This window comes from Juglans regia, chromosome 3, assembly GCF_001411555.2.
Source record: "Juglans regia cultivar Chandler chromosome 3, Walnut 2.0, whole genome shotgun sequence".
In the NCBI taxonomy this organism is placed as follows: domain Eukaryota; kingdom Viridiplantae; phylum Streptophyta; class Magnoliopsida; order Fagales; family Juglandaceae; genus Juglans; species Juglans regia.
The window spans coordinates 15876920-15944646 of NC_049903.1; the positions used below are offsets into that span (position 1 = coordinate 15876920).

Here is a 67727-nt window from a genome sequence, read left to right on the forward strand (position 1 = left end):
TCCCTGCATGCAATGTCAAAACTGCTGAAAACGGAAGCATTAATATTAATAGCGCTAGCAGCTTATGACCGGAAATATTTTTCAAAGACTTCCTTTTTAAAATCGCATAATTAATTAATTGGCAATTGAGTCTCGCTCATGTATTCATAACCAAATTATGTTAAACCAACGGATCCAAAATATAATTGATATAAATAATGAGAAAGATTTGAACATGATAATCATGATCATGTCAGAAAATAAATATTGTTTTTGTATGATCTCCATGAACATGATGCATGTCTCATAAATATATATATGTATATATATCTCTGAAAATTAACCAGAAAAATTTACGGTGAGTTTGGTCTTGCTTGTTGTGATTTTGTGATCTGTTGTGATGATTTTGTGTGGTGATTTTGTGATGATCTGCTGTGGTGATTTTGTGGTATTTTGAGAAGAATATTGTTGTGACGATGTAGAGAGGGACAAAGAAGAAAAGTGTAAAATAAGAATACTGTTAATTACTGTTCATATTGTTCATTGGGCGATAGATGCTTTTAATTATAAGGAGATATATATGCATACATATATACATGATATGGATAGTCACACAAACCCGCATATATATGCGTGCAGATATAATATCAATAATATTCACTACAAGAAAATTACTTATTTATGGTTAGCTATTTCCTATGAAAGTAACTATTTCCTACTAAAATGAGTTTGTATTCGTAGCAAATAGTTATTCTAGTTGCAAATAGTCTGTTACAAATGCTCGTTTAGATTCTACTTAAGGACTTTATTAATTCTAAACTAGTTCTTGTACAACATTTTCTTTAAGGTCTCATTTGTTTTCGCAGATGAGATGAATTGAGATTAAAGTTAAAATTTGAATAAAATATTATTAGAATATATTTGTTTAATATTATTTATTTTTTTAGATTTGAAAAAATTGAATTGTATATTTTATAGTGTAGAAATTTGATAAAGTTGTAATGATTAAATGAGATCAGTTGATAGGAATTGTAAAAACAAACGAGGCCGAAGTAGAAGTTACTTAATTAATATATTTTAATTGACAGTACTTTTAGAATTCTAGATGGTAAAATACCCTCAAGTATAGATATACAGAGCTCGGATTTTTATCTAAAATTATTTTTGTATATATCAAATAAGCCACCAAATCATTTATTTTAATCGCAATTAATTTATCCATAGAAATATATTCAATAGACATGAATATATGCCTCAATTTGTGGAAACCATTTTATTTTACAATGCACATAAAATATCGATATATATGGCCTTTATGATATGTGCTTATTACATGGAATAATAGGTAAAACGAGAGAGAGAGGATTTATTGTTGAGTAGAATATCTTCTGTAATTAAAATCACCTCTCACCAGGATGAAAGAGCCGGGATATTGCTTTGTTCATTCCTGAAGAAATTAGTGGGATCGACAATGGTTTTCACATGAACCAACCTGTTAAAGTTGCTCTTGAAATATTTAGTACCCCATATACTTGCCCGTCTATAGCTTGTGTTGCCTTCCTTACTATTTGTTCCTATGTCAAGGTCCCTATAATTGATGTATGCCGCTCTTGGAGATTTTGAAACATAGGCAGCCATGTAATTGTAAAGCCTTCTAATCCAACTTATATGCCTCTCGGATGCCGCAATTCTGGACTTCTTCTACCCATTACACCAAGTGTTGGATTTTGTAGATGTTACCAACTCTATGTGGGAAAGGAATTGCAGATTCCGAGATTTCACTCATTCTTCCCCCATACGGACTCAGGATTAATAAGGCATATACATTACCTTCAGAAAAGCATGAACATTCTAGAGCATTGGAGAATAGCTTTGCCAAATCACATTGTAGCAGTGAGAATAAATAGACTTGCTAGGTGTCACAATATTTGTGGTCATTCAATTCAATTATGTTATATACATATTCTATAAATAGTCACTTCTGTACAGAGCACTGTGGGTGAAAATATCTAGGAATACAAAAGCTGTTCTAAGGAACTTTTCCACAAGCACTTGGCGTGCATTTCCTTCTCTGTTTTATCATGGTATCACGAGCTTAACAGACCCGCGTCCTTTATACATTTTTATTTGTTTCTTTTCTCTTTTCTCTTCGTCTTACAGATTTACAGTCATGGCTCCATCAAAATCAACCAATGCTTCTAACTCTCCCTCCCTTCTTAACTCTGCAAGTCATTTTGTAACAATACAACTCACCATTGAAAATTTTCTTCTTTGGAAGGCGCAAATGGTGCCGTATTTGAAGGGGCATCAAGTCTTCGGACATGTTGATGGTTCTCTTCTCATGCCGCCTGCTACCATTGATGATCTTCCTAATCCTGCCTATCTTCAATGGCTTCATCAAGATCACTTGGTGATTTCGGCCATTAACTCTTCCTTATCTGATTTGGTCTTAGCCCAAGTTATAGATTGTTCTACTGCATCTGAGATCTGGAAAACTCTCATTGATCTTTTTGCAGCAAAATCTTCCACTCACCTTACTCAAAACAAAATTCCAACTCGTTACTATAAAAAAGGGATTTGACTCAATCACCGATTATTACAACAAAGTAAAACCTCTTGCGGCTACTCTAAATGCTGCGGGCCATCCCTTAGCTGATTCTGAAATCTCCATCATTATTTTAGCTGGTCTAGGCACAGATTATGACTCTTTGGTCACCTCTCTCACAACATGACCTGACTCTCACTCTTCAATCCAGATCTATAGCTATCTCTTTAACTATGAGTCTTGTCTTTCTCATCAAACCAACACTCTCTTATCTGTCACCTCCATCACAGCTAATTCCACTGTCAAAACACCACCATCAAGTCACTTTAATTTCTCACGTGACTGTAACAACTTTTCTCGTGGTCATGGTCGTGGACGTCATAATGGACGTGGAATTCTTCCTGGACCCCGACCTCCCTTTTCTCCTTTCTACAACAGATTTGTCTATCAAGTGTGTCAAAAAGGGGGTCATACTGTAGTTACATGTTACTATCGTTTTGATCAGTGCTATCAATCTCCTCCACCTCAATCACTCACGGCTAATTATACGACCATTACTCCAGATCCCTCTCACATGAATACTTGGTTTCTAGATTCAACTGCTTCACATCATTTTACATCTGAATTACAGAACCTCAATTTGGACTCGTCTACTTATCAGGGCCCTTAAACAGTGAGCATTGGTGATGGTTCCAGTCTTCCTATTCACAACACAGGCTCGACTCAATTTTCTTCAAACACTGGCCAATTTCTCTTACATAATCTTTTACATGTTCCTTCCAATATCTCGTAATCTACTTTCTGTTCGTCAATTCTATCAAGATAATAATGTCTATTTTGAATTTCACTCTTCTTTTTTCTATGTGAAGGATTCATGCACCCAGGCAGTGCTTCTTCAGTGCCATGTTGAGAACGGTTTGTATGTGCTTTGGACGGATGCAGAGCCTACACCACCTAGTCTTCCATTTCTCCTCAAGCTTATGTTGGTCTTCGTACAACCGCTCAGCTCTGGCACTCTAGGTTGGGCTATCCCTGTCCTCGCACAACATCTCTCATCCTATGTCAATATTCTCTACCTCTCAGCACGTCAACTTCTCTTCAACATTGTTCTGCATGCACTTCGGCCAAAGCACACTCACTACCTCCTCATTCGTCACCAAGCTGATCCAGCTATCCTTTTCAGCTATTGTTTTTTGATGTATGGGGTCTTGCGTCTACCTTGTCCACAAAAGGATCTCGTTATTTTCTTTCTATTGTAGATGATTACTCAAAGTTTATTTGGTATTTTCCAATGCAATTAAAGTCCAATGTCTCCTCTCTTGTTACTGCTTTTATTCAATTTGTGTGAAATCAATTTCCCTACAATATTATTTTGGTCCAAATAGATGGAGGGGGTGAATTTCGCCCCCTTCAATCCATTTTTCATAATTTTGGAACTTCTCATCGCATTATCTGTCCATACTCTCATCAACAAAATGGGAGTGTGGAACGTCGTCACCGTCACATTATGGAGATGGGTCTTGCCTTACTCTCTCATGCATCAATTCCTCACACTTATTGGGCTAAGGCTTTTCTCACTGCCACTTACTTAATAAACCGCATGCCCACTCCACTACTTCAAAATCAATCTCCATTCTAGATTTTAATGGGTCAAGTCCCAGAATACTCATTTTTAAAAGTTTTTGGATGTGCTTGTTGGCCTAATTTACGGCCCTTTAACACTCATAAAATGGACTACATGTCTAAAGAATGTGTGTTCATGGGTTAAAGTCCAACTCACAAAGGTTATCTCTATCTCCACATAGATTTGGGCCGCACTTTTATTTCCAGGGACGTCATTTTTAATGAGACTATCTTTCGCTTCTCTCAACAGCCTAAACTTGATTCTATGCCCACACCAAAATCTTCATCAACGTCTCTCTCTCCATCTGACTCTATTGGACCTGCATCTCATATCTCTCTTAGCCCACTCACGATCCGAACCACGACTTCTACCCATAATCAATATTTGAGCCCACAACTCCTCACTTAGCCCATACTCCTTCAACAACAACTATTTCAGACTCAATGATCTCTCAACCATCACCTAGGGCTTCAACATCTCCATCAGTCATCTCCTCTACATCAAACATTCCATCCGCCGCCAACAAATCTCCCATTCCAGAAACAGAGCCTTCGTCCTCACCTCTCAATCAGGCATGGTGACTCAAACAAAGACCCACTCTCTTCATCCTCGTCAGTGCACGGATGGGACCATTCCATGGCCTCCACCCAAGCCGACAATTTCTCTCACTGAGTCATCCTCTATTCCTTTAGTTCCAGAGGAACCCACGTCATTCACTGAAGCCTCTAAATACCATGAGTGGCGATCTGCCATGGCCACTGAAATAGATGCTTTGCTTCAAAACCGAACGTGGCATCTTGTTCCTCCATCCATTTCTTATAATCTGCTTGGCTCAAAATGGATTTTGAAAACAAAACGTCATGCCGATGGGACCATTGAGCGGTGTAAGGCCAGGCTTGTGGCTCAAGGATTTCATCAACAACAGGGTATTGATTACTCTGAGACGTTCAGTCTAGTGGTTAAACCCACTACCATCAGGCTACTTCTCTCAGTTGTTGTTTCCTCTCAGTGGGCTCTTCACCAACTAGACATACAAAACGCATTCTTGTATAGAGATCTTGAGGAAGCAGTGTACATGAAACAGCCCCTCTGTTTGTGAATCCAGATTTTCCTCTTCATGTCTATAAGTTAAACAAGTCTATCTATGGTTTGAAACAGGCTCCTAGAGCCTCGTTATTTATCTTCCGCACTGGCTCTGATTGCATTTATCTCTTGATATATGTAGATGATATACTTGTCACTTGTTTGAGTCCTCTACTGATTTTGCAATTTATTGCTAGCTTGAGTAAATATTTTCCAGTCAAGGATCTTGGTTTATTACATTATTTTATGGGTATTGAAGTTCATAGGACGTTCTTGGGTTTATTTTTGTCTCAGACCAAATACATTACTGATTTACTCAAAAGAAATAATGTGCACAACTGTAAGGCAGTCTCTACGCCCATGTATAGTTCGGAAAAACTCACTACTTTGGATGGTTGTACATATGAGAACCCACAATTGTATCGTAGTGTTGTAGGGATTCTTCAATATATTGCCTTCACTCTTCCTGATATTTCTTTTGCTGTATACCTTCTCTATCAATTCATGCATAATCCTCGTCTTCCACATTGGTCAGCTGTTAAACATATTACTCGGTATCTTAATAATACACGTCAACTTGGCTTAAGTTTCTCTTCATCCTCTTCTACTAAACTAACTGCATTTTCTGATGCTGATTGGCCTAGGTGTCCTGATGACAGACGGTCCACTGCAAGTTTTTGTATTTATCTTGAAAATCATTTAATTTCATTGGCTGGGTGTCTGTGGCGCCCCCGACCCCCATGTATGGAAACTTGAGAATCGAGACACCCGGTTGATGACAACACGGTCACGCATTCCAACGATAGTGCCAAGTGTGTGTACATGCAACAGTGTACAATGAACAACGCAGTGGATAATTTAAGTAAGTCAACTAAGTACTAGAATTTTTAATACAAATTTACATGAGTAAAACGTTTGAAAAGAAGTTATACACTTATCCCAAAATAAAATATAATATAAGGCTAAATACAAATACGAGTGATCCCATATCACTCCTCTGGCAGAGCCAAATCCTCAAGCTCACCTTTAGCATCATCTGCATCGAAATCTACATTACCATAAACTGTACCGCAGGTAAGTATAATCCAAAAAACCCTCGAGAATAAAAATGCATTAATGCATCCAACAATTATGCATGCATATGATGAAATATGCACTATGCCCAAAACATCATTTTTTCCAAAAATGAATATTTTTCAACGAACGCCAAAATCCGATTTGACTCAAAACATATCCATAAAAACATTTCCCGCCATTTTTCTTGAAAATGGCCCAAAACAATAATCCATCATTTTTCCAGAAAATGGTTCACATAAAATCATTTTATCCAACACACACTATTTTCTCATAAAATAGCCCAATATTCCATTTCAACTGTATGCACCATGATCTCCCCTAGGGATCATCCGCACACCCTGACTCCCTTCGTCACACCACGGGTAACGATCGTGCGAGTGACTTCGTAGCAAGCGATGCCCAGTTCCACACCCAGCGCGTTCGTGGCCAAGCATCCTCTAGCCCCGCCAGCAGAGGGGCCACAGAGTCGGCACGAGAGCGTTACCGTCACGTCCAATCCCGTTGTCGCCGAGCGACAACCCAGGGATGTCACCCAGTATATTCCGCCCCCGAGTGACCAGAGGAGCTCCACAGAGATGATGCCCCATCTCGGCTTGGGGTCGTGATACACACGCACCCGAAATCCATTTCTCACATGAAAACCCAGCTTTCATAAAATACACATGAACATGTATGCAATCATGCGAAAACACAGTTTTCGTTTACAAACATGAACATGTATGCAAGTATGTAATGTACATGAAACGACACAATATCCAACAACCAACAAATAACAACACACAACAACGCCATTCTCCAATCCATCCGACCTCCTTACTCCTCGGACTCAGTCCAGCACAACCAACCACATCACAATAAAAATGAGTTAGTGCAAAAATACATTTAAATCATGAACGTTCTTTGGAAAAATACTTACAGTGTTATACTATAATTTTTGAAGGATCATAGAGGTGCTAGAAGTGGAGGCACAACAACGTAACAGTGCAAAATGCACTATGGCCGTGGGTCTCAAAATGCAAGATTTTGAACAGAGATAAACGAAGACTTGAGATTACAAGAGAAGAGCTTAGGGATATTGGTGAAGCTAATGGTGGTGGTGGTTGGCCGTGGGTGGCAGCGTAGAGGGCGGCTGAAGTCCAAAAAGTCCAAAATGGAAATGGAGTTTGATGGGCTTCACCGGTGGTGGATTGGAGCTGAGGATGGGTGGGTTAGGTAACTGGGAGGTAGCCAGTGATGTGAAAAAATGGTGGCCAATGGTGGCGCGACGGCGGCGCGCGAACACAAGAGGTGCCACGGCTTGATGTAGTGCGTGGAGGAGATTAGCGATGATGACCACGACGGCGTACGACGGCACTGGGTAGAGGACGACGCAACGGACGAGGGAAAGAAAGGAAATCGCGTGGGAGAAGAGAGACAGAGTAAAAAAGAAAATGAGAAAAAGAAAAGAAGAAGAACAGAAAAAGAGGAAAAGAAAAAAAAAAGTGAGAGAAAGAACTGAGGTCCAATCCTCACATCTTAGGTCAGAAAAATGATCCAAAAAAAAAGATTTCAAAACAGCAAGTCAAATAAAATAATTTAAACGTAGTGATTAAATGAAAATAAAATAATTAAATCAAACAATAAATTAATTTAAAATGAAGAGCAATTTAATTATATAACAATAATTAATATTAAGAAAACATATCAAAATAATTTTCACAAATGAAAAATCATAAAATTAAACCAACGAAAAATCCAATAATCTTAAAACAAGAAAACTAATATTTAAATTAATAAAAATAATCTTTCAATTAAAAATACACTAAAACACGGAGTGTCACACGGTCTTCTACCGAAGCTGAGTACAAATCAGTTGCTAATACTACTTGTTAGATTCTTTGGTTGCAGTCACTTTTACAAGAACTTACATTGATCTCTCGGAACCTCCCACTCTATGGTGTGACAACATTGGGGCCACATATCTGTCAATGAATACGGTACTGCATTCTAGGACAAAGTATGTTGAATTGGACTATCATTTTGTCTGTGAAAGAGTTGCTGCTAAATCACTGCATGTTGCATTTGTTTCCAGCAAAGACCAAATAGCTGATATCCTCACGAAACCGCTGTCCACGACTCACTTCACACTTCTTCGATCAAGCTTGTATTGTTCTCCTCCCTTCTTGACTAGAATTGGCAGCACTTAAGATGACGCGAATGAATAGGTCTTCATCAAGCTTGTCTGCAACATATTGCCACTGATGAACAAGGTTGGTTGCATTTTGTTCCAACTTCCTATTAACTGTGAAAACAGTCACAGTTGATGGAACATGAACCAACTCAATTTTCCATGCAACAATGACTCCAAAGCTAGCCCCTCCACCTCCACGAATGGCCCAAAATAGATCTTCTCCCATGGATTCTCTGTCAAGAATTTTGCCCTTAACATCAATCATTTGGGCATCAACAATATTATCTGCAGCAAGACCATATTTGTGCAACAAGGTGCCGTACCCTCCACCACTGAAGTGTCCACCAACACCCACAGTCGAGCAAACTCTCGCAGGAAAGCCAAAGTTCCTACTTTTCTCTGCAATCGACCTATAGTATACTTCACCGATAATGGCACCGATTTCAACCCATGCAGTGCCATTCTCTACATCAACATTGATTGAATGAAATTTTATCAGATCGATTATGACAAATGGAACATGAGAAACATAAGAAAGGCCCTCATAATCATGACCTCTGCTTCTAACTCTTATTTGCATGCCATGTTTTTGGGAACACTTAGGGCAAGTTTGGAAGGTGAGATAATAATTTTGTGTTTTGTTTTAGTGATTAAAATATTATGTTTTAATATTATTATTATTTTGGGATTTGAAAAATGTGTATTGAGATTTTAAAAAGTTGAATTGTTTATTATATTTTATATGGAGATTTGAAAAAAGTGTAATGATGAGATGAGATGAGATGAGAATTTTGTATTTTGTCTTATGTCCCAAACCTGCCCTTAATGGTTGCTTGAATTTGGGAGACATGCAATGGCGTAATAATGACTAGAGGTTTCGGGGATGCTAGTGTTGAGATTCTTGGATTTTGTATGGAGAATTCCCATACAGATGAATATGAGGAATTGGCAGGGGTGTAAATGACTTGAGAAATTGAGGAGGTGGAGTTCCAGCATGAAGGGTCAGGCATTGAAGGAAGTCTTCATGGGTGTGGGCTGAAGTTGCCCATAAAAATGAGAAAAGAAGAGTAATAACAATTGGAAGAAGCACTGAAGAGCTAACGGGCTTCATTTCTGCTTCTCTATTTACATTCTCCTTGTTTCTCAAATTTCTGAGACAACGCCCCTCTCTGGATAGGATTCGATCGGTTATTCGAAGCAGTTCGGGATTGGCTTCTCAACCCGTGGTGTCTGCTATGCCTAAGCCGAGATCTATCTTTCTTAGATTTTCTAACGAGTTGGATTTCAAGAAGGCATTTTCTAGGGAAATATGTGATGTTAATGGTATCCCTTTTCGTATGTTTCACTGGTCTCCAGAGTATACAGAAGAAAAGGAATCGTCATTGGTCCCGATATGGATTTTCTTACCTAATCTCCCTCGGAATTACTATCATGAATCATTCCTTAATAATATCAGCATGCCAATTGGAAAATACATACAACGCAATAATTGCACGCGTCGTGTAACACGTACTGATGGAGCCCGTGTCTGTGCTGAAATGGATGCTGCTATTGCCCCAATTGAATCTTTCCGGATGGAGTGCCGCATCAGCCTGGTAGTAGATTACAACATGTGATTTATGAGAATCTCCCAGCTTTTTGTTGTCATGTCAAGTCCAAGGCCATAATATTGTGAAATGTAAAGGAAAGCAGAAAAAAGGTGGGGCCTCTGTGCTGGAAGGCGCTAAGGATGAGAAACGATGGGTGCAGAAGGAAATTAAGGAGTCTAATGATGCGTCGGTGAAGGCTTTACATGAAATCAGTGAAAAGGGAAAAGAAAAGGTGAATAACCTGCTGCAGGAGCACTCTATAATAATTGAGGAAGTCGAGGAGGGGTTAGAGATGGATATTAATTTTCAAAATGGTGAAGCCAGTGCTCTTGTTTTAAGGAATGAGGTTTTGGAAAATCAATCTTCTATTGGTAATGCTAACATGTCTTCTATTGAATCATCCGGGGTCTTGGCTGGGTCGCGACAAGCTGGAGATAATCTTGCTAGTGATAATAACATGGGGGACAGAACTTTGCTTACGAATGATCGGGTGCAAGAGCTTACTGAAGCTATTGTGCAATATGTTGGCCTAGAGGTACCAGTGTTTTCTATCATACAAGAGGTTCGTGAGGACCACAATGGGACTGGCTCTGATTCTCTCTTCAATCCAGAAAACAGTCCTTCTGAGAGAAATGTGAAGCGGGGTGCTATGGCAGCAAGAACAGAGGTTGATGGTGACATGAATTTGTGAGATGAAGAAGTTGTGCCAGAGGTTGTTATTTCCGGAAATGCTTTAGAGTTGGATGATGTACAAGATCCATGCATGGGATCCAATAATGAAATAGATGATATAACTGGAACATATGTGTAAAGACAAAATTATGCCTCGGATAATGAGATAAAATCAAAAGATGGCTACGTTGTGATAATAAGGAGCTCCAATAGGTCCTGAAGCAGGCCTCTCAAACTCAATCTATGATAAGTTCTCTTCTTTATTGGAACTTGCGAGGTCTAGGGACCTCTAAAATGCAACTGTGTAAGTTGATCCGAAAGTTTAAACCTGGAATCATTGCTATTGCGGAGCCTTTCATTTCAGATAGTCAAATGTGGAGTCTACAACGCTCTATTCGTTTTCTTAATGGGATTTCTAATGAAGCTGAAAATGGAAAATTATGGATTTTATGGAAATACGCTTCTCATGTTAAAATTATCTATCGAGGCTCTCAACATATTACAGTGGAATACTCTGAGTCTGGTAAACTTCTGTACTTTTCCTTTGTGTATGCACGTTGCACTCAACATGAACGCAGCGACCTTTGGGCAACTTTAGCTTCTAATGTGCCGAGTGGTTCTTCTTGGCTGATTTCTGGCGACTTTAATATCATTCTGGTTGATTCGGAAAGAAGAGGTGGTAGGCCAAGGGTGCAACTAGCTATGGAAGAATTTAATTCTTTTATTGACTCTGGTGGTTTATCTGAACTGGGATACTCTGGAAATATGTTCTTTTGGTGTAATGGTCATCTGGGATTGTCCCGAAGCTGGGCTAGATTGGACAGATCTCTCTTGAACTCGAATGCAGCTATGGATTTTCCTAATGCTCACATGCAATACTTGCCTCAGACCAATTTAGATCATGCTCCTATGGTCATCTGGATGGATTAGGTGCTCAACTGCTACGGTTTTCCTTCTTTTAAATTCCAGCAAATGTGAATTTCTCATGATTCTTTCTTTGACTGTGTTAAAAAAGCTTGGGATGAAGATGATATTAATGATAAGGGCCTTGTTAGATTGGCTAGAAAGTTATAAAAAAACAAAGGGTTGTTTGAGTGCTTGGAATAAAATGTACTTTGGTAGAACTGATGTTAATATCAATATGCTAGAGGCACGTATCGAAGCATTAGAGGAGTCTTTACAACATGGGCACTCTGAAGATGATGAGATTGATTTATTGACTTCTCGTTTAGAGTTAAATATTTGGCAACAAAGAGAATCCACCAGGCTAGCCCAACAATGTAAACAAGTGTGGTTAAAGAATGGTGATGCTCATATCCAAATTTTCCGGGCTTTAAAAATCCATAATCATACTATGGTGCATCAGATGTCTCTTAGGGATGGTCGTAGGCTTTCTTCTCCTAAAGATATTCACAATGAGGCTATTAATTATTTTTCAGACTTTCTTTCGTTTAAACGAAGTGGCCTGTTACCGGATTTGTCTCATCTTTTAAATCCGATGCTTTGAGGTTGATAATTTCAATTTTTGCAAGCTCCCTTCGATCCAAGAAATATAGGAATCCCTTTTCTCCATTTCGACTGATAGCAGCCCTGGCCCTGATGGTTTTGGGTCCGATTTTTTTAATCTTGCTGGGATATTGTTAGTAAAGATGTGGTAGATGCTGTTCAAGATTTTTTCAAGGGTACCTCTCTTCCAAGGTACTACTCAGCTACGTCTCTGGTTTTAAATCCAAAGGTGGATAACCCAACAAGCTTTGATAAGTTCCGACCTATTAGCCTGTGCACTGTGATTTATAAAGTTTGTTCCAAGATTTTGGTTAAACGGCTATCTCCTGTCCTTTCAAAATTTATCTCTCAGGAGCAAGGTGCCTTTATTCCTAGAAGAAGTATTTTTGAAAATATTAGTTTGACTTAGGAAATAATTCACTGTTTAAATAAATCTAATCGGGGGGGCAATGTGGTGTTGAAAATTGATATTGCCAAGGCTTATGATAGTATCAATTGGGATTTTCTATTACACATTTAAACAGTTGGGTTTGTCGGAACAGGCTTGTGGCCTTTTAAATCAATGTGTTCGCTCCCCGTGGTTTTCTGTGATGATGAATGGAATTTCCAAAGGTTTCTTCCCAGCTGGTCGTGGCAAGGTGACCCTATCTCTCCCTATCGTTTTATTATTGTGGAGGAAATTCTATCTCGTATGCTTAAGAAATTTTTTCTGGATGACAAAATTCTTCCATTCTTTCATCCTCGAGGTACGCCTATTATCTCTCATCTTCTTTATGGTGGTGACATTGTTATTTTTGTCAATGGGAATAAAACGTCTATGAAATATATTTATGATATATTAGCCATCTATGAAAATTGGTCCGGCCAAAGAGTTAGTAAAGATAAATCTTCTATTATTTTTTCTAAAAGTATTTCTACTCATCGAAGACGTTCTATTCTTAACATCACTGGATTTATTGAAGGCACTTCGCCTTTTAAATACCTTGGTACTCCCATTATTGCTAGCAGATTAAAGGCTATTCATCTTGATGATATGGTGAGTAATATCTGTCGCCATGTAGGGGGATGGCAAAAAAAAATTTTATCTACTAGGGATCGGCTTCTTTTACTTAAGCATGTCCTTGCTAGTATTCCCATTCATGCTTTATCTATTGTTCATGCTCCTCTTTCTGTTATTCATAATATTCATAAATGCATGAGTAATTTCTTTTAGGGTGCTAGCCACGGAAAAAATAAGAAACATTGGTGTTCTTGGAAGAATATTTGTAAACCTTGCCAGAAAGGAGGACTAGGCATAAAGGATCTCCAGGATGTGCAAAAAACTCTTCATATAAAAGTTTATTGGAAAGTCATTAAGGACAATTCCCTTTGGTCGAATTTTTTCCGGGGCAAATATATCAATAATAATCATATTTCCATTGTCAATAAAACAAAAGGAAGTAGATTTTGGAAAAGTATTATGTCTTGTATGCCGGATGTTCTTAAACAGTCTAAATGGAAACTAAAGGATGGGAATATCTCTTTTTGGAGGGATAATTGGTTAGAAGAGGGCCTGCTTTGTGAGAAATTTTCCATCTCTAATCTCCCTATTCTTCGTGTTAAGGATTGTAGAATTGATTCTGGTTGGGATGTGACGTTGCTCCAAAGTCTAGTTGGTGAGCAACAAGCGGCTGTGATCCTGCGTACATTGTGCACTGCCAAAACTGGTGATGACGTTTTAGTATGGAAAGGTAATCCAGATGGTGAGTTTTCTACTCATAGTGCATGGGACATTTTGAGAGTTCGGTCCTCCAATCTACAATGGACCAATTGGGTTTGGCACTCTTCTTTACCTCAGAATATTTCTGTTATAATCTAGAAAGCCTTTAATTCCTCTTTAACTGTCGATGACCGATTGATTAAGGTGGGTATTCTTATTGTTTCCAAGTGTGATTGTTGTGTGAATGGGTGTTATGAAGATCAAAATCATGTTCTGGCTGGGGGGGAGTTTGCTCGCGAGATATGGAAGGGAGCTGCGCCATGCTTGTTGGTATGCCATATTTTTCTCGACAAAGTTGGCATGACATTATTAATATGTGGTTTCACAAGGCATCTAGTCGTTCACAATGTGGACAAATTTTGGGTGTAATTCCTACTATCATCACTTGGAGATTATGGATAAGAAGATATAAGTGCTGCATGGTGGGTCTTCAGGATTCTATAAAGTCAATTTGGAGAGATATTCTATTCTGGATAGGGAAAGTAGGAGAAAAAATGAAAGCTGGTACCTCTCTATCTCACGGTGATGAGAGGATTTTGCATAGTCTGCATATTCCTATAAAAAGGCCTAAAATGAAACCTATGTACAGTGTTAAATGGATAAAACCTCTGAGAGGTTGAGTAAAACTTAATGTGGATGGTAGCTCCTTAGGGAACCCGGGACGTGCCAGAGCTGGAGGGGTTATTAGAGATGATAAAGGCAATTTGATCAGGGGTTTTTCTGAGCATTTAGTCATGAGATCGAATAATTATGCGCGCTGAGGGAATGGGGCTCCTTGTTGGACTGTGAGTTGTGCATAATCTGGGCCTAACTCATGTTGATATTGAATTAGATTCCATAATTGTTGTTCAGTGGGTTCAGAAATCCCAGTGTAGACTTTTTATACAAAATATAATAAACAATTAAATTTTTTCAAATTCCAAAACAACTTTTTCAAATTTTCACACAAAATATAATAAGTAATTCAACTTTTATTCTACTATTCACAAACCATCTCAACTCATTTCTGAATCCAAATCTCTCCTAATTGTCATGTGTATGTACTTTTCTTCAACAAGCAAGCATGCATGCATGGGGCTAATTAATTTTGGACTCATCGGTATATATATTGACCTGCGTGATCATGCATGTTTCAGATTTCACGACTGTAATGCATAGTTGTGAATTTCGTATCGTACCGGCTGGTAAGGCTGAAATTTTTCGTACTGGTCGTCCGGCTGGTACAAGTACTATATCTATTTCGTACCGGCCGATATTTCGGCTAGTGTTTTTTTTTTCTTTTTTTCAAACTACAAGTTTATTTTTTAACCTACAATTCAGACTAGACTATTTATAATTTATATATATATGTATTTATATATAATTTATTTATATATAGACTATTATTTTAGAATATAATTTTTATATATAATTTATTTATATATCGACTATTTTGAAATGTTATCCTGAAACGCTATCTCGAAACGGTACCAGTACCAAAATATTTCGTTCCAGTGCCTTAACCAGTACAGCATCCGGTACGGTATTCAAAACATTGCTGTAATGTCGATTTATTTTCGCAAGAACATTATAGTTTAAGATGGGGTCAAAAATCGAGCTTTACAAGAAGAGACGTGCTACGTCCACCGCTCCCAGCCTACTGTTAGGTAATTTTATTTTTTTTGCTGTTTTTACATATATTTTTTAATACTTTTAAATATTTAAAAAAAAAATAAAAATATTATAATATTATTAAAAAATACTTCTTTAATTATTAAATAAAAAAATAAAAAATCACAATAATAAAATAAAGCATTAGAAATGAACATAAAAATAACATTTTCCTCACCAGAATTACGAACCGTGCAGCTTATACGTGGAATTTTACTTATTTAGCTATGCGGTGGAATAGTCAAAGCTCAGCCTTCGAAAATGTCACGATCTTCCCTACTTAATGAAGATTCTAAAAGGTACATTACCATCTTAATTTTTTTTTAAAAAAAAAAAATCATTACCATCATTACAAAAAAAAAAAAAAAACAAATTTTTATGATTAATTTATTATAAATAAAAGACTATTTATAATTAATTTTAATTATAAATAATTATTTCGTTAGAATTAATTAATTACAAATAATTAATTTTCTTATTATACATCTTAATTAGTTCAAACTTACCCGGTACGTGTAATAAAAATAAGTTTAAAATAGTAATTAATTAATAAATCATTTTTTTGCTGAATTATCTATTATTATTTACGATGATCATTCAAAGAGATCAACAATCTCTGCCTTTGCTAATTAGCACTTTGACATGTACGTTTGAAGCGTAATTTCGCGTGCATCGATGGATCTTTCACTTTCATCAATCTTATTTAAGTTAGGAAAATGATAAATACACAACCGGCCTTTTTATAATCATGTTTTCAATAAATGAAATTTTAAAATAATTATAAAAATATTATCGTCTTGCAAAAATACCTTTATTTTAAATCGTGCTTATGAAATTAAGAGTAATACTACTCATCTATTTTCTCATTATCTTCGTTTCATCCCACAATGTACTAGTATTAGATGATTGAAAACTATTTAAATACAACATCATGTGATAATAAGAAAATAGATGATAAATCAATTTTTCTTATAATATTGTTATTGAAATCATGATGAGTTTTATCGCTTCTAGAATGCTTAAAAAAATAAATAGGAGTAAGTCATCTCAAAGCATTTTTGCAAATTATATATATATATATATATATATATATGAGAAATGGTACAATGAAGTTTCACACCATATAACTCTAATTGACCAACATGTAATTTTTTATTTTTGTCATTCGAATATATTTAAACATACATATATTTAAGCATTAGAATAGAAGATTAATAAAAATAATAAATCATATATTAATTAAGTGAATATATATAGTACTATAAAGCTTCTATATAGAATTTCTCATATATATATATATATATATATACACATATATATATATATATATACACATACACGATTTGAATTTTGCATAAGGATTTGAAGTTTGCATAATGGACGGGTCATTAATCTCCACAAGGACTTTTCAAAGTTCTTTGACTTTTTCTTTAATTATAATTAGCTGCTTGAGTTAAATTTACAAATTAAGCTAGCTCTGAAGAATTAGGAAAAAGCCATTTATTCTAGTCAACGGTCCGAGGTTTGAAAATTTGAATTTTCATATAAATGGAAAAATTCCTGCTAGAAGCATCTGACACGTATGCATGCCTAGTCCTTGCGTGGTCCGCAATTCTTTCCAAGTATAATAGTATAAGAAAATAAGAAGTTCGTAGTGTCCACTGTATATTATATATGAATTAAATCAAACTATTTCATCATTAGTATTAGGCGTACCAGAAGTATTCAAATAGAATTATTTGCATTACATTTAGCAGGCCGATTATTCTTCGAAGCTGGGCCTTTGCTTGGGGGGGTATGGGTTCCGATCGGCCGAGTTGCCGCTCAGGACTCTACATGCATTCTGATGTTTGTAACTTTGTATATATATATATATATATATATATATATATATATATATGGTATAAAACAGAAAATAAAATCTAACTATGTTTTATACACTTTTTTTCTCATTAATAATTACAGAGAAGAAGAATATCAATAATAGCATGGAAAAATATCAGTATGAAATTGAGCCCATAAGTTTGTTATAATCCAAAAAAAAGTTTCTTGAAGAGTTTATTTACTTGCCGGCCGTAGATTTTTGTGGTCTTGATTTTTATGAAATTTTTAGATATAAAAACGGTTTTATTTCATATTATTATTATAATTTTTCTAAATTTTTACACAAAATATAATAAAAAATTAATCTCTTTCAAATTTTAAAACAATAATAATATTAAAATATAATATTCTAACAATATTTTATTCAATTTTTAACTTTCAACTTTCATTTAAAATCATCTCATCTCATTTCACTATCCAAACAAGATGTACTCAGATTATGCTTATTTTTATATTAATAAAATCTTTCTTATTTATAAGAAAACAAATTGGTATATTTTTCGAGAAATGAAATAAATGGATTGCCGTGGCCAAGACAATTAATTTTTGCAATCTAGTTATTAGCTTTGGGTGATATATATAACAAGAAAAGAATTCGTTGAGATTGATTGTAGTGATAAGTTGACAAATAGAGATTATCACTTCCAATATATCGTTGCATTGAAAGATAGGAAAGCATGAGTAGATACCAACTCTAGATAAAAGAAAAGCATATATAATCCCGTGTTAATTGAAAATAGTAGCATACGTGTTTTGCTTCTCAAAAATGGGATAAAAGGAACCAAATTGTTAATGAATAAAGCTAGCACATGAACCTCACCTGCACATTGGCCGGAAATAAGCAATGGATGGTGGTTGGTGGATTAGCGGGCAAAGAATCCGATGGTGGGGATATATTCATAGTAGTGGTACAGCTTAGGCCTAGAGGCCCAGTACTACTTTGCCCGCCCACTTGACCCCTCTCTAGGGTGGGCAAGGTTGTCCTCCCGCATCATGCAAGTAGAGAGGCGAGCGAACGAGCGGGCAACCGCCCAATGTGAAAGGCTGGGACGGGTGCTGGGCTAGGCTTCTACCCTACTCGGATTTCACTTGATCGCATTGCCCATATATATATATATATATATATATATATATATATATTAAAAAGAAATAAGTTTTATAATAAAACGACGTCGTTTTAGAGAGTTTATACGGCATCATTTCATTTTAGGTTTAATCATCCCTCTGCCACGCATAGTGTCTCTTTCTCATGCCTCTCTTAAGGAATGTTTGACGAGTGAGATAAGATGAAAATTTTATTAATAATATTAAGATGGTTTGTGAATAATAGTGAAATAGTTTGAGTTAAGTATTTACTAGGTTTTGAAAAATGAGATAAAAAAAGCTGAATATAAAATATTATTTTTATTTTGGAATTTGAAAAAGTTGAAATTTTTTTTTTTGTATTTTGTTTGGAAGTTTGGGAAATGTGTAATAATTAGTTTAAAAATTTTGTAATGATTAGTTTGAAAGTGATTGTGTTTGAGTTATGTTTGGGAATGAGATGAGATGGAAATTATTTCCAAACAACCCTAAGGTCTCGTTTGGTTATTCATATGAGATGAGATAAAAGTTAAAAGTTGAATAAAATATTATTAGAATATAATTTTGTAATATTATTTTTGTTTTGAAATTTGAAAAAGTTGAATTGTTAATATATTTTGTGTGAGGGTTTGAGAAAGTTGTAGTGATTAGATGATATAAGATGGTTTGGTTAGTCTAAATCTATCCAGACTTAAGGAACAGGAATTGTACACCAAACTTAATAAATGTGAGTTTTGGCTTAGATAGGTGAAATTATTGGGACATGTGATATCCAATGAAGGAGTAACTTTTGACCCCAGTAAGGTGGAAACAGGGATGAATTGGTAGAGACCGACCAATGTACATGAAATTTGGAGTTCTACTTGCAAGGATGGGACTCGACTATGGGCATTGAGACCTCATAGGGAAGCAGAGTCGAGCCGTATTGCGAAAGCACGTGCCACTATCCCAATGCTTGAGAGTTCAAAGGTGTCGATGTCTTCCCCTCATCGATATTGCCACCTTGAGGATGGACTGTCTTCTAGTGAAAATGACAAAGTTGGACCAAAGATTGACCCTACGTTTCGTCAATATGTATTATGACTCCGAGGACGACGAGATGGACTACCTTCCTCAAGATTCCACCTCAGACGAATTAGGATACCGCCACCTACATCACCTAACGACTCTACGGGGAACAAAGGATGTTAGCTCACGGTGAGTATATTACATAATTGTTTAATCCATTTGTTTTGTGCATACCCTTCGATTTCGAGGACGAAATCTTTATTTAAGTTAAAGATGCCCTCCATTTGTGCATGCCGTCCATTTGTTTAATCTGTTTGGGTTTCACTTACACAGGTCAAGCTTAGTACATATGTGTAAGAAGGTTGAGTATAAAACAAGGTATAACTATGCTTTCATACCAAGTCTTACACCATTTTTTCAAGCACCATACCTTCCCCCTTTGTAGCCTTGCACCAATTCTGCACATCTTTCCTTCAATTTTGAATTCAATCCTCCAAAATCGCCCAACACACTTAATCGAATGCATGCCCCTTCACACACTATTGCACTCCTCACAAGCAACAAAAACCAGCCATGCTTAGCCTGCCTGCACATCCCATACCCTTCCCCAAGTGGTCAGCTTTTCCAACAAACAAAATCCCCTTTCACTCAAGCCACCTGCCCCTCTCTCATGCCTCTCAATTTGCTTGAATCCTTTGCTTCAAATCACTTGCCTAATTTCACAAACAACAAGCATTTCAGCCCATGCCCAGCCTTGTACTGAAACCCCCTCCCTCTCATCTCAAGTTTCTTTTATTCCCACATCCACCTCAGTCATCCTCACTTACACAAGCTAAGCACTTCAAACTTTGCACAAAAGAGAAACCAAGTGTGAGAGAGAGGATAAAAGGTAGCAAGCTTTTTCTCTTAGTGCTAATTTCGGTAAGCCCTCTTTCCTCATCTTTCTCTTCTATTCTTGATACTCAAGTTAAGAACATGTTAACATGTGTGTTGGAATGATTTTCTTTAAGTGAAATGGTTTATTTTGGTGAAGTTGATATAGGCTCAATTCGGTTAGCATTAATCTTTTGTTGATTTGGACATTTGAAGTGCCATGTAGCCCTAGGACTTGCTTGGTAAATTTAGTTTTGATAAGCTTAGAACTTGCTTTTGGTAATAAGATTTATGATCCTTACATAAGTTTTCCATTTTAGAAGTTACATGAAACAAAAAGGGTAACAAAAGAATCTCGGTTAGCCACTTTGTTACAAGTAATGTTAACTTGAATTCTTAGTTCTAATGATGAGTTTTTTTATTTGTATGAACCTATGGGCTTGTGAATTGAGGGTATTGTTGAAATATGAGAGATTTTGGGAGTTGGAAGCTATTAAATAGCATGTTCATTTATGCCTATCTCAGTTGAACTATATGAGTTTGTCACATGTGTAGTTTTGAATTTGTATGAAGATTAGTGTCTTAGAACTTTCAAGAAATGTTGTTTGACAACATTTTCAATCTTGGATCACCTTGAAGATTTTAGAACCTAATGCAAACAAAGCATACTACACATGGATCTTGGAATGATGTTCTTGAGTTCAAGTTTTACTAAAGTAGACTTTTATGTCTTGAATGTTGTTAACAACTCCTATTTAAGCTTGTTACAAGAGTATATTGCATGATTATAAATTTGTATTAGAGGATCATAAGAATAGAAGATAGTTTGCAAAGTTTTTTTTATACTCATGTTTCGGCAAAGGCTAGATTTTTTGTATTAAATTGTTTCCCTTTCCATGTATATTTTAGCTCGATGTAAATGCTTGATTTTAACACTTGTTGGATTAATTTTGGTCATGAGTATACCAAAAACTCTGCTTGCCATGTAGTGCTAGGTTGTAATGAACGAAGGGAAACAAAGAATGAGTCATGGTTTTGATGATTTTTTTTTATAAAGATTATTCAAATTATGGTCCGGACCATAATTTGAATATTTTGAAGTGAGATTACCAACTGAACATGTTTGTGAGGTCATGTTTTAGAGTGTTAAGCATGGGAAGTTTTGGGGTTAAGCATTCAAGCATAATTTAGGTTCAAATCCTCACTTAGTCAAGTGTTCAAGTTATAAATTTCAACGTCATGTATGCTTTTTTGGTTAGAAATTTAGAAATTATGAGGCCAAAGTTAGAAATTTAGATTCAAATCCTCACTTAGTACAATACTTCTTTTGGTTTAAGGTTGTGTTTTTTTTAAAGATACTGAATCAGCATAGATGTAAATGTTATGAAAAGTAATTTTGGATTTTAGTTTATTCCAGTACAATCCATATTTGAACAAATTTTCTGCTGCGATTATTGCATACTATTATACACATATTTCATACTATCTACCATGAACCCAGGGGGGGTATGTAACTTTGCATTTCATATTCCAACGCTTTAGTGTCCGTCAAATCCCCAACGATGGTAACTTGGTCATCTCATTTGACCAATTCTAACTTCTTGATTTTTAATATTTTATTGTTTGTAGTATTCATAAAAGGTTTAGAATAATTAAGAATAAAAAAATAATTATTTTAGTTTTACATATCTTATCTTAATTTTTCTTATGAACTGAGTTGATGAATTAGAAACAGTTAACTAAGAATTAAAGATTTTTATTTATTTTTATGGAATATACATACCAATATTCATGGACCATATCTTTCATTCCAGTTATAATTCCTATGTTAATAGGGGTGGGACTTCTCTTTTTTCCGAAGGCAACAAAAAATCTTCGCCGCATGTGGGCTTTTCCTAATATTTTAATGTTAAGTATAGTTATGATTTTTTTCAGCCAATTTGTTTATTCAGCAAATAAATAAAAATTATATCTATCAATCTGTATGGTCTTGGACCATCAATAATGACTTTTCTTTAGAGTTCAACTACTTGATCGACCCACTTACTTCTATTATGTTAATCTTAATTTCTACTATTGGAATTATGGTAATTGGGGGCATCACAACCACCCAATCCAAAACAAATATTTTTAATAGGGTTAATTACACTTTGCCCCTCCAACTATCACTCAATTCACAATGTGCCCTCGAAACTATTGATTGCATCAATGTGGACCATCTTACTTTCAAAACGTCACAATCCCCCCCTTCCGTCTACAATGAGCGTGAAATCGAACGGAAGACTCACCCACGTGCTTCTCACATACTAATCCTTCAATGCTAAGACAAAATCACACCTCACTCCATCGGCTTCTATTTCTTCAAACTGAACTTCATATCTGAAAATCCTCAAATTCCATAGCCAAAATGACTCGTTTTATTAATGCCCAAAAAGGGTTTCGTTTCAAAGTGAAGAACATCTGGCTTGAAGCCATTGGGCGCGATGGAGAAATAAGCTGGGGCAGACTGCAGAGAAAGTGGCCAACGAAGAATCCTATTAAAGCTACTGACCACGACGTCAGCGTCCCCTTTGAGCTATTGGCGACTCCATTGCAGAGGAGTTTTTTTGTAGAGCTCTCATTCAAGTTGTTTTCTCCATCACAGGTACCTCAGTGATTTCTCCATCGCAATAAATCCATTACTTGTATTGACAACAAATCTCCCGCCTTTATGTACCTCAAGAATGCTATAAATGACTGTACATTGTTAGGTGAAAAAAGTATTTGAGTTTATTGTAGCTCAAGAATGCTATAAATGACTGTACATTGTAGCTCAACAATGTTCCAGTTTATTTGCTATGATATTGATTCGATATCATGCTTAGATAATGTTCTCGTTTAGTTTGTTAGGATTCTTTTCTTCTTTTGTATAAAGCTACAGTAGTCTGTAAAGAATAATATCGATTCAATTCTATAGAGCAAAAAGTTTTTGTCTCATCAAACTCTGTTTCAACTGTTTCCTTTCTGCACTCATAATCCTAACATATTTCAGCAGATTGTGAAAGATGTCTACTGGTTCATCTAGCACAAGCTGGGGTGGTAAAGCACCACTAGATGGCCCATTTTGCCATTGCAATTTGTGGGCATGTTTAAGAGTGTCAACTACAAAAGAAAGTTCTGGAGATGCCCATATTGAACTCCTAGTTGTCAACATGGGGGTGGAGACAAGTTTTGTACATTTTTTGATTGGGTAGATGATGATTTTTGCTCCACGTAAGAAGATGTCGATGGCCAACTACGAGATAGACTTCGGATACGGAGTTGTGAGTTCAAGATTGAGAAATCCGAATTGGAGGCTAACTTAGTGATGGAAAGGGAGCGCATGGAGCATAAGAGTTATGCAATAAGTTGACGAAAAAATCTACGGAATTGAAGGATAACTTAGTGATGGAGAGGGAGCGCATGGAGCATATCCAAGAATTTTTGTAAAAGGAGAAGGAAAAATCTAAAAACTTGCGCAAGAAATACAATAATTGCATATGGTGTTATGTCATTGTAATTGTTCTATTTGTTGTTGTTATCTGCATGAAAATGTCCCATCATGCTGATGAAGGTTGCCATTACTTGATGATAGCGTATGATTGGTTAATATAATTTTTTAGATGTGTATAGACTGTGGTTGTTATTTTGAATTTAATTGTTGTATTGGACATCACTTGTTGTATATAACTTGGTTATGGAGTGAATTTTGTGGCAACAACTTTCTGTGTTGATAATGATTAACAATAATGTCACTCTACATGTCAAAATCCCCCAATTGGAATGTCACCATAATACCATAAAACCAAAAATGTAAACTATGAAAAAAGTTTTCCAATAATAGTAATGTCATTAAACACTACACCATTACAATAGCAAGTCGATATTGCCAGTTTGGTCGCTTCCGTTTCTGCCTTTTATCTTCGTTCATCCTCCCTCTCGACACGTGAAGATGACTCTACACCATTCCCTTTCTGCATTGATGCATTAGCCTTGGCAGGAGGCACATGGGTGTTGGGTGGCAGTTGACCAACTTTGAATTGCATGCCTCCCCTTCCAGGATTGCCCCAAGAACACAGTTTTCCTTGTGCTAGATTGCTTGTATCAACGTCGAACTCCACAAACACAGGTCTACGTGTACTAGTCTATGGGTGGTGGCCCCCAAGTCTTGCAGACTGCCTCCTGGGTGGTCGTTTGCCCAACATCTTTACACAACACACATTCGTTTGCAGTTGATTAGTTTGGCCTGCCTGACTCACTACAAGAAATTAGGTCTTTTCTAGCACTCAAAATAGTTGCAAATACCCCTATTAATCGCTACATTTGAGCATTTTTAAGGATTTTTAATTCGCTGCATCTTCTGTGGCACCCCCGACTCCCATGTACGAAAACTAGGGAATCGAGACGCCTGGATAATGACAACATGGTCACGCATCCCAACGATAGTGCCAAGTATGTGTACATGCAACAGTATACAATGAACAACGCAGCGGATAATTTAAGTAAGTCAACTAAGTATTAGAATTTTTAATACAAATTTACATAAATAAAACGTTTTAAAAAAAAAGAGTTATACAGCTATCCCGAAATATATAATACAAGTCCAAAGACATAAACGAGTGATCTCATATTACTCCTCGGGCAGAGCTGAATCCTCAGGCTCACCCTCGAAATCTGCGTTGTCATAAACGGTACCACAAGTAAGTATAATCCAAACAACCCTCCAAAATAAAAATACATTAATGCAACCAACAATTATGCATGCATATGATGAAATATACATTACGTCCAAAACATCATTTTCTTCGAAAATGAATATTTTTCAACTCACACCAAAAATCCCATTTGGCCCAAAATATTTTCATAAAAACATTTCCCGCCATTTTTCCTGAAAATGGCCCAAAACAATAATCTACCATTTTCCTAGAAAATGGTTCACATAAAATCATTTTATCCAACACACGTTATTTTTTTCAGAAAATAGCCTAATAATCCATTTTAACCGTATGCACCATGATCTCTCCTAGGGATCATCCGCACACCCTGGCTCTCATCATCACACTACGGGTAACGACCGTGCGAGTGACTCATAACGAGCGATGCCCAGTTCCTCACCCATCGCGTTCGTGGCCAAGCATCCTCTAACCTCTGCTAGCAGAGGGGCCACGGAGTCGGCACGAGAGCGTGATGATGGGATTTTTGTGGCCAAGTACCAAAATGTTTTCGCTCCCAAATTTAATATCAAAATAAAACACATTTTGTCTTATCTGCTGAACCACCTTTTTTCCTGCACATTCCAAAAATGTTGTAGGGATAGATATTTAGGTATGCAATGATCTATTTTGCTTGTGATGTTTATTTATAGGACCATGTTAAAGTTTCTATTAATGCTCTTCTTTTATAATATATCACAACGTGTAATTATTTATAAATTATATAAACATTTTATCGTTATTTAATTAACCAAAACATTACACTCTTATTAATAAAAAATTAGATCTCAACAAAAAAATAAATAAATATAAACTAAGCCAACGTGCATTACATGTTGTCTTCACCTAGGGTATATATATATATATATATATATATATATATATATATATATATAATTTGAAAAAATGCTTTGAGATGACTTTCTCCTACTTATTTTTTTAAGCATTCTAAAAGCCATATAAAACTCATTATGATTTCAGTAACAATAAGCACAATCATTTTCATAAGAGAAACTCTATTCATTATTTATTTTTTCATCATCCCATAATATTGTATTAAATTATATATTCACAAATAAAGTATAATAAATAGTCTAATCATTTAATGTCAATATATCATGAGATGATGAGAACGTAAATGATAAGTAAGTATTACTCTTTTCATAATAAAGGTTTAAAATAAAAGTATTTTTGCAAGACGATAATATTTTTATAATTATTATATAAAAATTTCATTTATTTAAAATAAACGTTTGTCAAAGTTCATGCAATTTGGATCGACGACTTTACTACGTCTACGAAATTTCTCTTTTTCCATGTATTTCTTGTTGGAATTCGTGATCTTTCCTGGCCAATCAGCTGGATGCATGATGGAATGGTTTCCTGCAAAGTTAAAAAATATGTACGTTATATGCAACAGCTGTCATTGTACGTATAGTTTTCACATTAATTTCCAAGTATTCAACAAATTACGTCTATATCTCCTCATAACACTATAAATAAGGAAGCTCGCATCCTGTTTTTAGAGCAGAAACACAAACAAAAATGAAGCCCATTGGCTCTTCAGTGCTTATTCCATTTGTTATTACACTTCTTTTCTCAATTTTATGGGCAACTTCGGCTCACACTCCTGAAGACTTCCTTCAATGCCTGACCCTTCATGCTGGAAACTCCACCTCCTCAATTTCTCAAGTCATTTACACCCCCGCCAATTCCTCATATTCATCTGTATTGGAATTCTCCATACAAAATCCTAGATTCTCAACACCTGCCACCCTGAAACCTCTAGTCATTATTACGCCATTGCATGTCTCCCAAATTCAAGCAACCATTAAGTGTTCCCAAAAACATGGCATGCAAATAAGAGTTAGAAGCGGTGGTCATGATTTTGAGGGCCTTTCTTATGTTTCTTATGTTCCATTTGTCATAATCGATCTGATAAATCTTCGTTCAATCAATGTTGATGTAGAAAGTGGCACTGCATGGGTTGAAGCCGGTGCCACTATCGGTGAAGTATACTACAGGATTGCCGAGAAAAGTAGAAACTTTGGCTTTCCGGCAGGAGTTTGCCCGACTGTGGGTGTTGGTGGACACTTCAGTGGGGGAGGGTACGGCACCATGTTGCGCAAATATGGCATTGCTGCAGATAATATTGTTGACGCCCAAATTATTGATGTTAAGGGCAGAATCCTTGACAGAGAATCCATGGGAGAAGATCTATTTTGGGCCATTCGAGGAGGTGGAGGGGCCAGCTTTGGAGTCATTGTTGCATGGAAAATCAAGCTGGTTCATGTTCCATCCACTGTGACTGTATTCACAGTTAAAAGGACCTTGGAACAAAATGCAACCAAGCTTGTTCATCGGTGGCAATATGTTGCAGACAAGCTTGATGAAGACCTATTCATTCTCATAAACTCAAGTGCTGTCAATTCTAGCCAAGAAGGGAGGAGAACAATACAAGCCTCATTTGTGTCCTTGTATCTCGGAGGGATAGATAATCTCCTTTCATTGATGCAAGAAAGCTTCCCTGAACTGGGTTTGGTAAGAGAAGATTGCACTGAAATGAGTTGGATTGAATCTACCCTCTACTTCGCCGGGTTTCCAAGTGGGGAATCCTTGGATGTACTGCTAAGCAGGACTCCTCGAACAAGACCAACTTTTTTCAAAGCAAAATCTGACTACGTGATGGAACCTATTCCAGAAGTTGGCTTGGAAGGGATTTGGGAGAGATATTACGAAAAAGAGGCCGAGGACGCAATTTTGGTGATGGTTCCGTATGGGGGAAGAATGAGTGAAATCTCAGAATCTGCAATTCCTTTCCCACATAGAGTTGGTAACATCTACAAAATCCTAGACGACGTGTTTTGGGAAGAAGAAGGAACTGTGGCATCCGAGAGGCATATAAGTTGGATCAGGAGGCTTTACAGTTACATGGCTGCCTATGTTTCAAAATCTCCAAGAGCTGCATACGTCAACTATAGGGACCTTGACATAGGAACAAATAGTAAGGAAGGCAACACAAGCTATAGACGGGCAAGTATATGGGGTACTAAATATTTCAAGAGCAACTTTAACAGGTTGGTTCATGTGAAGACCATGGTCGATCGCACTAATTTCTTCAGGAATGAACAAAGCATCCCAGCTCTTTCTGCATCGTGGTGAGAGGTGATGTTAAAGATGCTTAATTACAGAAGATATTGTACTCAACAATAAATCCTCCCTCTATCATGTTTTACCTATTATTCCATGTAATAAGCACATATCGTAAAGGCCATATATATCGATATTTTATGTGCATTGTAAAATAAAAGGGTTTCCACAAATTGAGGCATATATTCATGTCTATTGATGCATATATATATATATATTGTATTTTGTGACATGTTTATGTTCCATTAATAATATAGTTTTTATTTACGTCAATTATATATTTTGATCTGTTGGCTTGGTGGTTATGAATTAATGATACTCAATTATATCACTTTTAGATTAAGAAAAAATTAAATATTTTATTTTATTTAATATATAAAAATTTAAAAAAATATAATAATGAAATAAAATTAGGTTAGTTGAAATGAATAGTAAAAACAAATGAGTAGATGTGGACACAAGAATTAATCACATGGTTCCACGTTTTTTTTATAGTACTTCAAGCTTTTCAACGAATTTGATTAATTCCGATCCTATAGTTTTTTATTATATTGCTGAGCCACTATCGATCCTTCTTCAATGGCGTGTAAGCTCTTAGCCTCGATTATATATAAAATTCAGAACGATAAAGAAAGTCTCAGACAATTGCCGGTCACCGGAAGCGCGCCGATATTAAATGTTTTCCATTCCAACCACAATTTGAGATATGGGCTGCAGAAGGTGGAAAAAGTCCACGATCATTGTCCAATATATTTCTATGGATAAATTAATTGCGATTAAAATAAATGATTAGGTGGCTTATTTGATGTATACAAAAATAATTTTAGATAAAAATCCGAGCTCTATATATCTATACTTGAGGGTATTTTACCATCTAGAATTCCAAGAGCATTGTCAATTAAAATATATTAATTAAGCAGCTTCTACTTCAGCCTCGTTCGTTTTCACAACTTCTTATCAACTGATTTCATCCAGTCATTACAATTTTCTCAAATTTCTACATAATAAAATATACAATTCAACTTTTTCAAATCTAAAAAAAAAATAATTTTAAACAATAGATTCTAACAATATTTTATTCAATTTTTAACTTTAATCTCAACTCATCTCATCTGTAAAAACAAATGAGGTCTTAAAGAAAAGGCCGTACAAGAACTACTTTAGAATTAATAAAGTCCTTAAGTAGAATCAAAACAAGCATTTGTAACAGATAATTTGCAATGAGAATAACTATTTGCGATGAAAAAAAACTCATTTTAGCAGGAAATAGTTACTTTCATAGGAAATAGCTGACCATAAATAAGTAATTTTCTTGTAATGAATATTATTGATATTATATCTACACGCATATATATGCGTGTCTGTGTGCCTATCCATATCATGTACACATGTATGCATATATATCTCCTTATAATTAAAAGCGTTTATCGCCCAATGAACAGTATAAACCATCACTACAACACAATTGCTTTTTAGTGACAGTTGAGAAATTGTGACAGTCCCTAAACTGTCACTAAAAGGAATTTTCTGTGACGGTTTCCAGAAACCGTCACTAAAGACAGATGAGATTTTTTGTACATTCCAACCTATGGATAATTTACGTTCGAACGTCACATATACGTTTGAATTACGTGCGAACGTGAAATGTTTTGGTGCAACTGTTCAAACGTTATTAATTAACGTTCGAACGTAAAATGTTTGCGCCAATGTTCAAATGTTAATTAATAACGTTTGAACGTTCATTGTAAATTAAATTAAATATGACTCTAATTTAAAAATTATGTGGTTTTTATTCTGCATAATTTGTGAACAAGTCTAAAAAATTGACTTGTATATATTTATATATACACAATTTGTAATATATAAATATATATTTATGTTTATATATATTTGAAATGTAGTGATTTAGTATTAAAGTTAGAAAATATAACATTAAAGAAAATTAAGAATTGAAATTAAAAAACGATAGAAATATTCAATAATATTTCTCTTTACAAATATTAAAAATAAAATATAAAATTTGATAGAATGTAGTAAACAACAGTCAGATGATAACGTTGTCCATGAAAGTTGAACTCCATACCTCCTCAGTCAAGGCATCAACCTTGTCGTTGAGGATAGTTACACGATGGGTGAGCTCCGCAATAGACGCCGATATAGCCTCATCCAATCTTATGATCGATATACACAGTCAGTTGTGAACTGACCGCTTCAACCCAAGCAGGCCGCGCATCTCCTGCAGATGTACTCGGCGTATGTTGACTACTACTCCCCACATGACCTGGCTCAGGTTGCGTAGGAGGAACTAAATCCTCTACAGGGGTGGCTGACGTCCCCTCGCCTGACCAATGCTACATCGATGCGTGGTCATGTTGAGGGGCCCATCTAATCTTTGACTCGCTCCTCTGGCTGGGTCGGCACTCCCCGTGCAAGTAATAGTCGGCTGATTAGGACACCGTATGAGAGATTATCCGTGGAGACGATGCTCTCCTCGTAACGGATCCTCTCAAAGATGTGCAGTGGCAAAACTATAGGATCACCACATGCCACTCGTATCAAAAATTGTGTCTGAAGCCGACTGAATGTGGTTTTATGTGCCATAGGATCCACATTTGTTGCAACAATAAAGTGCAACATGCGAAAGAAATGTAGCAGATGGTTCTGGCTGAAGGCGTTCTTCCGCTCGATCTGCATGCGGTCCCTCTCGGTGAGGATGTAGAACTCCTCGTCTCAGTCATCATCCCGAGCCTCAACGCCAGTATCTTCGACCTTTGACTGGTTTGCATCTCTGGCTGATGCTGGCTCAAATGGGCAGCTAGTAGATAATGTAGGAGTGCCTACATCCTCATGGGGTGTTGAGTGTGCAAATGCCTCAACTCCTTGATGAACGCCGAGGTACTCGCCGATAACATCTGGTGATACCTCAATGGAAAAACCGCGTACAGTCACGGTGTGAGAGGATGCGTCCTGAGTCATGTCACACATCCCCATATAGAACTCCTGAACCATTGAGGGGAATACCTTCCCCCTCAATGTGCAGATATTTCCCCAGCCTCTACTGAGGAAAACATCTCTCAGGTTTGTCTACTGCCATTTGAGTTCGTCGAACTCATTAATCAGGACCTATCGCTCTACCATAATAGTATGAGCCCCGATACGAACAGTGTCCTGAGTGGCTCATTCCCTCCCTCGTTTCCTAGTATGCAGTGGATGAGTCATATCCTGAATGTGCAGAAAAGGAAAAAAAATTATTTACATTAATGCATTTTTTTGTGTTAATTTTAAACTGCTCTGCATTAACGTTCGAACATAGCAAAATAAACGTTTGAACGTTAAGATAAAATGTTCGGACGTTTATTTCATACGTTCACACGTAAAATAATGTAAATAAATTTACATTCGAACATGTATCCTTTACGTTCGCAAGTAAAACATCTACGTTCAAACGTAAAACATACACGTTCGAACATAAGCAGTAAATAAATATTGGCTGACGTACGTTTGAATGTTTATGTTATACGTTTGAACGTATTTGTTTTACGTGTGGACGTAAATATAAACGTACGAACGTCGAAGCATGAATAAAGTAGAAAATCAGTACATTTGGACGTTATAATTAAATGTACGACAGTATGTGATTTACGTGCGAAAGTAAAATATTCACGTTCGAATGTATGTCATTTAATAATATTTAAAAAGTAGTATACATTAAACGTTTAGATGTAAAACTTATGAAAATGACGTCCGAGTGTAAGATAATAAACGTTCGAACGTAGAAGCCATAATGGCTATTTAATTGAAACGTTGTACGTTCAAACATCTTGATGATCAGATGAACAAACGTTCGAACGATTAAACGATTAACGTTCGAACAAAGCTCCGAACGTAGCACTTGCATTCAAATGCTCATTCGTTTACATTCGAAATAACGTACGGACACTAAACCTGTTATGTTTGAACATTGGTCCATTAACATTCGAACGGAAAATCAAACGATTATTATAATGAACGTTCAGATGCATAAACATTCGAATGTAAATATGATACGTTCGAACTATAATCAACGAAGTCAAATTCTCTCATTCGAACGCCAATTGGTTGGGTTTCCGTTCGAACGTTCAATTTGACGTTCGAACATTACTTCTTGTGACAGTTATCAACCATCACAAAAAATGTAACGTTCGAACGTTCAACCAAACGGCACACCTCCAACCGTCACTAAAATTATTTTTAGTGACGGTTCAGTAATGAACCGTCACCAATTGTTTTTTGTGATGCACATTAGTTGACGGTAGTGGTGATGGTTTCAAACCGTCACCAAATATTTTTAGTGACGTTTTGGCAATTGTTGCAAGAGAAAAATTGTGTTGTAGTGTATAGATATATAGAGCTCGTATATTTATCTAAAATTATTTTTGTATATATCAAATTATAAGCCACCTAATCATTTATTTTAATCGCAATTAATTTATCCATAGAAATATATTGGACAATGATCATGGATATTTTCCACCTTCGCTGCCCATATGTCAAATTTTTGTTGAAAATGAAAGCATTTTTTAGCAGCACGCTTCCTGTGATCGGCAATTGTCAAGACTTTCTCGATAGTTCTAAATATTATATATAATCGAGTTAAGGCCTCGTTGATAATGATATAAAATGAGATGAGATAAGATAAGATGATTTAGATGAGTTGAATAAAATATTATTATAATATTATTTTTTAATATTATTATTGTTTTAAAATTTATATATTTATATATATATGCTTCATCAGCAGACTATATGCCTCAATTTGTGGAAACCCCTTTATTTTAAAATGAACATAAAATCTCGATAGATATGGCTTTTATGATATGTGCTTATTAAATGGAATAATAGGTAAAACGAGAAAGAGAGAGAATTTATTGTTGAGTACAATATCTTCTGTAATTAAAATCACCTCTCACCAAGATGAAAAAGCCGGGATGCTTTGTTTATTCCTGAAGAAATTAGTGGGATCGACCATGGTCTTCACATGAACCAACCTATTAAAGTTGCTCTTGAAATATTTAGTACCCCATATACTTGCCGTCTATGGCTTGTGTTGCCTTCCTTACTATTTGTTCCTATGTCAAGGTCCCTATAATTGATGTATGCAGCTCTTGGAAATTTTGAAACATAGGCAACCATGTAACTGTAAAGCCTTCTGATCTAATACACCACGTCTAGGATTTTGTACATGTTACCAACTCTATGTGGGAAAGGAATTGTAGATTTCAAGATTTCACTCATTCTGCCCCCATACGGAATCATCATCAAATCTGCTTCCTCGGCCTCTTTTTGGTAAAATCTCTCCCAAATCCCTTCCAAGCAAACTTCTGGAATAGGTTCCATCACGTAGTCAGATTCTGCTTTGAAAAAGTTGGTCTTGTTAGAGGAGTCCTGCTTAGCAATACATCCAAGGATTCCCCACTTGGAAGCCCGGCGAAGTAGAGGGTAGATTCAATCCAGCTCATTTTAGTGCAATCTTCTCTTACCAAACCCAGTTCAGGGAAGCTTTCTTGCATCAATGAAAGGAGATTATCTATCCTTCCGAGATACAAGGAAATAAATGAAGCTTGTATTCTTCTCCTCCCTTCTTGGCTAGAATTGGCAGCACTTGAGACAAGGAGAATGAATAGGTCTTCATCAAGCTTGTCTGCAACATATTGCCACTGATGAACAAGCTTGGTTGCATTCTGTTCCAAGTTCCTATTAACTATGAATACAGTCACAGTTGATGAAACATGAACCAGCTTGATTTTCCACGCAACAATGACTCCAAAGCTAGCCCCTCTACCTCCTCGAATGGCCCAAAATAGATCTTCTCCCATGGATTCTCTATCAAGGACTCTGCCCGTAACATCAATCATTTGGGCGTCAACAATATTATCTGCCGCAAGGCCATATTTGCACAGCAAGGTGCCGTACCCTCTCCCACTGAAGTGTCCACCAACACCCACAGTCGGCCAAATTCCTACCGGAAAGCCAAAGTTTCTACTTTTCTCGGCAATCCTATAGTATACTTCACCGATAATCACTACAACACAATTACTTTTTAGTGACGGTTGGGAAATTGTGATAGTCCCCAAACCGTCACTAAAAGACATTTTCTATGACGGTTGTTGGAAACTATCACTAAAGATAGATGAGATTTTTTTAACGTTCCAACATATGGGAAATTTACGCTCGAACGTCACATATACGTTCGAACCTTGTGGCTACTTACATGCGAACGTGAAATATTTTTGCGCCAACGTTCGAAAGTGAAATGTTTTGTGCCAATGTTTGAACGTTAATTACTAACGTTCGAATGTTAATTGTAAATTTAAATTAAATATGACTCTAATTTAAAAATTATGTGGTTTTTATTGTGCATAATTTGTGAACAGGTCTAAAAAATTGACATGTATATATTTATATATACACAATTTGTAATATATAAATATATATTTATATTTATATATATTAGAAGTGCAGTAATTTAGTATTAAAGTTGGAAAATATTACATTAAAGAAGATTGAGAATTGAAATTAAAAAACGATAGAAATATTCATACAGTATTTTTCTTTACAAATATTAAAAGTCAAATACAAAATATGATAGAATTTAGTAAACAACACTCAAATGATAGCGTTGTGCATGAAAGTCGAACTCCGTACCTCCTCAGTCAAGGTATCAACCTTGTCGTTGAGGATAGTAACATGATGGGTGAGCTCGGCGACAGACGCCGATATAGCCGCGAGCGATCGATCGATATGCGCAATCAGCTGTGAGATCACCACATCAACCCAAGCAGGTCGCGCATCTCTTGCAGATGTACTCATCGTCTGTTGACTACTACTCCCCACATGACCTGGCTCAAGCTGCGACGGAGGAACTAGATCCTCTACAGGGGTGGCTAACGTCCCCTTGCCTGTCCAATGCTACGTCGATGCGTGGTCATGTCGAGAGGGCTCATTTGATCTTTGACCTGGTCCTCTGTCTGGGTTGGCACTCCCCATGCAAGTAATAGCCGGCTGATCAGGACACTGTATGGGAGATTATCCGTAGAGATGATGCTCGCCTCATAACAGATCCTCTCAAAGATATACAGTGGCAAATCTATGGGATCTCCACGTGCCACTAGTATAAAAAACTGTGCCCGAAGCCAACTAAATGTGGTTTTATGTGCCACAGGATCCACATTTGTTACAACAATAAGGTGCAACATGCGGAAGAAAGGTAATAGATGGTTCTAGTTGAAGGCATTCTTCCTCTCGATTTGTGTGGTCCCTCCCGGTCAGGATGTAGAAATCCTTATCTCGATCATCATTCCAAGCCTCGAGGCCAGTATCCTCGGCCTCTGACCGGTCTGCATCTCTGGCTGATGCTGGCTCAAATGGACGGCTAGTAGATGATGCAGAAGTGCCTACATCCTCACGGGGTGTAGCGTGTGCAAATGTCTCAACTCCTCGACGAATGCGGAGGTGCTCGGCAATAACATCTGGTGAAATCTCAATGGAAACATCGCGTACAGTCACGGTATGAGATGATGCGTCCTAAGGCATGTCACACATCCCCATATAGACCTCCTGAACCATTAAGGGGTATACCTTCCCCCTCAATGTGCAGATATTTCCCCAGCCTCTACTAAGGAAAACATCTCTTAGGTTCGTCTGCTCCCATATGAGTTCGTCAAAGTCATTAATCAAGACCTCTCGCTCTACCATAACAGTACGAGCCTCAATACGAGTAGTGTCCTGAGTGGCTCATTCCCTTCCTCGTTTCCTAGTATGCAAAGGATGAGCCATATCCTGAAAATAGAAAAGGAAAAAAAAAATTATTTACATTGATGCATTGTTCAAATAATTTTAACCTGCTCTGCATTAACATTCAAACATAGCAAAATAAACGTTTGGACGTGTATCCCTTACGTTCGCAAGTAGAACGAACGCAAATAAATTTACTTTCAGACATGTATCCTTTATGTTCGCAAGTAAAGCGCATAGGTGCGAACGTATAACATACATGTTCGAATGTAAACAGTAAATAAATTTAAATAACTTATATTTGAACGTTTATGTTATACGTTCAAATGTATGTTTACATGCGAACGTAAAGGATTAACGTTCGAACGTTGAGACATAAATAAATTTAAAAAGTAGTACGTTCGGACATTATAAGTAAACGTCCGAACTTACGAAGAAATAACGTCTGAATGTAAAACAATACACGTTCGAACATAGAAACCTTAATGGCTATGTAATTGAAACGTCGTATGTTCGAACGTCTTGGAGGAACGTTCGAACGTTACGACACAGAATGGCTGAGTCGACTCAGCCAATATTGAAATCTGCAAAATCAATCTACAACGTTCTAAATGCTGAAATGTCACTGTAGAAATGAAGTATACACTTCAAGAAACTTTTCTACTGTGACTATTTGGCCAATGGCAGACCGTGGTGGCCGGAAAATGAAGTTAAACATCCGGCCACCACTTCGCCCGGAAAATAAACTACATGTTATTTGAATAAAAAAATGAATGGCTACTTTTTAGTGATGGTTGTGGCGGAGTTTGACGGCGGCGGAGACGGAGGAGTGGCGACGTGCAAACGGGAACGAAGTGTGTAACGGTGAAAATGTCGTTTTGTTGTTCTGTTTTGGGCTTATATACACGAAACGTTCAAACATAATTATTAGTACATTCGACCATTTGTCGATTTATTTTTCAAAATATTGACTATAATATATTATATTATTAATATATGTTATATATTATAATGTATACTATAACATATAGCATACTATATATTATATTATATTATATATAGTATATTATAGTATCTATATATATTGTGTATTAATATATATAATGTATTCTATAATATATTATATATATATTGTACTATATATATATAGTATAGTATATATCTAATATTACAAAATATATAATATTATAATATAATATATAATATTATATATATATATGATACATTATAAACTAATGAAAATAACAATAGAACCACAAACTCTTATTACTAGCCCAAAACGATATACTTTATTTATTACAACTAGTACCCAAAATTCGATATAGGTGTACAAATTCCTAAATAGATTAATTGGAATCAAATTACTCTCTCTAATGAATGACAATTAGATTTATTTTACATTTGAAATTGTGAGTGCCATTTATATTTCTTCAAGTTTAGCAATATGTTTATACATGTTGTTGTGATTTTATGCTTACTCTTGAAATAATAGTGAGTATTGCTTGTGAATATTGTGAATAGTTTGTGAGTTTATGGTGTTCATTGATGAATTAATATGTGTAGAAATATTGTTGTGTGAATATTGTTGTTGTTGTGATATGGATTTGAAATATTGTGATTATTGTTTTTGAATTTTTATTGAATATGTTTAACAAGAAAATTATAAGTTTAGTATCTTAATTTAAGTAAAGATTAAAAACATTTAATATATAGCTAATATGAGAATTAATATTTAACACGGAGTAAGAATATATAATATATTCATACTAATTTACTTAGAATATGATTATTATTCAAATTATAAGTATAGTATAAAACTTAATTTTGCTTAAAAAAAGAAAAAAATATATAACTTAACTATATATAAAGTATAATATATACATACAATAACTATAGAAGACTGGCTAGCTAGCTAGCTCGATGATCACATTGTAGTTGCATACTTTCAGTTGTTGCATTTGTGGCTATGAAGTGGGCCGTACGTATATTGTACGTGTATATAGGTGCCCATTGAAAGTCATATATTTGAAATTTTTTTAAAGTCATACAAATTATGACCCTCAGATGAGTTGGAATTCCAGAAAATCATTACTATCTAGTATATATATAGTGCATTATATATATAGTATATATATATAGTGTATAAATAGTGTATATATATAGTGTATATATATAATATAGTATAGTATTATATATATACTATACTATAACTATATATATACTATATATATTATATAGTACTATATATATATAATGTATTATATAGATATATAAGTTTTGTTGTTAGTTTTATTAATTATATATTATTTATTCATATATATAGTATACTATATATACTATATTATTATATTTTCATTTAAAGTATTATTGTAACGCCCCGTACCCGAGGGTCTGAAGAGTTAACTCATGTCACTTAAAAATCATTTTCCTTCCACATAGTACATATTCTAATTTTTCTCAATCGCACAAAATACTCATATATTTACATCAATTACTCCAGAATAACTATTCTAAGACAATACAAAATTTAATATAAACATCAATCTTCCAACAAATCACATCATCAGAGCACAACAAGCTTACTGAATGAAAATCCTCAATACCCATATAAACCTTCTATGTTTAAACCATCATTCTTAACTCTTCTCACCCATGCTCCATATCCTTGATCCTCAACTGAAACATTCAAATCATCTGAAAAATATTGTGGAGATAAGGGGTGAGTTATCAACAACTCAGTAAGCAGAGAACATATACTAGCATGTAAATATGAACTTTTTTAGAAAGTTCAATATGTAGAAACAAAACATTTTATTTTTATATGCAGATCTCAGAAAACATGTTATCAGAAAATCAGAGCGACTTTTCAATCATTTCATACTCAAGTCAACAATTCAAATTTGAGGATCCATTTCATATTCAAAAACGGTTTGGCATAACATAACTGAACATCTTCATCTTATCATATCATATCATATACCATGTTTAACCCCCGTGGTAGGGTTGTGCTATTCCCGGTGGCCAAATCAGGCAGTATCATGTGGTGAACTTCCCATTTTTCAATCTCGGAGTCCCGAGTGTGCACACAGGAAAGAACATGTAAAAAGACCACTTTGTTTCGAAAGTGGGTGCACTCTATCATATCATGGTGGTACCAACCATATCACGTGAACCAGTATCATCATATCAGAACCATATTCAGAACAGATAAGCATGCCAAAGTTTTATCATATCCATGTCATATCAAAACACGTGCGAAATATATTCATATCATTTCCATTTGATCAAAAACAGATCCAATAGCACATGAATAAAAATCTCAATGATATCATATTCGCTCTGTTGCATATTTCAGAAATATGTCAAATATTGCTCATGTCTACACAATACATGTCAGAAAATATTTTCTCTTTTTCGTACAGGTTTCATGAGTGATGCAAATAAACGACCGAGGTTGATTTTTCTCAAGTTTTCATTTCATCACAAAATATGCAAAGTTTTCAGAAAGTCAACCTCAGTCTCAATAATTCGTATAAAACCTAGCATAGGAACCCCGCTTACCTGGACGACTTAACTTTTCCAGAATTTTCCTCAAATATGACGAGTCGACTATAAATCGTCACCTATAAAGATAATCACGTAATTTCCATAAGTTTCCAATCAATCATGTATTTCGATATTTAAGCCTAAGCTTCTTAAATAACCTATTTTAAATTTTTCAAAACTTAAAACCTTCATAATCCCAAAATATATCATCACTTCCTAAAATCACCAATATCCGCCACAACCCACGTCATACACAAAACACTAATATTTAAACCCGAACCGCCAGCAAATCTCATAGTCTAAACCAATCATACTAACAACTCCATCACCCAATCCAATCAACCCCGTTACTCCTCGGACTCAGTCCGGCAAAACCAATAAGCAATTAAATACAGTGTAATGTGCTAGTGCAAAAATACATTAAATTCACAAGAATTCTATGAAAAATACTTACAATACTATATAATAATTTCTGGAGGATCACGGAGGTGAAACAAGTGGAAAAACAGCTGCGGAACAGTGCAAAATACACTGTGGCCGTGGGTCACAGATACCCACTTTTCAACGGGTGCAAACGAAGATCCGAAATTGATAGGGTAGGGCCTAGGGATGTCGGTGAAGCTAGTGGTGGTGATGGTTGGCCGTGAGTGGCGGCGCAAAGGGTGGTTTAAGGCCAAAAATACCCAAAACGGAAATGGAGTTGGATGTGCTTCACTGGTGACGGATCGGAGGTGGGGTTGGGTTGGGTCCAATGGGTTGCTTGGAGGTCGAGGATGAAGTGGTGAAGAAATGATGGCCAACGGTGGTGCGATGGCGGCGCTGGAGTGAAGAGAAGGCCGCGGCTTCGTGTGGCGCGTGGAGGCTAATGGCGGCGCCAGGGAGGCTGAGATCGGAGGGGGAAGGTCGCCGGTGGGTGGGGGAGCTGCTGGGTTGGGCGGGGCGGTGCAAGTCACGGCGGAACGGTGGCGGTGGGCTGGGTGGACTAAAAAAAATGCACGGGAGAGAGGGAGGGGCTGGGTCGCGCGGGAGGGGAAAGAAGAAGAAAGAAAAGAAAGGAAGAAAAGAAAAAGGAAGGAAAAAGAAAAGAGGAAAGAGAAAATATAGGGAAAGAAATGAGGTCCAATCCTCATAACTTGGGTCACAAAAATGATCCAACGGAAACGATTTTAAAACAGCAAGTGAAATAAAATAATTCAAACCCAGTGATTAAAATGAAAATAAATAATTAAACCCAACAACAAGTTAATTTAATTTGAGAAGAAATTTAAACACATAACAATAATTAATTTAAAGAAAGCACTTCAAAAAAAGTAATTTTCGTAAACTAAAAATCATAAAAATAGCCTAATTAAAAATCCAATAATTTTAAAACAAGAGAATAAATTCTGAATCAATAAAAATAATTCCTTCATTAAAATACACTAAAATACGGGGTGTTACATCCTCCCCCCCTTAAAAAATTTCGTCCTCGAAATTTGTAAGGTCAAACATTAACGCTAAAGCAGGATAGAAGATACAACCCAAAACACGCTCGAAAGGATCATGCCATCAACAACTCCGAACAAGCATGAGTAATGTTCTCTCAAATCTATTTCCATAGGCAATTCCATCATACTCGTATTAGTCCCCCGGTGGCACAACACGTCCAGTATTCTTAGGGTGGCAATGCTATCCAAAATCTCATCTTTCCACAAGAGCCTTAACACAACATCCAAGGAATCCCAATGATTATTATTATTTTCGTAACACGATCTGCGCTAACCTCAATCGACTCCTATGTTAAAACTCACAAACTTTCATTGAATTCTACAAGTTGGTAACCTATTAGCCACTTCCAAAGTTAACTATCAATAAACATTTCCATCATCCAAACCTATTCCCTCAAAATCAACAAGAATTATATCCTAATTCCGCACCACCAAAAGTTTAAACTCTAATTACAAGTATCTTTATCAAATTCTCAAATCACCACTAATTCCTTAAGATCAACACAAGGTTTGAATCCTTAATTATATCACAACATAAAACCATTGAGTACGAGGTAGCTCAACGCCTACTAACCAGAAAACTCCCACCACATTTGGTAGAAAATTCTTTATCTCCAAAACTATGAACTATTACAGACTTTCCTCAAACTCACCAAGATTTAATTCCTGGATCTGCACCAACTATTATCCTTAAATCTAATATGGATCTAATCCCAAAACCTACCACTAAAACCTCGAATTAATAACAATTATTATCCAAACTGGACCAATACCTTCAATCCTCAAAGAAATAATCCCCTTAAAATTTCCTATATCAATAACTCAACTTCGATCAACTCCATAATAATGGTCACATACTAACCAGTCCCCAAAATAAATCCAGCTAGCACACCAAGCCTGCAGAATTAAAAAAAAAACTTAAATCTCATTTCCATTCAGTCCTTCAAATCTGTAATTCTAAAACCTTAAATTATACCAGAATCATTCTCCGAAATCTGTAAGATCGATAAACTTATATCCAATAATGAAACAGTCGACTCCCGAAACTTTCAAAATCTAAAACATTAAATGATAACAATCATTTCCTAAAGTCTGCAAAATCTTAAACTTTTGGTGAAATTTCCGTAAGTCTATCCTTAAAGTTTGTTGAACTTACAATCTTCTATTCTAAAACCTCGTCTCATACATCCATGAAATCGAAAATCTCAAATATCTTACTCCCCAAATAGATCACCCAGACTATGCCATTCCTTCCAAACCTTGATATTATAAATGCACACCTAGTCGATAAAAGTTCAAGCTTACTCTGCTAAATATAACAATAGCGTTCTCAGTTGTACTATCTCCCTACCATAACTTAATCCTTAACCCGTTTTCAACTTCCAACGAAACGAACAAAATAAAATAAACTTAATAAGTAAAATAACATAATTTTCATTCCAATAAAATCAAATCAAACAAAACCAAATAAATTTAATTTAAATAAAAACAATAATTTTCAATTAAACCTTTAAACTTTTCTGGTACTGCACACATGGTTTTACTCATTCTTAGCCATATCTTTGACCAACTCATATAGTCATTCCTATCATCTCATATTGTAAACCCAACATCGCTCTAAACTCCAGTACATCTTTAGAATCCAAATCACAAAAAATCTAAACCTTAAATCTTAAAAAGATTATCTCTTATAGTCCACAAAGTAAGCTTGTTGGATCTAAAATCTCTACACCTCAAAATCTCAAAACTCAATCATAAAGTCTGCAAAATTTAAAACCTTAAATATCTACAAAATCCATTCTTATTCTTTACAAATTTGCACCTCAAATCTGAAGTTTCTTCCTAAACCCACGGATATCCAAAACTTAAATGTTTTTAGTCTGCAGAACCTCAAACCTGAAATATTCTAATAATCATGTCTTAGTTCTCAAATTTCTATATATATCAAATATGAAATTACTTCCTAAACCGAATTGATATCCAAAATCTCATATGTTATAGTCTGTAGAACCTCAAACTTATCATACAATTGAACTTATGTGCACCTTCAAAAAATATAAACCTTACATCTTATAAAAGATCCTTACCTATAGTCAACAAAGTACGCCTACCTGATCTAAAACTCCAAGTGTAAAGAAAGTCATTTCTTAAAATCTAAAGCCTTAGTTCTCTTCAAAATCTTCTTTTTAAAACCCACACCATCTAAGACTTCAAACATCCTAGAATATATTCCAAAATGTTGCCGGATTCTAAAACTTTAAAAACAAATAAAATCATATCTTACAATCTTCAAATTTCCATACCTCCAATCTGAGTTAACTTCCTAGCCCACAGATATTCAAAACCTCAGATTTCGTACGCCATCCAACATGAGTATGCAAAAGCTCAAACCAAATATCTTTAAAATCATGTCCTAGTGCTTTCAAAATTTTAAAACCTTGAATATCATCAAACATCTAATTATAGTATGCAAACCTCAAACCTGGCTTTCGCTCAAACTTATGTAAACATTGAAATCTAAATCTCCAAGTCATGTCCTACAGCCTTCAAAATAAACCAATCAAATCTAAAACCTTAAATTCCTAAAACCACAATCCATAAAGTCTACAGAATCTCAAACTTGGAATTTTCCCATAATCATCCAACTTGTAGTCCTCAAATTTCTATACCCCAAGTATGAAATTTCTCCTTAAACCAACAGATATCCAAAACCTCATGTTATAGTCTGCAGAATCTCAAACCTAGGCTCTGATACCAACTGTAACGCCCCGTACCAGAGGGTCCGGAGAGTTAACTCATGTCACTTAAAAATCATTTTCCTTCCACATAGTACATATTCTAATTTTTCTCAATCGCACAAAATACTCATATATTTACATCAATTACTCCAGAATAACTATTCTAAGACAATACAAAATTTAATATAAACATCAATCTCCCAACAAATCACATCATCAGAGCACAACAAGCTTAATGAATGAAAATCCTCAATACCCATATAAACCTTCTATGTTTAAACCATCATTCTTAACTCTTCTCACCCATGCTCCATATCCTTGATCCTCAACTGAAACATTCAAATCATCTGAAAAATATTGTGGAGATAAGGGGTGAGTTATAAACAACTCAGTAAGTAGAGAACATATACTACCATGTAAACATGAGCATTTTCAGAAAGTTCAATATGCAGATGTGGTGCCCCCGACCCCCATGTAAGGAAAACACGGGAATCGAGACGCCGAGATGATGAAAACACGGTCACACATCCCAACGAAAGTGCTAAGTGTGTGTACATGCAACAGTGTACAATAACAACGCAGTGGATAAGTTAACTAAGTACCAGAATTTAAATACAAGTAAACATCAGTAAGGTTTAAAAAGTTATACAGTCATCCAAAAATAAAGTTTAACACATGTCCCAAAATACAAGTAAGTAAAATAAGATAACAAAGCCAGTGATCCCAGATCACTCGGGCGGAGCCGTCTCCTCAGGCTCGCCCTCCTCCTCCTCATCTGCATCAAAATCTGCGTTACCACAGAATGGTACCGCAGGTAAGTATAATCCAAAATAATTCTCAAGAATAAAATGCATTTAATGCAACCAACATGCATGCATATGATGAAATATGCATTTTCCTCAAAACATCATTTTTCCCGAAAATCATAATTTTTCAACACACGCCAAGATCCCATTTGGCCCAAAAATAATCCGTAAAACATTTTCCCAGAAAAATGATTTACACAAAATCCAACTCACACTATTTTCCCCAAAAATAGCCAATTTATCTGTTATTACCCTATGCACCATGGCCTCCCCTAGGGACCATCCGCACGTCCTGGCTTCGTAGCGATGCCCAGTTCCGCGCCCAGTGCGTTCGTAGCCAAGCACCCACTACGCAACGAGCGATGCCCAGTTCCGCGCCCAGCGCATACGTAGCCAAGCATCCTCTAGTCCCCGCCAGCAGAAGGACCATGGAGTCGACACGAATCTCTCGTCCAATCCCATTGTCGCCCAGCGACAATCCAGGGGACGTTACTCAGTATATTCCGCTCCCGAGCAACCAGAGGAGCTCCACAGAGATAATGCCCCATCTTGTCTTGGGGTCGTGATACACACGCACCCGAATTCCATTCTCACATGAAAACTCAGTTTTCATAAACACATGAACATGAATGCAATACACGGAAACCCAGTTTTCCTTTACAAACATGATCATGCATGATATCATGAAATGTACATGTATCAACTCTAATCCACAACCATCAATAACCAACCCAAACAAATCCAACCAAACAACTCTAATCACCAATCCATCCAACCCCGTACTCCTCGAACTCAGTTCGGCAAAACCAATCAACAGTTCAAATACAGTGAAATGTGTTAGTGCAAAAATACATTAAATTCACAAGAATTCTTTGGAAAATACTTACAGTGCTATATAGCAATTTTCGAAGGATCACAAAGCTGCCAGAAGTGGAAAAACAGCTGCAGGACAGTGTAAAATACACTGTGGCCGTGGGTCACAGATACCCACTCTTCAACGAAGACAAACGAAGACCCAAAAATGGTAGGGTAGGGCCTAGGGAGGTCGGTGAAGCTAGTGGTTGTGAAGGTTGGCCGTGGGTGGCGGCGCAATGGGCGGTAGAAGACCAAAATTCCCAAATCGAAAATGTAGATGGTGGAGCTTCACCAGTGGCGGATCGGAGGTGCGGTTGGGTCCAATGGGTTGCCAAGAGGTCGAGAATGAAGTGGTGTGAAGATGGTGGCGAGACGGCGGCGCGCGAAGGAAGTGAAGGCCACGGCAGGGTGTTGCCCGTGGAGGCTAACGGCGGCGAGATAGGGGCTGAGATTTACTGGGAAGGGTCGCCGGCCGATGGGGAGGGGAACGGAAGGGGCGGTGTTGGTCACGGGCGGCGCACGGCGGCGGGCTGGGTGGAGGAGAAATCGGACGGAAGAGAAATAAGGGGTGCGTTGCGCGGGAGAAGGAAACCGAAGGAGAAATAAGGAAGAAAAGAAAAGAAAGGGAAAAGAAAAGGAGGAAAGAAAAATAGAGGGAAAAGAAATGAGGTCCAATCCTCATAACTTGGGTCACGAAAATGATCCAACGGAAACGATTTTAAAACAGCTAGTGAAATAAAATATTTCAAACATAGTGATTAACATGAAAATAAATAATTAAACCCAATAATAAGTTAATTTAATTCGAGAAGAAATTTAAACACATAACAATAATTAATTTAAAGAAAGCACTTCGAAAATAATTTTCGTAAACTAAAAATCATAAAAATAACCCAATTAAAAATCCAATAATTTTAAAATAAGAGAATAAAATTTTGAATCCATAAAAATAATTCCTTCAGTAAAATACACTAAAATACGGGGTGTTACAGCAGAAACAAAACATTTTATTTTTATATGCAGATCTCAGAAAACGTGTTATCAGAAAATCAGAGCGACTTTTCAATAATTTCATACTCAAGTCAACAATTCATATTTGAGGATCCATTTCATATTCAAAAACGCTTTGGCATAACATAACTGAATATCTTCATCTTATCATATCATATCATATCAAACGTGAATTTATAACTATTATATTCTTCATAGCTAATATGAGAAAATAATACGTTCGAACGTTTAAATTGAATGTTCGAACGTTAATGGATGTACATGAAATTCTCATTTTCATGTTCGAATGTACAATTATAATACGTTCGAACAGGAGAAGAAAAATGCAGGGAATTTTTTGCTCGATTTAGACACCTCTATGATGATTTGAAACGTTCGAACGTAACTTCTTGTTGATTTCGAATTTGAAAATAATAGTGTGGGAAATTTGGCGCTCGATTTATGTATCTCTGTGATGATCTGAATGTTCGGACCTTAAAATTTTACATTCGAATGTTAGACAATGAAAATCACTTGAAATTTATAAAAGTTTGAACGTAAAATTTATTAACGTTCGAACATGAAAATAAAAGTGTGGGAAATTTTTCATTAGATTTTTGGCATTGTCATAGGAAGATACGTTCGAACGTGTATAGAAAACGTTCGAACGTTTTCTGAAGAAAATATTATCCATGTCTTTTAACGTTCGAACGTCATCTAATATTTGGGCGGGTTAATATAACGTTCGAACGTGTCATCTAAAAATTTTAAAACTTAATGAATACACGCACAGGAAGCAGCAGCTCATTTCTACTTCTCCCATGTGCGTAACAGAGAGAGCAGTGAGAGAGAGAACTCCATCGATTAGCTTCCTAGGTTAGAGAGTGAGAGAGGGTTAGAGTGAGAGAGGGTTGAGTGAGAGAGGGACGTGAGTTAGAGGGAGAGAGAGTTCAGTGAGAGAGAGTTAAGTGAGAGAGAGACGTGGGTTAGAGAGAGAGAGTTAGAGTGAGAAAGTTTTAGTGCATTTTTTCGTTGAGTTTTGGTAAGGAAAAAACATTTTTCTTTCGTATTTTATTGAATTTTTTTATATTTGTGTTGTGTTTTTGTTATATATATTTCTAATAAGTTAGTGTTGTATTTTTTTTAAGGATGTCTGTTTTGGCAAGTTGAAAGCTTTTGGTTCGTAAGAGGATATTATGAGTGCTATGTATATTTCTAAACTTTAAACATTTTATGCTTACTCTTTTTCTATTGTGATTATTGTTTATATAGTTTGTGAATACTATGTGTGTTTATGGTATTATTGATGAATTAATATGTGTAGAAATATTGTTGTGGGAATATTGTGAATATGTTATGATATGTATTTGAAATATTGTGACTTTTGATAGTGAATTTTGAATGAATATGTTTACATGGTTAGAAATATATTGTGTTTATACATGTTGTAATTTTATGCTTACTCTTGAAATATTCGTGATTATTGTTTGTATAATTTGTGAGTTTATGATATTCATTGATGAATTAATGTGTAAAAATATTGTTGTGAGAATATTGTTGTTGCTGTTATGATATGGATTTGAAATATAGTGATTATTGTTTGTGAATTTTTATTGAATATGTTTATATGGTTAGATTTAAGTAAAGATTAAAAACATTTCATATACATTTCATATGAGACTTAATACTTAACTTAATAAGTATATATAATATATTCATACTAATTTAGTTAGAATATAATTATTATTCAAATTATAAGTATAGTATAAAACTTAATTTTGCTTAAAAAAAGAAAAAGAAAGTATATAAATTAACTATATATAAAGTATAATATACACATACAATAACTATAATTAATAATTACTTATTAAGCATAAATAACTCACTCAATTAAGTATAACAATTAAAATGATATATTAGGAATAAGATAAGTATAAAACTTAATTTTAGAAAAAGAAAAATAAAGTATATAACTTAACTATATATAAAGTATAATATATACATACAATAATTATAATTAATAGTTACTTATTAAATATAAATAACTAACTCAATTAAGAATACAATTAAAATGATACATTAGGAATAAGATGAATATAAATATACACATTCAATAACTATAATTAATAATTACTTATTAAGCATAAATAACTCACTCAATTAAGTATAACAATTAAAATGATACATTAGGAATAAGATGAGTATAAAACTTAATTTTAGAAAAAGAAAAATAAAGTATATAACTTAACTATATATAAAGTATAATATATACATACAATAATTATAATTAATAATTACTTATTAAATATAAATAACTAACTCAATTAAGAATAACAATTAAAATGATACATTAGGAATAAGATGAGTATAAAACTTAATTTTAAAAACAGAAAAATAAAGCATATAACTTAACTATATATAAAGTATAATATATACATATAATAACTATAATTAATAATTACTTATTAAGTATAAATAACTCACTCAATTAAGTATAACAATTAAAATGATGCATTAGGAATAAGATGAGTATAAAACTTAATTTTAAAAAAAGAAAAATAAAGTATATAACTTAACAATATATAAAGTATAATATATACATACAATAATTATAATTAATAATTACTTATTAAAACCTTTGAATAAATTATATATAATAATTATAATAACAATTATATAATAAAAATAAAAATTACATAGGTATCAATTAACAATGTCCTAATATATATAATAACAATTAAATTATAATTGTGATGTATCCGAGAACAAAAAATTAATACTTCGTTAAATAATCTTCCATAGATATCATTCTCCCTCGTTGTGTACAAGACACGAAACTTGTTCTCATAATTTTCCATCTCTCTTTAGTTTAACAATATAACACTACTTGAAGGTGACATTGTTAATTTAAACAACATGGAGATATTGTTTGTATGATTTTTTGATAGATGCGTGTATTGCATAAATACCCTTAGACCCGTTTGGGAATTAGTATACATTTATGTGTCCACTGGTTCTTGAATTGTTCAGTGTGGACAGTTTGAGATTATATTATCTGTATTGCACATTTTTGTTACTCCTACTTTCCACGTTTAATATGAAGTTTCGGTGTCTTCCTCTACTTTTCTTCTTGTATACTATTCGCAAGGTCACAATCCTTCTATTGGAACACGTATACTAGGAGAACTATGAGGAGGTGCTGCCGAAATTTCTACTAACGTGGAAAGTAGTAGAGTGACGAGATTTGTGCAATATGGATAATATAATCTCGAATGGGATATGACCAACTACCTTATCAAAAAAGTAACTTCGTATTGGACCATGACATGCATGTGAATTTTCTATGTACGTGTTATTAATAGATTGATGTTTTTAGAAATGGACAAAAATTGGATGCGTCTAGGCGATAGACTTGGAAAGGATTACATACCCTATGCGCGTGGAGTAAGAACGTTCTTTGATTTTGCACGGGCCTCTGCTGATAGTCGTGGTTACATTAAGTGTCCATATTGAGGGTGTAACAATTTGTGTGCAATAGGGTTGGATGAAGTAGAAAGTCATATATTTGTGAATGGTATGGATTTGGGGTATACCCGATGGGTACTGCATGGTGAGCCGTATGAACAGTCAGCAGATGTATTGGTTGATCATCACAATTATTTGCGGCACATAGATGATGATTATGAGCAGGATGAGATGGAGGAGATGTTGGGTGACATTGGAGCGGTGATGTTTATGGATGAGGTTGACGACAACGCCTCAAGTGGCGGAGGGACTGATTGTGAAAAATTCGCTTCTATGTGGGAAGATGCAAGGCACGAGCTTTATCCAGGCTGTACAAAACATTTCAAAATATCGTTTATTATGCGGTTGCTTCACATTAAGTCATTGTGTGGGATGTCGACAAAAGAAATAAACATGGTATTTGACTTATTTAACGAGGTGCTTCCAGAAGGGTCTGCATTGCCTAATAACTTTTATGAAGCGAAACAGTTGAGAAAGAGATTAGGATTTGAGTACAAGTCCATACATGCATGCAAGAATGATTGTGTTCTGTTCTGGAAGGAGAATGAGGAGAAACAAGCATGTCTTGTATGCGGAGAGTCGAGGTGGAATGGTAAGAAAAATGTGCCGGTTAAGGTATTGTGGTATTTTCCCTTGAGACCTAGGTTGCAAAGACTATATATGTGTAAGAAAACAGCTTACGATATGAGATGGCACGAGGAGAAAAGAGTTAAGGACGACACATATATGAGGCACCCAGCTGATTCACTTGCATGGCAGTCTTTCGATAATCAATACACAGAGTTTGGGATAGAAGCTCGAAACGTGCACCTGGGACTGACAACCGATGGATTCAACCATTTTGGAAATATGAGTACAAGTTATAGCACTTGGCCCGTAATGTTGATTCCGTACAATCTTCCACCATGGAAGTGCATGAAGGCGCCCAACTTTTTGTTAACTTTACTTATCCCTGGCCCTAGATCACCTGGGAATGACATTGATGTATTCATGCAGCCGTTGATTGAAGAGTTGAAAGAGTTGTAGGAAACAGGCGTTAGAACTTATGATGCATCCACGTCGACAACTTTTCAGATGCATGTTGCGGTAGTGTGAACCATAAATGACTTCCCGACATATGAGAATCTTTCCAGTTAGAGTACGAAAGGGAAGTTAGCGTGTCCGACATGTAATAAAGAAACTGCTAGTGAGTGGTTAAAATATTCTCAGAAGTTGTGTTTCATGGCTTATCGACGTTATCTACCAGCAAATCATGCATGGAGAAGAGAATGTGATAAGCTTGATGGGAGAATAGAGGATAGAATTGTACCAAAATAGTTGTCTGGGAAGAGATAGTGGAACAACTGGTACATGTTAGAGCGAACAGTTTGGGAAAGGTTGGGGAAAGAACAAGAGAAAATGAGGCACGACATAATTGAATTGGACAAAGTGTAGTATTGTTTCTGACTTGCCGTATTGGTCGTCCTGCATGTTCCGACATAGTTTGGATGTAATACACAAAGAGAAGAATATTTGTGATAATATACTGTGTACATTGATGAACATTAACAAAAAGACGAAGGACACGATTAAGATGAGGAAAGATCTTGAGAGAATGATCTTGAGGAAAGATCTAATGTACATGTCGCCATATCCGACATCTGTATGTTTTTTAAGGATTTGTGCACTCAGGTAGTAAATCGAGATGTGTTGTAGAAATTGAAAGAAGATATTACTATTATACTATGTAAATTCGAGCAGATCTTTCCACCATCATTTTTTGATGTCATGGTCCATTTAGCAATACATTTACTGCAAGAGGTACTGTTAGGCGGACTGGTGCAGTTTCATTGGATGTATCCAGTTGAAAGATATTTGGGTTGACTGAAGCACACTGTTGGGAATAAAGCCTGAGTTGAGGGGTCAATAGCAGAGGCTTATATACACGATGGGTGGTTAACATTTTGCTCTCTATATCTTCGTGGTGTTGAGACACGATTTAATCGTCAAGAGCGAAATGTTGATCTTGCTGCTCCGCCTCCTCGTGAGCTATCAGTCTTTTCCCAGAATGTACGACCATTGGGTGCACAATCGGATTACGATTTAATAGATGGAGAGTTGGTTAAAGTTCGATGGTATGCGCTAAATAATTGCTGGGAGATTGATGATTATCTCAGGTATGTCGTTCCATAGTTTGTATAATTCTAGTTTTTTTCAAGTTTAACTATAACTGTTGTGCTCAAAATATACATCTTTTGCATTTATCCATAACAGTGAGCACATGGACAAACTTAGGACGAATGCATAGAAAATATAGGGGCAAGACACGAGGAAGAATTTCCCGGATGGTTTGAAGAACTTGTGTGAACTAAAATTATATATATGTTGTATTTTGAAACTTTTAACTCTGGGTAACTCTTAAATATTATATACTATTTCCATTGTTAGATTTTGGAACAACGTGCTTGTGATCTCAGATCAATTTCTTCTGAATTATATGCACTGGCCTGTGGTCCCTCAAATAGAGCACTTTGATACACTGCATGCACGGTTCGAGGTTTTAGATTCCATATTCTGGACCGTGAACATAATAGAAAGACTCAAAACTCTGGTGTATTGGTCAAGGGGAGTCATGGAACATATGATATTGACTATTATGGTGTCATACGTGATATTATCGGATTGAAATATCTGGGTGGGTCTGTAACATATGTCTTAAAATATGATTGGTGAGATCTAGGCCGTGGTCGGGTTTCGATAGATAGGGATAATCACTTTACGAGTGTCAATACTGCATCTAAATGGTACGAAGATGATCCATTCGTATTGGCTTGTCAAGCTACCCAAGTCTATTACTTGATTGATCTAATGAAAAGTGCTGATGAAGATAGTGGAGAGATAACTTGGCGAGTCATACAAAAATTTGTCTCTTGAAATCTATATGAAGCATGAATGATTGCAGAGCACGAGAATAGTGGAAATGAAGATGACACTCCGATTGTGAAGGCATACAAGGAAGATGCAGAGGTTATTAACTTGTTTGTTGATTTCGGTGCACTCGAGTTGCTCCCCTTGTGTAGAGATGATGTCCCACCCGTCCATCTCTACCTGTCTGTATTAAATGATCATTCAATTCAAGTAAGTGAGGAGTAAGAAGAAGAAAAAGTGTCAGAAGATGAAGACGAATCAGAATCCGGCCAGGAGGTGGATAAGGAGGATGAAGAAGACGTGCATGATGATGATGAAGATGTTATTGAGGGAGATTCTGAAACAAGCACGGAAAATACATCTGAAGATGAAGAATAAAAGTACTAAATATTTTATTCATATAGGTGACTATAAAATATCTTCAATTTTCATAATTTCTTCTAATTAATTTTCTTTGATATTATTAATTCTTTTCAAGAATGCCACCAAAATGACAACGAAGAAATGTACCTCCGCCAAGTCTAAGTCTCAAACTCATTGTGGACTTCCTACTAGAGGAATCCACTCCTGAAGATCAAGTTAACACGGAAGAAAATAACAGTCGGTCGACACCTACCAGTAAGAAAATATTGTCGTTGATAATTAATTATATAGTTAATATTTTTGTCTCAAAAACTATATAACTATAATTATACTATCTATTATCATGTAGTTGATGCATCTGCACGTCACGGTGGTGACTATACACGTGGCATCTCTCTTGAGAAAAGTAGAAGGCACGGAAAACTCAAGATCACCATTCCTGATAATTCCACTGGAGGAGGGGATGATAGTGCAGTAGCGCTTTCCTCTTATATTGGCACAATAGTTCGAGCTTATGCTCCATTTTATGTGCGCTCCTGGCGAGATGTTCCGAATGAGATTAAGGAGCACATTCGAAATCGTGCGCTGGTGAGTTTACTTTGAAAGTACATTTTTTTTCACCTAGATTAGTATATCATATTTTTGACCTGATTCACTTGTTAGGATTAATTCGACCTCGACTTTGACTGTACCGAGGATTTGAGAACCGTAAATGAATTGATGGCTACACTATTCCGACGTCACAAGGGACGATGTCATGACCACTTCAAAAAGTTTGAGACGTTGGAAGAGGCTGCGTAGTCTCCTTTCCAGCAGATGAAGTTAGATGATTGGAGAAAATGTTGTGATCTTTTTACATCTCCAGATTATCAGGTATTTTACATTTATATCTTTTAATTATTTGCATTCATATTCAATCTATATATTATATGTATATATATATATTATAATTTACATTCTTAATATATTTTGTAGCACTTGAGTTCTACAAATGCACAAAATAGATTCGATCTGACTGTCCACCAACGTGCCAGTTCAAGGTCATTCCAACGTCTTGCTAAAAAAATGGTAATTAAAAAATTATAGAATTCATTTATTTTTTGATATTCTTTTATTTAAGTACTAACATTATCTTTTTAAAATTGCGTATGTCGTTTTGTTAGAAACATGATAATCCTGAAAACTTTTCTCTCATTCATGTCTATACTGCTGCTCACACTAATGAGCATAGTGAGTGGATGGATCCTGTCGCTACAGATAATTATGTAAGCAATGTTAATTTTGTTAAATAAATTATGTAACATGTGAATAATTTATTTTTTATTTCTATTTCTTTCCATACGTTACTTATTAACGATCATTAGCTTTAAAAATTTAGGAAAAAATTATGGAGATGCAGTCGGCTTCTGGGGAATCCTCCCTTAGTGACAGAAATTCACGCAGGTGCTCGGGTCACAGTCTGGTATGGCAAGAGGTTTGAGACGATCTATTAAGTATAAATGTTCATCCTCCTCAACCTCATTGACTTCACAAATTAATAATCTTACCAAAGATTTAGAAGCTACACGGCGTGACAATGAGTATATGAGGTCAATACAGCAAGAGTTAGAGTCTCTATTAGAACGACAGTCTCATTTAGAGATGCGTTTGCAGGACCAACAGAGAGAACAGGAGGAAAGAATACGCAGTGAAGTCCAAGATCAAGTGCAACGGGAGATGATGGTGCAAATGGAGCGTGTTATGTCATTACAACAGAATCGTGGTGGGCGAGGGAAAAAAAAGAAATAAATTTTACCAGTATTTGTGGCTAATTTTCATATCTAATTTTAATATTTTATAAGACATTGTTACTTGTTAATTGATGGTATGTAATATGATATAATTGGTATGTTTTTAAATTTTATGAAATTAGCATTTCTGATCTGTACGTTAGAATGTAAATTTAAATCGTTCAAATGTTGGTTCACATTCGAACCAACGTTTGAATGTGAATACATAAAATTGTTACTTGGTTCACGCTCAAACGAACAAACCGTTCGAACGATTAAACGATTAACGTTCGAACAAAGCTCCGAATGTACCACTTGCATTCGAACGCTTACGTTCAAAATAACCTCTGAACGTTACACCCGTTAACATTTGAACGGAAATTCGAACGTTTGTTACAATGAACGTTCAGACGCATAAACGTTCAAACGTAAATATGATACATTCAAACTTTAACCAACGAACGTCAAATTCTCTCATTCGAACTCCAATCGGTCGGGTTGCCATTCGAACGTTAAATTTGACGTTCGAATATTACTTTCTGTGACAGTTCTCAACCGTCACAAAAAAGGTAACGTTCGAACATTCAACCAAACGGAACACCTCCAACCGTCACTAAAAATATTTTTAGTGACGATTCAACAGTATACCGTCACCAATTGTTTTCTGTGACGCACATTAGGTGACAGTCGTGGTGACCACCAAATATCTTTTGTGACGTTTTCGCAATTTCTGGTGATGGTTTCCTCTGTCACAAAAGATAAATTGTGTTGTAGTGAATGACACCGGCTTCAACCCATGCAGTGCCATTTTCTTCATCAACACTAATTGAATGAAGATTTATCAGATCAATTATGACAAATGGAACATAAGAAACATAAGAAAGGCCCTCATAATCATGACCACCACTTCTAACTCTTATTTGCATGCCATGTTTTTGGGAACACTTAATGGTTGCTTGCATTTGGGAGGCATGCAATGGCGTAATAATGACTAGAGGTTTCGGGGTGGCACGTGTTGAGAATCTTGGATTTTGTATGGAGAATTCCAATACAGATGAATATGAGGAATTGGCGAGGGTGTAAATGACATGAGAAATTGAGGAGGTGGAGTTTCCATCATGCAGGGTCAGGCATTGAAGGAAGTCTTCATGAGTGTGAGCTGAAGTTGCCCATAAAAATGAGAAAAGAAGTGTAAGAACAAATGGAATAAGCACTGAAGAGCTAACGGGCTTCATTTTTGTTTGTGTTTCTACGCTAAAAACAGGATGCGAGCTTCCTTATTTATAGTGTTGAATACTTGGAAATTAATTTGAAAACTGTGTGTACTAGGGGTGATACCTGCCCCCTACGGGGCAGGGCCACCCCTCCCCCGCCCCCACATATGCGGGGGCGGGGAATTTTTCCCCGTACCCCGCCCCCGCATGGGCGAGGGCGGGGTCCCCGGTCCGCACCCCCGGATCCCCTTACTGGGCCTTCGGCCCAGTACATATTTCTGGGACCTAAATGGCCCAGAATTCGTTTTGGGCCACTTTGAGCCCATTATTTAGATTAAAATATATATAGATTTAAAAACAGAAAAAAAATAATATATATATATATATATATATAGAATAATAGATTGAACTATTAAGTAGATATTAAGTTTCAACTATTAACTAATTAAGTAATAATCATCACTAAGGCAGTAATTTACTCTGCTAAAATAAATAGTTTACAATTATACAAATTAAGAGAACTAATAAACTATTACACTATTACAAACTCCTCTAAAAAACATAAATATTACAAATTGTACAATTAACTATTGTAACAACATTACAATTAATTGTAAATTAACAAAATCATAATTTTTCAATTAGATTTTGGGGTGGAGCCGTAGCGGTGAGTTCACTGAGTGGTGAGTTGTGTCGATTGCTATGAGACTGAAAATCAAGATCATAAAGGTTAATAAGTTATAAAACCTGAAATATTAATAAGTTAAAAATAAAACAAATTAGAATTAAAAAGTTATAAAGATGAAACAAAATTTTAAATGCAAAAAACAATTAAGGGATAAATTTTGCAAACCATGGCAATGGTGGGTCCAATGCAAAGTCATACTGCATCAGAGGTAGCCGTAGACGCCGTCTCATGTATCACTACAAATATTAAATTTGAAATCAAATTAATGAATACCAATTAAAGAAAAATAAATAGATTAAAATAAGAAATTTGAAAATGAAATTAAAATAAATACTAGATCCAGACTGATCATCACCTTCCTCCTCAATGTCGGCCTCCTCATACTCAAGAGTCAAGAACATCTGGAACATGAATTTGAGTTCCCTTGATCCAATTCTGCGTGCAAATCAAAACCTCCACAGTGGCAGGAGCTAATTTACTCCGAAATGAATCTAATACACACCCTTCGGTACTAAATGCCGACTTTGAGGCTACTGTGCTAACAAGGATAGCCAAAAGTGTACGGGCTATCTCTCCAAGGATGGGATACTTCACTGCATTCACCTTCCACCAACTTAATATATCAAAATCTCGTGAAAATGGTAGAATCTCTACTGCTAAGAATCTGTCTATCTCTGGTTGAGCCTCTACAGAACTCCGGGGGAAGGGGGTCTGCTCATACCTCTCACCCCACTCCAATCTACGTCTTTTCCCAATCATCATCTATGGGTCTCCCCAATCCCCTGTGATCAACAAAATATTTAACATATTGGATGTCTTCATCACCTAATAATGTAAATGTCAGCCTATATTCTTAGGCCGCCTCCAACATCAGAAATGTTGAGTTCCATTGTGTAGGCATATCAGTACAAAGTCCCTTCTTAGATGTTAGGCTAGCAGATCTTGCAGCAATTTTGAAATGCTCCAACCTCGAAGGATAAGATCTCACCCATCTCACAGCAGTCCTAACTCGAGCAATCAAATCATGAAGATCCCTCAAACCATCAGTGACAATTAGATTCAGAATATGTGTCGCATATCTCACATGCAGACACTCACTACCCATGAGTGTCTTATTTGCCTCTCTAAGATAGGTCTTCAGATGTCTCAATGCAACATCGTTAGACGAGGCATTATCGATTGTGACTGTAACAACCCGAGTCAACCCTCACTCTTTTATTGCGGCCTCCAAGGCCTTCCCAATTGTCTCACCCTTATGATCGGTGATTTTACAAAATTTTATAATTTTCTTTTGCAATGTCCAATGACAATCAATAAAATGCACAGTCAAAGACATATAATTAAAATTTTGGATCGATGTCCAAGTGTTAGTGGTGAGACAAACAAATTGATCTGCCAATTGACCCCTCAACTTCTCATTTTCAATGTAAAAATATTTTTTTTACATCTTTTGCCACTGTGTGACGAGAAGGAATATTAAACCTTGGTTCCAAGTAGCGAGAATACGCTTGGAACTATTTTCCATCAATAATTTGAAAATATAGCTCGTCCATTATGACCATACGAGCTAGGTGTCTTCTACACTCATCGGGATAATACTTAGTATACCCCCTCAAAGCTGCACCCCCACTAGTCCCATCCGCCATTTTTTGAAGTCCAATTTCTAGCCTAGATTGGATTTTCTCTTGTAATGATCTTAATATTAGACTTCTTTTGCATTGCTCTTCTAAGTGTACCTTTAATTGTGAGGTGCCATGTTTCCTATAGTGACATCCATAAATTTTTCCACAATGGTTACACTTGGCTTGGGGGTTACTTGAGTCACCATCCTCTAATTTGGTGAAATGACTCCAAACTATTGAAGCAGGTTTCTTGCTGGGCTTTGGGGCGGGGCAAGGTACCATAGAGCTAGGGGTAAGGGTAGAGGTATGAGTAGGAGGGATAGGTGTAGGTGTAGGTGTAGGAGTAGGGGTGCCCTCGGCCTGGAAATGAGAGCTCGCACTAGAATCTGCTAGCATATCCATGAACTCAGGCAAACAAGAAATATGAAATTATAGAAAACATAGCAACTATATAATGAACATAAAAAAAAAGTAGAATAAAAAAAGTATCACTTTATATTCATATATATATATAAATATATATATATATTCAGAACTACAACGAAAACACGATAAAAAAAATAAACAATATTGATATTGGATGAATGACCATGTTCGAAGAGCTTGGGCAAATAGCAGTGCTGATTTTGTATACGGCTTTCTTGAGGTGTTGCTCTATTATGACTACTACTACCACCATATGCATTAAGGTTATCATTATCTTTAGAAAATAAAAGATATACTTTCGAACCTCAATACTACAGAAGCTGTTTTTGTTTAATCTTGTTATTACTGTTGTCATGAAATTGTTCCAGACTTCTTCAAAGAAAGGATGTGAGTATTGGCTTATAATTTATATGGCAGTTTGAAGGGGAAGCCACACTTTCAGATTTGATGCAAAATAAAGAGTTCTCCTACAATGTTAGTACTTTATCTCATCAGCCAATTCATATAGTATATGATGTCTCTATATTACACCCACTAAGCTATGTTCAAGAATTTACTCTCTCATCAGTCAAACACAAATGTTGGGGTATTTATAAAATGCAATCACCCGTTAAAAGATTTGATGCAGAACAGAAAATGTGAAAAAGCTAGATCTTATTCTAGGCAGATGTAAACGCTTAAATCTTCAAGAGACTTGAACCCATAAGTAAGATTCCATTGATAAGGCTTTAGTGAGTTCCATTTTGCACGTGGAAGACCAATGTAAAGGCTCTGCAAAACTTATTTTCAAAGTGAAAATGTTCCTAATTAGACCCTAACTTATATGCTTTGATTCAACTAGGAAAGCCTAAAAACAATGAAAGAAGTAATGTATAAAATATAAAAATCTGCAACTCATGTATAGATATCATAACATAGCAAAAGATTAGAACTAACCGTTCCCCAATAGGAATATACTAGAAAATTTAATTTAAGTCTACAATTAGTGAGCAACAAACATTTACATAGTCTAATTAATTTGGATTGGAGCCCTAAATTAATTTAGGGCTCTAATCCGAATTAATTAGACACAAATAATATTGTAAATTTAGTGATTCACACACATTACATAATGCAAACAAAAAAGAAAAAAAACAAAAACAAACATACGGGAGTCATCCAAAATTCAAACCGCATGTACAATCTAAGCTCCACAGCACACAATTCACAAATCTCATTCTCCATCTCCGATAAACCCCATCCTTCCTCCAATCTCCATTAAATATGTAAATCACAAAAAAAAAAAAAATTTGAATTTAGGTTTCTTACCTTTGGACCTTCGGTGATGGAGATGAAGAGGGAGGGACTAGATGCGAGTCGTGCGACGACGAAGGTGACGGGGACGGCGATGCAGAGAGAGGGACTGGGTGTGAGAAGTAACTCAGAGAGAAAGAGATACTGAGAAGCAAGGCCGCGAGAGCAAGGGAGAAATGAAGCACTGAGGAAGAAGGTTCGTGAATCGCCGAATTGGGAGAAAGAAAGGGGGGCTGGGGTGTTTTGATATTTTTAAACTCGACGTCGTTTCATGCTTGTATTTTTTTTAATATATATCTAAATAATATAATTATATATATTTATATATATGTATATACGAGGTGGGGCATGAGTCACCCCTATCCCGCCTCCGCCCTTGCATGTTGACCCAAATGTGGGCAGATGGTCCCAGCTCTCGCATTTGTCAGATGGGGTGATCCAGCCCGCCACATAGAGGCGAGGTGGAAGCGGGGCGGCCCACCCCTAGTGCGTGTGGCGGGACGGAAGTGAGGCGGCCCACCCCAAGTGCGTACAATGGTGCTTATAACAGCCGTTGCATATAACGTACATATTTTTTAACTTCGCAGGAAACCATTCCATCATGCATCCAGCTGATTGTCAGGGAACGATCACGAATTCCCACAAGAAATTTCGTACATAGAAAAAGAGAAATTTCGTACACGTTGTAAAGTCCAAATTGCATGGCGATTTGACAACATAGAACTTTGACAAACGTTTCTCAAAACTTGCCAACAAATCAAAACCAACAGTAAAACCAGTTCAGGTTCACCAGTTCAGGCCATAGTTTCTCAAAACGAGGCCATAAATATAATTGTCATGATCGTACGTACTTTTCTTCAGCAAATTAATTGTCTTGCATGCGTGGGGCTCATTAATTTTGGACTCTTCGATATATATATATCGATCGACCTGCGTGATCACGCATGTTTTAGATTTCACGGCCGTAATGTCGGTTTATTTTTGCAAGAACATTATAGTTTAATATGGGGTCAAAACACGATCGAGCTTTACACTAATTACGGACCTTGCAGCTTGTACGTGGAATTTTACATACGTACTTAAGGTTTAGTTTGGATATAAAAAATATCTCAATCCTTTTTATTTTATCATTATAATTTTTATAAATTTTTACATAAAATATAATAAATAATTTAATTTTTTATAATCTCAAAAAAATAATAATATTAAAAAAATATTTTAATAATATTTTATTTAATTTTCATCTAAAAATATTTTATCTCATCTCACTACCCAAACCCCACCTTAGCCATGCGGTGGAATAGTCAAAGCGCAACCTTGGAAAATGTCACGATTTCATTTTAAATTTAACATCATCTCATCTTATCTCATGTCATTTCACTATTATAACTTTTTCAAAATTTCATATAAAATATTATAAACAATTTAATTTTTTCAAATATCAAAATAATAATCATATTAAAAAATAATATTCTAATAATATTTTATTCAACTTTTAACTTTCATCTAAAACCATCTCATCTTATCTTAATATCCAAACATTTCTAAAATGGACATTACCATCTTAATTTCTTTATTTCTTCTTGTTTTTTTTTTTTTATTTGAAAGGATTACCATCTTAATTTCAAACTAACCCGGTACGTGTATTAAAAGTAAGTTTAAAATAGTAATTAATTATAAATCCTTTTTTTGCTGAATTATCTATTATTACTAATTACGATGGTCATTCAAAGAGATCAGCAATCTCTGCGTTTGCTAATTAGGATTTTGACAGCTACGTTTTAAGCGTAATTCCGCGTGCATGGATCTAATTTCAATTTCATCAATCTTATTAAAAGTTAGTAAAATGATAAATACACAACCGGCCTTTTTTTAATCATGTTTTAAATAAATGAGATTTTTATAAAATAATTATAAAAATATTATTGACTTGCAAAAATACATTTCTTTTAAATCGTAATTATGAGTAGAGTAATACTACTTATCATTTATGTTATTACAACAAAATTGACTTTTAGGGACGAAATTATGTAAGGATGAAATAAAAGTCATTTTTTGGGACGAAATTTAAGTTTCGTCCCAAAAAATTGATGACTTTACAAAACTGTTCGACCGGTAAAATATTCATTCGAACAATATTTTCTGTGATGAATTAAAACGTCTCAAAAAGTTTTTCCCGTTCGAACAGAAAAATCTTGGAGGGGAAGTAATTTACTATGCAGGGGGAAGTTCAAAACTGTTCGAACGATAATTATTTTTGTTCAAACGGAAAATCTTTGGTGGCAAAACCTGGTGGAAAGGTTTCTAAACTGTTCGAACAAAATATATTTAGTTCGAACATATTTGAAGACCACATTTATACATTCGAACGTATAATATTAATCTCGGTATGCAACTCAAAATATAAAAAATATATATTATATAAAAAAATTCATTAATTGATTTTATATAATTAATTTAAAAATATTTTAATGATTTCTTTTATGTTAAATAAGATTTTTAGTTAAATAAATATTATCAGCTAGACACTGCATAATATAAATCAATAATTATTCCAGAAAAGACACCATATATACTGTCCATAACTATAACAAAAAAAATATAAATAAAAAATAGAAACGACTGTGATGCGAGGTCTCTACACACATTTTTAACTGCAACTAATTGTCTCCCTACCTATGCCAGTAGAGTACTAAGCATGACCTGAGTTGCATTATAGGCATTAATCTCTATACGTAACTCATTAACCTCTGTACATAACTCAGAGACGCTAGCCATAATCTCTGTACGCAACTCAGTCATGGCAGTATGCACTGCATCGATCACCACTGATATGTGTATGCCGATCTCAGCACGCAGTATGTCGGCCATCTCCTTGCGAGTAGACGTGCATGATGCCTTGGCTTGTGTAGATGCCTCACCAGCCAATACTCTAGTATCTCCCAACTGTGCATCTCTATGAATATCAGCTCTGTCGTTAGGAACAGGTCCATGAAAATGAAATCTCAAGTGTCCAGAGATAGAGAGCCACTTGAAGTAAGTTCAAATTAATTGTTAATTAATCATTGAATTTACTTATTAAACAATTATATGAATATAGTTATTGTTGGTAACTTTTAATTTCAATGATCATATTAACATACTAAAAGAACTGTGAGTAAATGATATAGACTAGAGACATGAACAGGAGTTCTCGAAATGGTTCGAATAACGAGTAATGACATTAATATAAATGCAATTTTGCACTAACATATTTAAAATAGAGTGTTAATGGTTGAATGTTTATACTTTATTTAATATGTAGGTTGTACAAATGCATGCGAGTAATCCGAACGATATATCATATGAACTATATGCCTGGCGCATGGCACCTCGAGACGCACTGCACAATATTCTGCATGTATTTCTTGAGGAATTAGGTATCACACAATTGATCGAGATCTTTGTAGAAAAATACAAAATAGTGGTGTCATTGTCGAAGGGAATCATTATGGAAACAATGTTGATTTCTATGGAGTTATCGTAGATATAATTGAAATGAAATATGTGGGAGAGCTTTTGGTTTATATATTTAAGTCTGATTGGTGGGATTTACGCAATCATCGATGGGGAAAATGTCAGAATGAATATTTTCTGAATATTAATACATAAAAAAAATGGTATGAAGATGATCATTTTATTTTGACTTCCCAAGCATCAAGTATTCTATTTAGAGGATCCTCAGTTAGGAAATCAATGGCAAGTAGTACAAAAGTTTTCTCCTAAAAATATTTATGACATTATCCCTGAGGCGGAGGGACAAGATGAAGAAAAAGATGATCCCTCTACTCAAGAAGCATACCAAGAGAGTCAACTTGTCTTTAACTTATTTGTGAATTTGAGCCAGTATGAGATGATCCCATTACATAGGGAAGTTATTAAAATTGAAATAATTGAGGCGACTGTTGATCAAAGAGTTGACTCATCTGAAGTATCTATAGATGATGAGATCGAATCTATAGATGAAACTGATACAGATGATTGATTGGTTTTGTGTTCACATTATACAGTATCTCGCAATTATGCCACTAAAGAGGAAGGAAGTTTGCATCCCATCTCAACCTGTTTCTAGCTCTCCGTCTGACTCACCATTAGAGACGGACTCCACAGAATAAGGTAAATAGCTAATACTCATTTTTTCAATTAAGATATATGATAATTGATACGAGGTAAATAACTAATATTATTTTATAGAGATAACAATACAATCTCATCACAGAATAGGCACTATTAGAAGTGTGATGTTGGAGAAATAGCGTAAAGTAAATAAAATTAAGGTTAACATTCCTGATGAACATACTGGAGGCGAGGGACAACAAGTAGCTTGGCTTGCATCGCATGTGGGTGCTCTTACACAGACTTGTGCTGTAACGCCCCATCCCCGATAGTCCGGAGAGTTAACTCATGTCACCTAAAAACCATTTTCCATCCACCTAGTACATACTCTGATTTTTCTCTATCATACAAAATACTCATGAATTCACATCAAATACTCCAGTATAATTATTCTAAGACAATACAAAGTCTCAGTATAAACATCAACCTTCCAACAAATCACATATTAGAGCACAACAAGCTTACTGAATAAAAATCCTCAATACTCATATAAACCTTCTATGCTTAAACCATCATTCTTAACTCCTCTCCCATGCTCCATATTCTTGATCCTCAACTGGAACATTCAAATCATCTGAAAAATATTGTAGAGATAAGGGGTGAATTATTAACAACTCAGTAAGCAGAGAACATATACTAGTATGTAACTATGAGCATTTTCAAAAAGTTCAGTATGCAGAAACAATACATTTCTTTTCTTATATGCAGATCTCAAAAACGTGTTATCAGAAAATTTGGACGACTTTTCATACTAAAAAATAACTGTTCATATTTAAAGACACTTTTCATATTCAGAGACCATTTGCATATTAAAAAAAAACCAACTATTCATATTCAAAGATCCATTTCATAATCAAAGACCCTTTTTATATTCAAAAACTATTTTCATATTCAAAAACTATTTTCATATTCAAAAACGTTTTTCATATTAAAAAATGCTTTGGCATAACATAACTAAACATCTTCATCTTATCATATCATATCATATCGTATCATGTCATATCATATACCATGTTTAACTCCCGTGGTAGGGTTGTGCTATCCCGGTGGCCAAATCAGGCAGTATCATATTGTGAAACTTCTCATTTTTCAATCTCGGAGCCCCGAGAGTGCACACAGGAAAGAACACATAAAAGACTACTTTGTTTCCAAAGTGGGTGCGCTCATATCATATCATATCATATTGGTACCAATCATATCACGTGAACCAATATCATATCACAACCATATTCAGAATCAGAATCAAAACAGATAAGCATGCCAAAGGTTTTCATATCCACATCATATGAAATCACGTGCTAAACACATTCATATCATTTTCAAATGATCAATAACAGTTCCAAAATATTTCATATCATATGTATAAAAATCTCAATTTTTCATATTCGCTCTTTTGCACATTTCATAAACATGTCAAATATTGCTCATGTCTACACTTTTCATGTCAAAAACATTTCTTTAATCTTTCATACATATTTCATGAGTGAATGCAAAACATATACTGAGGTTGTTTTTCACTTTTTCTTTTTAAAATAACATGCACAATTTTACAAACCAACCTCAGTTTATTTCTTTTTATGCAAATCTAGCATAGGAACCCCGCTTACCTGCGTCTCTTAGCTTTTTCAGAAAATTCTCCACAACAGTACTGAACAATTGTCAATCGTCACGTATAAAAGAGTCATGTAACTTAAATAAATCTCCAGTGAACAGATAAATCTCATATTACACCTGAAGTACCTATTTTAATTCCTAAAAAAACTTAAAATTCTCTCAACTCTAAATATCATTCATTTCTAAATTCATCAATATCCATCATAACCAATGTCAAATTCCAAAACACTAATATTTAAATCCGAAACAGCCTACAAATCCCAGCATAAACCAATCACACAAACAACTCCACCAACCAATCCAATTGACCCCTACTCCTCGGACTTAGTCCGGTACAACCAAACCAGTTCACATAAAAGATGAGTTAGTGCAAAAATACATTTAAATCACTAAATTTTTTTGGAAAAATACTTACGGTGCTATAATATAATTTTTGAAATATCACAAAGGTGCTAGAAGTGGCAGCATAGCAACGTAACGGTACAAAATGCACAGTGGCAGTGGGTGTCAAAATGCAAGTTTTTGAACGAGAACAAACAAAGACTTGAGATTACAAGGAAATGACTTAGAGGTGTCGATGAAGTTAGTGGTGGCGGTGGTTGGCTGAGGGTGGCGGCATGGGAGGTGTTTGGAGGGCAAAATGCTGAAATTGGAAAAGTAGATGGTGGAATTTCACCGGTAACAGATCGAAGCTAAGGATGGCTGGTTTAGGTTGCTGGGAGGTCAAGGATGACGTGGTGAAGAGATGGCTGTCGGAGGTGGCATGACGGCAGCGCAAGGAATGCCGCTGCTTGGGGGGCCGTCGACAGATGAGGAAGAGGTTGGGAGGGGCGGTGGTGGACACGGATGACGCACGGCGGCGCTTAGGGCTAACAAAGCAAACAAATGGGGGAGAGGGGAGGGACTCGTCCGGGCTGGGAGAGAAACATAAGAGAAATAAGGAGAAAAAAAGAAGAAAGAGAATGAAAAAAAAAAAAGGAGGAGAAAAAGAAAAAGGGAAAAAGAAAAAGTGAGAGAAAGAAATGAAGTCCAGTTCTCACAACTTGGGTCACAAAATTGATTCCAACGAAAATGATTTCAAAATAGTAAATTTAAATAAAATAACTTAAACGTAGTGATTAAGTAAAATAAAATAATAAAATCTAACAATAAACTAATCTAAATTAAAGAGCAATTTAAATGCAAAACAATAATTAATATTAAGAAAGTATATAAAAATAAATTACACAACTTAAAAATCATAAAAATAAACCAACGAGAAACCCGATAAATTTAAGATAAAAGAACCAATATTTAAATTAATTAAAAATACCCCTTTAATTAAAATACACTAAAATACGAGGTGTCACGTGTGCACATTTGGCTACGAGTTCATGGCATAAAGTCCTGCAATATGTGAAAGAGCTTATAAAGAACTGTTGTTTGGTATGTAATATTTAAATAATAAATTTATATTGATATTATTTAATATTTTAAATGATAATATCTTTGTGTATATATTTTTCCAAGGAAGACTTTGAACTAAACTTTGGTCAAAGAGAGGAGCGTAGGACTGTCGAAGAGTTGATGTGTAA

General features: G+C 35.5%; 1 protein-coding gene and 2 pseudogenes across 1 annotated transcript; 1 reads left to right on the forward strand and 2 right to left on the reverse strand.

Annotated features, from left to right (window-relative positions):
- Window positions 1-1386: 1386 nt before the first annotated feature.
- On the reverse strand, window positions 1387-9589 carry LOC108984727 (annotated as a pseudogene).
- Window positions 9590-26762: 17173 nt separating this feature from the next.
- On the forward strand, window positions 26763-28660 carry LOC109000261 (berberine bridge enzyme-like 18). The gene has a single exon (XM_018977089.2). It carries the CDS (start codon window positions 26778-26780, stop codon window positions 28392-28394), a length of 1617 nt encoding a protein of 538 aa, XP_018832634.2. The 5' UTR covers window positions 26763-26777; the 3' UTR covers window positions 28395-28660.
- A 4667-nt stretch (window positions 28661-33327) lies between these two features.
- LOC108984728 lies at window positions 33328-56376 on the reverse strand (annotated as a pseudogene).
- Between the last annotated feature and the right edge of the window lie 11351 nt (window positions 56377-67727).

Excerpts from the sequence above, each read along its gene's own strand:
- LOC109000261 (XM_018977089.2), top strand. The coding sequence starts at position 26,778 with ATGAAGCCCATTGGCTCTTCAGTGCTTATTCCATTTGTTATTACACTT.